The sequence below is a fragment of the Triticum aestivum genome, chromosome 7A, assembly GCF_018294505.1.
Source record: "Triticum aestivum cultivar Chinese Spring chromosome 7A, IWGSC CS RefSeq v2.1, whole genome shotgun sequence".
In the NCBI taxonomy this organism is placed as follows: Eukaryota; Viridiplantae; Streptophyta; class Magnoliopsida; order Poales; family Poaceae; genus Triticum; species Triticum aestivum.
In genome coordinates, this window is record NC_057812.1 from 141,341,646 (window position 1) to 141,413,734 (window position 72,089).

Sequence of the window (72,089 nt, forward strand, 5' to 3'; positions counted from 1 at the left end):
CTCACCTACGCATCAAAACCACAACGATAGTTTGTCAAATAGACTCCGTTTTAACCTTCGCAAGGACCGGGCGTAGCCATACTTGGTTCAACTAAAGTTGGAGAGGCAGTCGCCCGCAAGCCATCTCTGTGCAAAGCACGTCGAGGGAACCGGTCTCGCGTAAGCGTACGCGTAAGGTTGGTCCGGGTCGTCTCGTCCAACAATACCGCCGAACCAAAGTATGACATGCTGGTAGGCAGTATGACTTGTATCGTCCACAACTTACTTGTGTTCTACTCGTGCATATAACATCAACATCAATAACCTAGGCTCGGATGCCACTGTTGGGTTTCGTGGAAATTTCAAAAATTTCCTACGCGCACACAGGATCATGTGATGCATAGCAACGAGAGGAGAGTGTTGTCTACGTACCCAACGCAGACCGACTGCGGAAGCGATGACACGACGTAGAGGAAGTAGTCGTACGTCTTCTCGATCCAACCGATCAAGCACCGAAACTACGGCACCTCCGAGTTCGAGCACACGTTCAGCTCGATGACGATCCCCGGACTCCGATCCAGCAAAGTGTCGGGGATGAGTTCCGTCAGCACGACGGCGTGGTGACGATCTTGATGAACTACAGCAGCAGGGCTTCGCCTAAACTCCGCTACAGTATTATCGAGGAATATGGTGGCAGGGGGCACCGCACACGGCTAAGGAATCGATCACGTGGATCAACTTGTGTCAACTTGTGTGTTTAGAGGTGCCCCTGCCTCCGTATATAAAGGAGTAGAGGGGGGGAGGCTGGCCGGCCATAGAGGGAGGCGCAGGAGAGTCCTACTCCCTCTGGGAGTAGGATTCCTCCCCCCAATCCTAGTCCAACTAGGATTCCTCGGAGGGGAAGGGAGAGAGGGGGGCCGGCCACCTTCTCCTAGTCCTAATAGGACTAGGGGAGGGGGAAGAGGCGCAGCCACCTTGGGCTGCCCCTTTCTCCTTTCCACTAAGGCCCATGAAGGCCCATATGGCTCCCGGGGGGTTCCGGTAACCCTCCCGGTAACCCGGTAAAATCCCGATTTCACCCGGAACACTTCCGATGTCCAAACATAGGCTTCCAATATATCAATCTTTACGTCTCGACCATTTTGAGACTCCTCGTCATGTCCGTGATCACATCCGGGACTCCGAACAACCTTCGGTACATCAAAATGCATAAACTCATAATATAACTGTCATCGTAACCTTAAGCGTGCGGACCCTACGGGTTCGAGAACAATGTAGACATGACCGAGACACATCTCCGGTCAATAACCAATAGCGGGACCTGGATGCCCATATTGGCTCCTACATATTCTACGAAGATCTTTATCGGTCAGACCGCATAACAACATACGTTGTTCCCTTTGTCATCGGTATGTTACTTGCCCGAGATTCGATCGTCGGTATCCAATACCTAGTTCAATCTCGTTATCGGCAAGTCTCTTTACTCGTTCCGTAATACATCATCTCACAACTAACATATTAGTTGTAATGCTTGCAAGGCTTATGTGATGTGTATTACCGAGAGGGCCCAGAGATACCTCTCCAACAATCGGAGTGACAAATCCTAATCTCGAAATACGCCAACCCAACATCGACCATTGGAGACACCTGTAGTACTCCTTTATAATCACCCAGTTACGTTGTGACGTTTGGTAGTACCCAAAGTGTTCCTCCGGTAAACGGGAGTTGCATAATCTCATAGTCATAGGAACATGTATAAGTCATGAAGAAAGCAATAGCAACACACTAAACGATCGGGTGCTAAGCTAATGGAATGGGTCATGTCAATCAGATCATTCTACTAATGATGTGACCTCGTTAATCAAATAACAACTCATTGTTCATGGTTAGGAAACATAACCATCTTTGATTAACGAGCTAGTCAAGTAGAGGCATACTAGTGACACTCTGTTTGTCTATGTATTCACACATGTATTATGTTTCCGGTAAATACAATTCTAGCATGAATAATAAACATTTATCATGATTATAAGGAAATAAATAATAACTTTATTATTGCCTCTAGGGCATATTTCCTTCAAAGAAGCCATCTAGCTACTAGCTATGGACCCGAAGGTCTGAAGTAAACTACTCACACATCATTGGAGGGGCCATGGAGTTGATGTAGAGGCCCTCCGTGATCAATGCCCCCTCTGGCGGAGCTCTGGAAAAGGCCCCAAGATGGAATCTCTTGGGTACAGAAGGTTGCGGCGGTGGAAATAGGGTTTCATGGTGCTCCTGGATATTCTCGGGGTATATGGATATATATAGGAGGAATAAGTAGGTCGGTGGAGTAACGAGGGGCCCACGAGGGTGGAGGCGCGTCTAGGGGGTAGGCGCACCCCCTGCCTCGTGGCCTCCTCGATTGTTTCTTGACGTCCACTCCAAATCCCCTGGATCACGTTTGTTCCAAAAATAATGCTCCCGAAGGTTTCATTCCGTTTGGACTCCGTTTGATATTCCTTTTCGGCGAAACACTAAAATAGGCAAAAAAACAGCAATTTGGGTTGGGCCTCCGGTTAATAGGTTAGTCCCAAAAATAATATAAAAGTGTAAAAATAAGTCCATTAACATCCAAAACAGATAATATAATAGCATGGAACAATCAAAAATTATAGATACGTTGGAGACGTATCAGCTATGCATGAATGTTGATCAGCATGATGTTAAGTGGCTGGTAGTTCCATTTTCGACCTTGAATAAAACTTCCAACATGATGTTATCCCTGTTTGAAAAGGACGTGTTAATATAAATGCTCTGCCTCTGAAAGTTGCAGTTTCTTATCTGAAACTGAACTTGCAGTTTCTTCTCTGAGAATCACATTGTCTGCACTTTTATGCTCCTATGAAACTACATTTTTAAGTGCTAAAAATAGATCTCTAGAATTCATAAAATACTTCATATGTTCAATGCTGCAAATCTGAAATTCAAAATACATTCATATCTGAAAGTACTCTAAAAATACACAACACAATTCACAACCTGCAAATACTGACAACCCTAAGCTCCTTCTGAAAATTCATAACCTGCCTGACTATTGGGCTGGGGGGCAGTCGCCTCCTATTCCTCGGCGGTAGACAGTCGCCCCGTGAGACGATGTGAACGGCGAGGGAGAGGATGGTAGGGAAGCGTCATCGGGCCAACTGCTTTTCTCCTCTTGCAGTTGGGTTCGGTTGACAAAGACTCCACCGGCTCGCTCTGGCACGACACCCTCACAAACGGCACCCTGTAGATGCTTGATCCTTCAATCTCTGGTGGATGCTCCATCTGGGATCGATACTCCCACCCCCGCTCCCTCATGATCGGATTTGGTGAATCTATTTGCTCCATGGCCCAGTGGAGCAGCTCTATGTACTCCCGCGTGACTCCCTTCGGGAGTATCGCCGCCTTTTCGCTCTGTTGCAGATATTTGGCCATGGATGTCGCCGTCGCTGCTAGTTGGTCCTTGTTGTCAAACCAAGACTGTATCTCCAACATCCTAGCTAGCTTCACAGGGTCGTCGTCTGTGATCCTCATGTATCGGTTGTACTCCTCCATCGATCTACTTCTCCACAACACCTTCACTCGTCGACGGTGGTTTTTGAATGGAAGAGGAGAGGAGCAGCGCTGGTTTTGGATTAGAACAGGAGAGGAGCGACGCTGGTTTTGGATTGGAATAGGAGAGGAGGGGTGGTGGTTTTGAAATTGAAGAGGAGAGGAGCGACGCTGGATTTAGATTGGAACAGGAGAGGAGCGGCGTGGTTTAAGAGGAGAGGATTGGCGCTGGTCTTGGAAGTATATTTTTTGTTTTGTGTATTTTAGATCAAAGTTTGACCACGTACTGTATTTTACAAGCAAAATGTGAATGCATGTGTATCGTTTGGTTCGTATCTGAATGTACTTTCAAAATATATTATTTTTGCAACATATAACATATATTTTATTTGTGAAAATCATGGTCAATTATGACCCATAATAAAAGGGAGACTAGTTAATGTGGGGTCGCTTTCTTAATTGAAGGGTAAATTGATTTTGATTTTGATTTTGATCCAGTCACAGCGCGTCGGCCCTCTCGTCCAATCCTAAATCATTGTTGCACGCTCCTCTCCCTCTTCTCCATTGCAAAACCACCTCCTCTCCTCTCCATCGTCTCCATTCCAAAACCACCGTCTCGCCTCTCCCTCCTCTCCATTGCAAAACCACCCCCTCTCCTCTCCATCATCTCCATTCGAAAACCATCGTCTTGCCTCTCCCTCTTCTCTATTGCAAGACCACCGTCTCTCCTCCCATCTTCCAAAGCTAGCACCGGACCACTCAGAAGGACATCTATGGAGAGGATGCAGCAGCGAAGGCAGATCGCTAGCGGCGACCAGGCAAAGTTAGCCAGGTTGAATGAGATGCTTACTTGGTTTGACAATGAGTGGGAGATTTCGAGGACGGTGAGGGCCATGTGGCAATATATTCTCCAGAAGATTTTGACCTCGACAAAGACTTTGAATTACTACCCGAGTTCTTTTTTGAAAACTGATTCTTTTTCAGAAACTGATTCTTTTTCGGAAACTGGTTCTTTTTCGGGCAGCATTGCAAATGCTTAGTTATCTGCACAAGATCTTCGTTGATGCTATTAGGGTCATCAGAATCTTCATCAACATTATTTTCAGCGTCTGAAGAAGAATCGGCAGCAGCTTTGAGAGCATGATTCTTTCGGTAGCGAGTGCCATACAGATCTCTTTTCTCTTCTTGTTGTTCTTCATGGATGTTTAGCCTCTCCATAACATCAGCATCATCGAGACTTTTGAAGTCATGATTTTCCTTGATAATCAGCCCAAGGGTATTCAAAGAACTATTCAGGGACCGAAGCAACTTCTTCACAATCTCATGATCGGTAATGTCTTCAGCACCAAGACCTTGCAACTCATTTGCGATATCATTTAGACGATCAAAGGTTTCTTGAAAGTTTTCATTCTCGAGCCTCTTGAAGCGGTTGTACATGGCCCAAAGAATATCGATTTGTGTTTCTTTTTGAGTTGAAACACCTTCATTGATCTTCTCTAATCTGTCCCAGATTTCTTTCTCTATTTCAAGTCTTATGTACTGAAGGAATTGTGACCTGGAGAGATGATTGCAAATTATATCCTCTGCTTGTGCATCCTACCGAGTATTTCTTTCAACATCAAATGAAGAGTAGATGAACATACAAACAAACAACCTTAAATACCGTGAAAGCAAATATGCAATACAATATTGTCACAGTACTGAAAAGAATGCTTGGAAGATAAAGAATCGCAGATAGATATCTATCGGCAACAAAGAGCACCAAAAATAAATAAATTACCAAAAGAAATGCAGTAGGATAGAAATGACCGGTGGTGCTTGATGACGACAGATGATTTGGTAGACCAATTCACTCTTCTACTAAAGAGCTACGTCTTGTTGGAGGGACTTGTGATTGAACACAGAAGATAAATTCTCTTTGTCCTATTCTCCTCAACGTGAAGTTCCTCGAACTTTAGTTGATTTCACTCATGGTAGATTCTTTTTGGAAATCTCCAAACCTTCAACGGACTTTGTCTGCGGTGACCACAATTACTCTTGGTCACTCTTCACAAACCACAAGGACTCTTAGTTGTTGAAGACTTTGACTTGGAAACGACAATTACTCTTCGTCACTCGAGCTGACACCTATCCGTCTAGAGAGTATTCAACTCTCAAGACTAATAGGTACAAGAACTCTTAACTCAGATCTACTGTGATGCTCAACCACTCTCTAAGTTTTGGCTCTTGATTTTCTCGGAGAGGGGTGCTCAATCAATCTTCTCAGAATCTCAAGCGGAGTAGCCAACAAACGACGTTGGAGTGGGATGTCTATTTATAGTCATAGCCTTTCCGGATGGGCAATGACCATTTTGGAACACGCGGTCCAGCTAATGGCCAACCGACATGTTTCCAACAGTCAGATTTTGAGTACAACGGTAACATTACTTGAGGAACAAGTAATGCTAACTCCTCAGTTCGAATCAAATATCTTGCATCTCCGAAGAACGTCTCTGGCTGACAAGTATTTATTCGAAACACAAAGAGATTTATCTCAAACTCTCATAGGTTTTGGTTAAGCATCATAATAGTCAAAAGTCTTGAATACTTATACCCCTCTTAATAGTACGATGGTCCTACGACTCAAACAAGAGAAAGAAGAACAACAAAACAAATGTTATGTCTTCGCTTTGTATTCAATCTTCTCGACTACAGTCAGTCTTCTTCGGACACACCGAATGAAAATTGCTTCGTTTCAGCAATAAATTTTTTCAGGGCCATCTCTGGCATGCAATATTCTTGATAACAAACACTTTGAGACATGACATTTTTTCTACAGTGCAGGTAACCTTCGAGGAAGTTTATAGCAAACTTCTCGGAAGTCACAATCTTCTTGATAGTAAGCCTCTTGAAGCATATCAATTTCTCTATTGTGCAGATAACTTCCTTAGAAGTTTATAGCAAACTTCTCGAAGCAGCATACTTTTCGGTAGCAAGCCTTTTTATAGCAAACCTTTCAGTAGCAAACCTTTCAATAGCAAACTTCTCGGGAGATTATAGCAATCTTCTCGGTAGCAAATCTTTTGGAAGTTTATAGCAATCTTCTCGGTAGATCTTTCGGAAGATTATAGCAATCTTCTCGGTAGCAAATCTTTTGGAAGTTTATAGCAATCTTCTCGGTAGATCTTTCGGAAGATTATAGCAATCTTCTCGGTAGCAAATCTTTCGGAAGATTATGGTAATCCTCTCGATACTCGAGGGACAATTTCTCTCTGTGTGAACTAGCAAACACATCAGTCACAAACTGTTTCTGACAACAATCTCCAAAACACAAGGGGCAAGTAGTTGCACCAATAGGTTGATTATATGGGTCCCTTAATTTTTTTTTGCTTTTTATAGGGGCTGTTGTAGCTATTTTTTGGCCCAACTTTCCGTAAAGGAAAATTATTCATGGCGAAAAGAAATTGTTGGTGATACTAAGTCGGGTTCCCGTCGCCCGCTCATATGTGTGACACTGGTGCAAATTGCTTGTGTGGCATACCACGTCATCGAAATTAGCTCATCTCGGCCAAATTTTATGCCAATTTGCACCCGCTAAACAAGTTCATGAACTAAACTAAGTGCTATTTTTTGTCTTTGTCTAAAAGAACACAATGGCCAGTTTTTTCTACCTCAAAAGAAGTGCTATGTGTTTTTATCGATTAGTGTCCCAAAGTGCACATTTCGTAGAAAAATAAAAGATGTTTTAAAATGCATATCTATAATAAATTGATGTGTGTACGTGAATTATTTTCTCAAGGCTACGGGCAAGGTCGCCGACCACAAAACCCAGCTGCCACCCATCGCCTACCCCTCTCGCCGCGCCGACGCTAGCTACGAGGTCCTTATCAGGGCAGCTTGCCGTGAAGGTGCTAGAGTGTTGTTACGACTGCGAAGGAGATGGTGCTCGAGCGGCGGTCTTCACCAGGCGGTGCGCGATGGCAATGTTGGTGAAGGCGACGGCTGTTGGATGGACCCAACATGACGCTCTTCATCGCTAGCTCGGCCTGACTAGATTATCGGAGAAGAGGGCATGGATGCATGGCTTTGCACGGCGACGAGCATGACATCAGACCCGAATCTATTATACAACAAGATGGGTGTTATTTTCCAGGTTTTCTTTATGGATATTCAGTTTTGGTTTAGGACGGTGTTGCCCGGGGTAGGAATAATGTTTTTCCCATCCTATCACCACTATGTGGGTCTGCTTTCTGCTGGCGAAGGGTGTGTCAAACCGTGTCTTTGATGGATCTTTCAGGATCCAATCAGTTTATGCTTCTGATGGATTCATTTAAATTCGAACGGTTTTCGTGGGCTTCAACTACATGTCCTTAACGACATTTCTCTCTCTCTCTCTCTCTTTAAGGGTGTGTTTATAAGCGCTTGTGATATGGTCTCAGCCCTTTTCGAAACAAAACAAAAAAAGCTGTTGTATGTGCAGCGTTATTAATCTATTTAAAAATGCTGTCGACACACACAATAGTCGCCACTCAGCAGCAGGTAGGCGAAGACAGCTATTTTCCCACTACAGCTCGAGGATAAATATAGTTTTCCGCGGGGGACGTATCTGCGAAAACACCGAGGAATCCCACTCCCCTCTTCTCTCTCTCCCTCTCTTCCTCCCTCCCTACCCTCGAGACGCCCGTCTCGTCGCTTTGCTCCCCACGAAAGAATTCTAAATTCTTGCTTAACAAAACGAGAAAGCGGATCCTATCCTTCGTGGGATCCGCATCGGTTCTTGCCCTCGCCGCGCCGAATCCGGCAGCTTTTCTTTCCTCCCCTGAATCCCTCCGCCCTGCCGTCCGCCGTCCACTGAGCCGCCGGTTGTTGGGATCTTGCGTCGGGGGGCGATCCGGCCGGGGGAGATGGCCGGCGGGAAGGAGCCGATCGAGGTGAAGTTCCGCCTCTTCGACGGCACGGACATCGGGCCCAACAAGTACGACCCCGCCACCACCGTCACCGCGCTCAAGGAGTTCGTCCTCGCTCGGTGGCCGCAGGGTGAGGCCGATCGACCTCCCTCCCCCTCCTTTTCCTCCGCGTACATATATATACACGCCTCCGCTTTTGATGCCATGTGTTTCGGGGCGGTTGCTTGCGCGGTCGTCTCGCCCCTCGTGTCCTCTCCATCGGTTTCTTGATCCGGTATGAGAATCCCTGTGCAGATGGTTCGGTCCGGATCTGGGAGCCATCCCCGCCTTTCCCTTTCGCGATAAAACACAGTGATTTGATCAGGTTGCTCCGCGGGTTGCGTGATTCTTCTGTTCTTTGGCCAGTTAGGTAACACGCGTCCAGGTTTCCAACTAACTGAGGCTTTTAGAAGTCTCCTTGCCCGTAGTAGCCAACACTACGTTGACAGGCAGAGAATAGATATGTCAGTACATCTACAAGTTCTTGCATTTTCTTAAACGGGCAGACAGAGGACATATTTTTGCGGTGATGACATTTGTTGCTACTCGTTAGTGCTCCCAAAGAATTTTGGATCTCTGTATCTTACGATGCATGCTGAAACATGTGATGACGGATGACAGGACCATTTGAGGAGGCTGTTTGTATGCCTTCTTATCCTGTTGGTGTCCTTGGATACTATCCTGATATTTAGTGGTCCAGTCTCAGTTCTGAATTACTGGGTGTGAAGTCCAGTCAGTGCTTTTATAGGGGCAAATCTGGCTGGGTTACGCTCGTAACTGTAAATTTGGAGAGTGTTTTTAAGCACGAGTCTGGACTGTAATGTAGGCACATGGGAAGTACCAAAATACTAACAGCTGAAGCGGCAGATTAGTTATGATGCACACTTTTTTAATTGTTTGTTTGGTAATCAAACAAGAAACACTAATTTGGATCGGAGGCAGTAGCTGTTTCTGCAGAAATTGTCCTTTGGTTAAGTTTCCTCAAAACCCGACGGCAAGGAAAGGAGGAATTAGTGGCAGCAGGAAGCTCCAGTTCTTATTTGCCTGCACAGATTAATAATAGGAACTGAGCTAGCTCGCATGGGTGAAGTGGATGTACAATCCCACTACTCAGGTTTAAGTCCTCATGAACGTGATTTTTGTTCCTGTTTTGTCTCTGTTCTTCCTCCGACATGTTCATTTAGTGTCTAAGAAAACATGGATTAATTGATCACTGTGACATGTTCACAGTAGAGAAGGAAATAGATGTTTCCCTTTTGCAACATATGCAAGTGTGTCCTTTGAGGATAAGGCCGCAAAATGGTCCATAACATGTCGATGACCATGCTTCAGAAGGAGAGTTTACCTTGTGATGAGATATTTTGAGTTTGCACTTCCAGGGCTTTGCCCTTTTCTTTTCAGGGGAATGGTATACAGCTTTTGCAAGTGCTTCAAATTCTCTGAATACTGCTGTTGATCATTTCAGTCTTGTAGAAGCTTTATGGAATATATCATTATCTGTGTTAAGAGTGCCTTTTTGACAATGTTTTTGACAGACAAAGACATTATTCCAAAAACTCTCAATGACGTGAAGCTCATCAATGCTGGAAGGATACTTGAGAATAACAAAACTCTTGCCGAGTCTCGAGTCCCAGTAGGAGAAGTTCCAGGAGGTGTGATCACGATGCATGTTGTTGTACGCCCTCCCCAAAGTGACAAAAGTGGTATTGCTTTGATTTCCCTCTTATTTATTCAAAGTCCCATCTCTTTATATGTTTGATGACCTCACTTGGTTTAAGATCCGAAGGGTTGAACTTCTATTATGTGTGACCTGAATGAGAATTCTGACTATTGTCTGTCCGAAGAAGTTGGCATCCACCTTTTTGCCATTCTAACAGTCCTACTCCTAAAAAATTAAGACTTAAGAGTGCACACATTGTACTGTATATCTCTAGGTGTACATTTTTTCTATGCTGGTCGTAACATTGTTTTCGCCTCGTTTAGTTGATCCATTACTCGATGCTCAGTTCTGTCAGCAACTTTGCCATTGAATTAAACTAGCAGTTTATGCTTCCGACTCTTTTTTCTCGTTGTCAGAATGCGATTAGATGACTTGTTGTTGCATGCTATTCGCATTGCGGCCGCTATCTGATCTCTTGTAAATGGAACCATTTTATTGTGATAATCCAGAGTATGTTGATGTTAATTTAAAGGGTAACTATGTGGACAAGCATATTGCACTCCAGCATTTACACATTTGTTTAATTTGCTTTAGCATCGTAGTTCCGTCTGATTTGTTTCTGATCTTAATGTGCCACCATCCTTTTTCTTTCCAGATAAACACCTCTCGAATTCTCCCAAGCAGAACAGATGTGGGTGCACGATATTGTGACGCTTTCGATTCAGCCCGCGTTGTGTATTTCTGTATATTGGTGCCATCCATGCTCACAACGATTGCAAGTTCACCCTAACACTTGATTCTTGCAAGCCATTCTTGAATGAAATGCCTAGAGACGGTAACTTAACACCCATATATATTTCATCTCTGCTCGACAGTAAAGTTTGGTTACAGCGGGGGGGCCTTCCATACATCATATGTAAGCTGTAACGGGTATGCAGGAAGTCAAGAGCTGGGATGCTTGCTGTTGTTTTAAGATGTAGACATTGTGTAGTGACGTCGGAAATGAGGTTCCACTTTTTTTTTTTTGCTTCTACATATATATACTCGTCGTATAGTATTTGTCGAGATTTTTTCCCCCAAGTTGCCGCTACATATTATATCTATATATATGTAATAGGGAAGTGATTTCTGTCCAGAAGTGTAAAGGGAATATGTTTGGACTGACGGAAGGCAGTTTGTATGTGTGTTTTGGTTCTTCTGCTCGTAGCTTTGCAGTTGCAGCTGTGGTGTGCTCGGAGCAGTTGCCTTGTCAGCTTGTGCTGGACCGCGCCGGTGGCAGCCACTGGTCGGGCTGTCGACCATGGCGTCGGTTTGGCTGTCACGTCGGCCAGCTACCATCTGACTGAGCAAAGAATTGTGACAGGGTGGCTGACGACGTCAGGGATGATAACATGGCCAGTTTTCTTGTTAATTCGGCTATCCATTTTTAATGGTCATGAATTAGGAAAAGGTTGAAAGTGGGTAGCAGGTAGTACCTTTTTTAGTCTTCAACCACTACGCAACACTGGAGGCCCGTCTGGGTCGAAGGAATTTCCTAACCACTCAATATTCAGTCCATGGAAGTTCGGCGAACTCATTTGGTTAAGACAAAATGCAACCTCCAAAGATCAATAAACAAGGAACTGGAACTGACATCTCATCGCTCCTCCAAAGAACCTATACAAAATCCAGAAATGTTCATATATGACAGCTACATTGCTCAACAGTGAATGCATTGCAAGATTGAACAATGCATAAAACTGTTAATATATGACAACTTGGGTAAGCATTAAAAAATTGAACAGTAAATCTATCTTTCTCAAACGAAAAGAAGGAAAAATAATAAACGCCGCACATGCCAATGCAAGGCATCAGCGAACAAAACATCTGCAGGCAACAACTGAATGCCAGCAATACCGAAGGCAACATAACATCTGCAGGCAACAATAATTGAGCAGTCCCAGGAACAGAGATATGATAATCAACATGCGCCCATTTAGTCAAATGAACGGAACATGGTTGATTGGCAGCCATCCAGTTCGCCACAAATCCACAATACATGAAAATTCTTTAGTGCACCTGACTTCGCAAAAAAGAAACTGGGTACACCGGTAGTTCTTCCACAAATCTTTGGGCAACATGTATACTAGCTATAAGGAAAAAAACGTTTGTATAATCCTGGCTGCAGCTAGATGTTCAAGCTCCAGTCATAAGGCTGATACGAGACCTTCAGTTGAGTGTTTGCGAGCAGCTCCAAGAATTGCTCCGACGCTGCAGGCTCCAGATAATTTGCTGCATGCTTCAGTACTTCTGTCTCATTCTTACCAAAGTCGGTGTTATACCTGCAAACAATTCAGAACAAGAGTTTTTGAGCTGTATCTCATTTTACCAAAATCTGTGTACTTATACCTTAAAATCATTTGGACCATGAGTTTCCAAGTTAATATTTGGTAACTGATGCTCAACTTCTTGCCACTGTTATAATTTCATCACAGTGCATATCAGGTAAAATTAACCAAGTTAATATTTGGGACTTGCACTCTAGCAATATAACTGTGTAACAAATGTATGATCATCCGCCAATCTGTCAAGTAGTAACATGGTAATGCATTTGTTGTTATCTCACGCAGAATAAATGGCCGATGTCACATCATCAACGAACTCATTGAAACCGCATTCCCTTAATTTGCTGGGCACTGTGCAGTTCCAGTTGTATTTCTAGTGACCACAGACTAAATGCGGGTCATAACCACCTCACATACCGTTACGGCCTTCAAATTATTGGATAAAGCGATATCACTAAGCATATTTTAATTATTCTTCATTAGTTATAACCCTAATAGGGCAAAGCACACAAATCCATATCTATAAAAATTATCAGCATCCTGCTATATTCCAGTTGAAATTACACGCAAAGTAATCATAAAAGGCCACATGAGTGTTAATGCACCACACAGAGCGCTACAAGCTTGGTTGACCCTTTTTGAAGCACTACTCATCATATATTCATTCATATCCAACTTAACCAAGGGCGAATTCAAGTAACAAAAACCAAGCAAACATTAGAGGACTATGTCACTATGACACACAAGAATAGCACCATATCAGACTGGTATTCTACTTTGTCTCCAACTACAAGACTGAAAAAGCTAGATCACCTAGCAATAAACTTATCTAGCTTATGTTTCGAGCAGCTCTAGGGCTGTAACTTATACCTAGAGTAAACTGTTTTTTGAAGTCAGTAGTACTATTGAACATGTCAATGTGCTAGATGTTCGGGTAAATAGCTCTATTAGATGCATTGTCATTGTTATACTACAAATTCTGGTACCGAACAGTCACACACTACTAAGCAAGAACGGTAAATACTCAAGAGCACATTGGTAAAGCAAGAATATCAATCATTCTATTGTCTTACCATCGTAAGATCTTGCTTGCAGATGCAACCTTTGCTTCAGGATCAACAATCAGTCCTCCATTCCTTACGAAATCTCGTGCAGCTTCCATTAACTCTTTATCAATATTTCCCGGCGAGTAACACCGAAGTGCAGGCCCAGATTTGGTACCACATACCAAAGCAAAGTGAACAAGAGGTTCAGGGTATGATAGGGCCACCTGCAATTACAAACAAGGGAAAAAAAAGGCAGTGAGAATTTATATCACTGAAAAATTAGCATCACTTAAGAACAAGGTTTACGAGTCGACGAGTCGTTCCAAGGTTGAGACTCATAGACTAATTGTGACTAGTCTAGACTATTGCTGGACTAGTCGACATGGTACTGTAACACATACCTTGCAGTAATCAATTACTAAAACCTAGTATCAGTCTGTAGTATATACACTACATAGCAGTAGCACAGTACAGTATAAATACAAACTGAATGCATGAGAAGTGGATAAATACAAATTTTCCCTCCCACGGGTTGCGGGCTGGGCAGCTGGCTCACTTATTCCCTCCCAATCCCTAAAAAAAAATTAAAAAATTGAGTCGAACGACTCAAAGTGCATGACTAGTCCAGACTAGTCCCTCAACGAACTAGTCTACCCGAATTTTCTAGTCGACATCCAGAATGCGACTCATAGACTAGTCTATCGACTAGTTTCGATTAGTCGCTCGACTCGTAATGCTTGCTTAAGAACCAAGGAATTTAGTAGTTCAAAATGACGGTGTTTTAAATAGGACGTCACACTAATATTGTAGTGCTGCTATAGCATGCTAACGGTCGTGTGCATTATGTGGCTGATTTGGCAAGTAGGTACAGTTATGGGATCCCAGTGCGCTAAAACAAGTGGTACAATGCAGATCAGCTGGCGCCCAGTTTCTATATATAGTCGTTTTGCCTTCCCTTGGCAGCCCTTTATTGCATAGACGACCTTTTCAAAAAGGTTTTCACATATCTTCAATCTGACTTTCTAGAACCATAGAAAACAGGTAAACATATAATGGAAACACAGTAGGTCTTGCCTTCTATATTCCTTCGGATTTCCGGGAACTGATTACGCCCTAGGCCCAACATACTAGGTAAGTTTCAATCATTTCTTCCGGAAAAAAAAGGAACATCCATAGAACTAGTTCTGCCTTCTATATGACCGGTATATGCCATCTGATGTAAAAGGACTTCGACCATACACTAGTACGCACTATGCTAGATAATACTCACTCACATGTACCCTTGCACACATGCAAACCGATATTATGCTGCACCGGATATTAAATTATATCAACATGCATTTATGAGAAAAGAGACCCATGTTATTTGTTTGAAATAGTAGGTCAAGATAAGTTGAGTTTATTTCTTGCACGCAATAGGCAAGTTTGAAATAATCTCCACCACACTAATGTTTGGCAATTTTTACAGGCACCAACACAGATCAAGCATGTTTCCTTTAAGCTGCCCTTTCTATGAAGAACCACGGATAGATTGTATACCCTAGAGTCTAAACAAGAAAAACACATTCACGAGTTTAATTGTTGGAACACATCTTACTGAATATGTGCTTTGCTGCATGCATATACTCCCTCCGTTCCCTACTATAAGACATTTTAGCTTTTTCTTGATTCGTATGTATCCAAACACATTTTAGAATGTATGTTCACTCATTTTAGTATGTATGTAGTCAATATTTTGAAATAGCTAAAAGGTCTTATATTAGGGAACGGGGGGAGTACTTAAAGAAGCATAACTGATATAATAAAAGTATATAACACGAAAGCTTCAAGACAAGGAACATGAGTCCAGGTATCATCAAGAGTTCATGACAGGACAGATTTTTAGTAAACAGAAACATATAGGTTCCCCTTTTTCGGAGTGGATCTGCTTTGTTCACCTTGGATCTTTGGTCTTTCTGTCCGAAAGGTTTCACAAGATTGTATGGTGGCCTTTGGTTGGCACGCAGAATGCCATTTTCAATAGCTGACAGTGAATAGGCACATCCACCAATGACATACTTAAAGTCTCCAAAGAACTTTTTCCTGTCCAATGGTCCAGCAGGATGACCACATGTCACTAACGCATGGATAGCCATCATATTGTACAGATTTATGAAGAAAGCAAGCTTTTCTTCACGTGACAGGTCACTAGTTTCCACCCTCTGAAGCTCCTCAGTTGTTCTAATATACCTGTGCAAGGAATATGAGCTTCAGATAAGTGTACCGATCACCTATGGCATTAGGGCAATCAAGAGATGAGAACCAGGTTATCAATTATCAGTCTACTTACAGCACGTGCTACTATAAATTTATAACACACAACATAAAATATATAGAGATATACTCAGGTAGAAAATTGGAGTTTACTGATCAAATTATGAACTCGAACATATGTATCGACTAAAAGATTATCAGAAGTAGTCAGAACAAGCAATTCATTTTAGTATCTGCACATAAATTATACATGGATTATGCAGTTCCATGTCTTTTGCATATACTTAAGTATGTACATGTGCTAACCTTTTAAATTCCTCACAACCCTGGATGCTTCTGTAGTCAACATGCCTATCATCTTCAGATACATAAGCCTCGAAAATGGCACAAGACAACTTTCTCAACCTTGATGCGATTTCCGCCATGGGTTTTGGTGCAACATCAATGATGCCCCTAGGGATGTTGTAACACTGTGTCATAATAACGGGATCATGATCTAGGAAACGGTAAGGCTGATTTCCATCTTCAAAGACATTTTCACTGCAATACAAGCAGTGTATTAATAATAATAACCTCCAAATATTCCAACCAACGGAGACATAAATAATAGAAATAAGAATAATATCGTAAGATCATTTCAAGAGCTTACTCTAGAACATGACGAAAGAAGTGTTTGCTTGCAAGCTTTCTTCCAAATTCCACTGCCTGCATGGATAATATGTATCCACAAAATGTTAAGGAAGGTAACAATACAGTAGGGAACATACAAAACAGATGTGCGCTTTCCTAAATGTGAAATCCTTTCCAAAGATCTGCTATAAATAATGCAAACTTGCCATATATACCTAAATTAAAATAGCCTCAAAAGTCAGACAAAACCAAGAGTCGTGTTGTTTAAAATCCACATGGAAGTACTATATATAGCATGGCTCAAAAAATTGTCAATAGTAAACATTTTACCTCATCTCTCTCCAAATACTGATCTTCTGATATAAAATCCACAGCCTCACTGCCAGGAAAGCAGTTACTAAATCTTCTCATTTTGTAAAACCTATCCTTCGGTGTAATCGACTCTCTCATTTTTCTGACGATGGTTGCCAACTCATCCATCTTCCCACATCCAGATTCGTCATCTTCTCCGGGTAAAGGAGGCAAAGGAGCAGCAGAGGAGGGCTCATCATTGAAAAGAGCACCAGTTTTCTCATTGAGTATGCCAGACTCCTCCATTTTCTTCAATTCAGTTAAGCCTCCAATCAGCAGGTCATTGACATACACTTTTGGTACTATGGATGACCCAGTATTCTTTTCCAACTCCAACTTCCTACTAGGGAATATATCAATGTTAATCTCAACATACTTGAGCCTTTGCTGATGCATGAACAACCGAACCATTTTGCAATCTTCACATCCCAGTTTTGTGTATACGATAATCCTTCCTTTTGCTATTGGTTGCTCTGTCAAACCAGGCACATTTGCATCCCCAGCTTCCCCAGTTGTAGAAGTAACAATATCTCCTCCAACTTTAATCAAGTTCAGTGGATTCCATGTGCTTCTTTCCTCGGATTTCTTCTGTACCTCTTTTGGCTTAATTTCAGAATCTGAGACGGTCTTCTCACCATTGCCACTTGCTGAAACATCATTCTTGTCAACTTCAACAGGAAGATCATTCTCATCCTTTCTGCCAGATAGGCGGCGTATAAATGTTGACACTACAATGGCTCCCTTTTCCTTAACAAAATTCCCGATTGCAGCAGCTCTTTCATTGATCACAGACCCTTGCTGAGCTTTTGAATCAAGCTCCACAGATTGATCAGAAGAACGCCTCATTGGTTCCATTTCAGGAATCTCAGTTCCATCAAAAACTGGCTCTTCAGATTTTTCTTCTTCAAGAATCTCTTTCACAGTCTGGTCTGAATCTACAGGTTTCATGGCATCAGGGCTTCTGCTTTTATCCATCTGCTCATTGAGATCCTTTTCTGGGTTATCTCTCCCATGGAACTGCCCTTTTACCTCATCGCTTGAATTCTCACTCGTTGAATTTACTGTTTCTTTTACGCTCAATATTTCTGTTTTCCTTGACAAATCCCCTTCATCTTCACCCTTTTCTCCAGTATTAGGGGACTCTTCACTGACAGAAGTTTTTACCACATCCTTTTCTCCAGGATTAGGGGACTCTTCACTGACAGAAGTTTTTATCACATCCTTTTCTCCAGGATTAGGGGACTCTTCACTGACAGAAGTTTTTATCACATCCTTTTCTCCAGGATTAGGGGACTCTTCACTGACAGAAGTTTTTATCACATCCTTGTCCCCATCCTCCATGTCGCGAGGAAAGCTTACCAATCTGCAAAAATAGCCTTAAGTAAGAAGCTTGTGCATGCAAGGTACTGTAAACTTGCAAACTAAAAATGGCATGGAATGGATGGAAATAAAATTCTGCTGGATATTCTTCAATTAACAAGCCAAATAAAGGAGAATATCAAAGACATGTGGCACAGTGATCTCTACCATATGACGAAAATTTCATGCAGTGAGGGAATGCTCGCATTTGTCATATGTCGACCAACACGACACATATGTCAGAATGGAATGAACTGTTATGCAAGTTAAATTTGCATAGAGGGCATTTCTTTATTCATTTAGCTACAAAAAGAATCGCATGGCATGGTTAGTACCAATCAGCAACTCATATGGGTATGGAGGTGAAAGCTTTTAGACTTTTATAATGGCATAAACAAACTAGATGGGGTAAATATGCATTGATACAGATTTGTCACTCGCTATCTCAAGAAACGGATACTGAATCGAAGGGTGCACAGTGAAAAGCCTCTGTTGTGCATGATGAACTGCTAGATATGCACGCGATCGGCAATCAGAAGCAGCATCCACAAATGCTCTGCCCGCAGGACGACGAACCATGAAGCCTGGGCAAATAGTACCTGACTGATTGACGCCCCAAATGCAAACACGTTGCATCCAATAAACCACGGGGCCAACCAAGCACCAGTACATCAACATTATCAATCTGGCATGGCAAAGCTGTTATTAGCCAGTACTAATCCGCGCAATCACCAAACCTCTAGCCATATGCACGGTGCTAGGCATGTGCGCACTCAAACGCATTTACAGGTTGAGTGAGATCTCATGCGAGACAAACCCCCGGGTTAATCGCACGCGGAAACGCACGGTCGCGGTGTTTGCATTTCCGACAATAAACCCGCACCTCACCTCACCGCCCACAAACCGGATGAACACACTGAACCAAAACAACCAATCGGCGCATAACCAACCGGCCCCAGCTCGCGGATGAAGCGCCACGAGATCCCACTCCCAGCCCCCGACATCGCGATGCGATAAACCCTAGAGAAACCTCCCGCCGAACCGCGGCGGGCGCGAGCAGGGAACCGGCCGGGGGCATAACCCCTCGCTGGATTCATCGCCGATTCGAACCGCACGGCGAACAAAATCTCAGGACACGACAGCGGAAAAAACGGGGGAAGCGGATGCGAACCTGAGCCCTGGAGATCTCGGGCCGACGAAGACGGCGACGGGTATTAATTGCTGCCGAGACTAAGCGAGGACGGAGGAGATTGAGCGGCCGGGCGAGGCGAGGCGAGGAGGGAGGGAGGGAGCGGGCGGCGTGAGCGGGGGTTTAGCGGTGGCGTGGAGAGCGAGAGGAGGTGGATTTTGACTGGGGCGAGAGGAGGGGGAGACGGGAATGGAAACGGAAATGGGCAGCGGCGGTGGAGAGGAGACCCGGGGGAGGGGGGCTGTGCGGGTGTGTGTAGGAAGCGGGAACACCGGAAACTGACGAGCCGAGCCGAGGCGGAGGGGGGAAGGAAAGAAAAGCGGAAAAGGCTGCCCGGGCGGACGCTTCTGACCACGTGGGTCGGTCGACGCAGCAGTCTGTGGACCGGGCGGGGGCTTTGACCGTGGGCGTGGCGTGGCGGCCCACGGACGCCCCCCGGATACTCTCTCTCTGTGTTGCGGTCGTGCTAGAACGGGGTCTGGTTTTGTTTTGGGGGGGAAGACTTTTTGAGGAATTTTTATCTTTTTTTAGGATGAAAATTAGGGGATGGTGGCTTGATTTTAAGCGTGAGCGTCAACTCTATCCAATTTTTTTTATTTTTAAAGGATGACAATTAGGGGATGGTGGCTTGATTTTAAGCATAAGCGTCAACTCTATCCAAAAAGCTCTAGATACGAATGAATTTAACGCCAAAACGTGTCTAGACACGTTCGTATCTACACGAATCTAACACAGATTTTTTGGGACGGCGGGAATATGTAAAAGAAAACACATTTATATTATGGTGTTTAGCATCGTCGGAGGGCTTGTGAAGGTGTGTCTTCGGCGAATTTCGTGGATTTAGTCGGTGGTTGTCTTTGATGGGTCTGTTTGGATCCAGTCTTTGTTCATATGTCTTCAGGTTGGATCTTTTCGATCTGAGCTTTTTCTCATCGGCGACGGTTGCTGTTCTGGTGCGTTGGTCTTATGAGGGCTTAGCACGACGACTTTCCGACTATCTGCTACAACAAGTTGTGTCCGGCTCTGACGAGGGAGGGACGATGACGGCGGCGCGCCTTCGGCTCGCTTCAGTGTTTGTAGTCGTCGCTAGGTGGTCTATGACTATGAATGTAATTTCCATTTTTTTATGATGTTCATTGTACTGTTATGATTGAAGATGAATAGGACGGCAGTTTCTCGAAAAAGGTAATAGGAGCATTTTTTTTTCACTGGTAGAAGTTTTTTTTTCATTTTGCTTTAATAGCTAGCATCATCGAGCATTCAGACTACAAAGAGTGATGCTACGCGGACGATAACCTTTTGCCCAATCTGTTCATGGACGACCATATCAATCACACCATCCATGGACACACAATTTTTATGGAGATTTGTGATGCACTTCTTCTATGTCTGCATTGAAACAAAATAAAAAGTGTTGCGCATGTTTTTAACTAAATATGACTATTCATGGCTTCGTGGATGGTCCTTTGGGACACGTGCAGAAATTTTTTTTGACTGTCATCAATAAGGTCAGGCCGGTTTCAGTATGAGAATGATGACAACAATGTGTCGACGATTTGTTCTGACAATGACAATGGTCTTTCGTTGATTCATTAACCTTAATATTATTTTATGTTTGTGATGCTTTGTAGTTCCCATGAGATTTTATAATAAATATGAGTCATTTTCAAAGTACAAATATAAATAGAGTCATGAGTAGCATTCTGCTTAGCCAAACCTGGTCTTTGGCTATTACCCAGCACCTACGTCGCACTCATTTCTTGGACCAGAAAAAACGCTTAGCCAAACCTGATCTTTGGCTATTGCCGTACAATCGCACTCATTTGTTGGACAAAAAATAAATAAAAATGTATCAGACATTTGTTCGGGATTGAGACACGTGCAGAAAGATTTTTTGACTGTCATCAATAAGGTCAGGCCGGTTTCAGTATGAGAATGATGACAACAATGTGTCGACGATTTGTTCTGACAATGACAATGGTCTTTCGTTGATTCATTAACCTTAATATTATTTTATGTTTGTGATGCTTTGTAGTTCCCATGAGATTTTATAATAAATATGAGTCATTTTCAAAGTACAAATATAAATAGAGTCATGAGTAGCATTCTGCTTAGCCAAACCTGGTCTTTGGCTATTACCCAGCACCTACGTCGCACTCATTTCTTGGACCAGGAAAAAACGCTTAGCCAAACCTGATCTTTGGCTATTGCCGTACAATCGCACTCATTTGTTGGACAAAAAATAAATAAAAATGTATCAGACATTTGTTCGGGATTGAGACACGTGCAGAAAGATTTTTTGACTGTCATCAATAAGGTCAGGCCGGTTTCAGTATGAGAATGATGACAACAATGTGTCGACGATTTGTTCTGACAATGACAATGGTCTTTCGTTGATTCATTAACCTTAATATTATTTTATGTTTGTGATGCTTTGTAGTTCCCATGAGATTTTATAATAAATATGAGTCATTTTCAAAGTACAAATATAAATAGAGTCATGAGTAGCATTCTGCTTAGCCAAACCTGGTCTTTGGCTATTACCCAGCACCTACGTCGCACTCATTTCTTGGACCAGGAAAAAACGCTTAGCCAAACCTGATCTTTGGCTATTGCCGTACAATCGCACTCATTTGTTGGACAAAAAATAAATAAAAATGTATCAGACATTTGTTCGGGATTGAGACACGTGCAGAAAGATTTTTTGACTGTCATCAATAAGGTCAGGCCGGTTTCAGTATGAGAATGATGACAACAATGTGTCGACGATTTGTTCTGACAATGACAATGGTCTTTCGTTGATTCATTAACCTTAATATTATTTTATGTTTGTGATGCTTTGTAGTTCCCATGAGATTTTATAATAAATATGAGTCATTTTCAAAGTACAAATATAAATAGAGTCATGAGTAGCATTCTGCTTAGCCAAACCTGGTCTTTGGCTATTACCCAGCACCTACGTCGCACTCATTTCTTGGACCAGGAAAAAACGCTTAGCCAAACCTGATCTTTGGCTATTGCCGTACAATCGCACTCATTTGTTGGACAAAAAATAAATAAAAATGTATCAGACATTTGTTCGGGATTGAGACACGTGCAGAAAGATTTTTTGACTGTCATCAATAAGGTCAGGCCGGTTTCAGTATGAGAATGATGACAACAATGTGTCGACGATTTGTTCTGACAATGACAATGGTCTTTCGTTGATTCATTAACCTTAATATTATTTTATGTTTGTGATGCTTTGTAGTTCCCATGAGATTTTATAATAAATATGAGTCATTTTCAAAGTACAAATATAAATAGAGTCATGAGTAGCATTCTGCTTAGCCAAACCTGGTCTTTGGCTATTACCCAGCACCTACGTCGCACTCATTTCTTGGACCAGGAAAAAACGCTTAGCCAAACCTGATCTTTGGCTATTGCCGTACAATCGCACTCATTTGTTGGACAAAAAATAAATAAAAATGTATCAGACATTTGTTCGGGATTGAGACACGTGCAGAAATATTTTTTGACTGTCATCAATAAGGTCAGGCCGGTTTCAGTATGAGAATGATGACAACAATGTGTCGACGATTTGTTCTGACAATGACAATGGTCTTTCGTTGATTCATTAACCTTAATATTATTTTATGTTTGTGATGCTTTGTAGTTCCCATGAGATTTTATAATAAATATGAGTCATTTTCAAAGTACAAATATAAATAGAGTCATGAGTAGCATTCTGCTTAGCCAAACCTGGTCTTTGGCTATTACCCAGCACCTACGTCGCACTCATTTCTTGGACCAGGAAAAAACGCTTAGCCAAACCTGATCTTTGGCTATTGCCGTACAATCGCACTCATTTGTTGGACAAAAAATAAATAAAAATGTATCAGACATTTGTTCGGGATTGAGACACGTGCAGAAATATTTTTTGACTGTCATCAATAAGGTCAGGCCGGTTTCAGTATGAGAATGATGACAACAATGTGTCGACGATTTGTTCTGACAATGACAATGGTCTTTCGTTGATTCATTAACCTTAATATTATTTTATGTTTGTGATGCTTTGTAGTTCCCATGAGATTTTATAATAAATATGAGTCATTTTCAAAGTACAAATATAAATAGAGTCATGAGTAGCATTCTGCTTAGCCAAACCTGGTCTTTGGCTATTACCCAGCACCTACGTCGCACTCATTTCTTGGACCAGGAAAAAACGCTTAGCCAAACCTGATCTTTGGCTATTGCCGTACAATCGCACTCATTTGTTGGACAAAAAATAAATAAAAATGTATCAGACATTTGTTCGGGATTGAGACACGTGCAGAAAGATTTTTTGACTGTCATCAATAAGGTCAGGCCGGTTTCAGTATGAGAATGATGACAACAATGTGTCGACGATTTGTTCTGACAATGACAATGGTCTTTCGTTGATTCATTAACCTTAATATTATTTTATGTTTGTGATGCTTTGTAGTTCCCATGAGATTTTATAATAAATATGAGTCATTTTCAAAGTACAAATATAAATAGAGTCATGAGTAGCATTCTGCTTAGCCAAACCTGGTCTTTGGCTATTACCCAGCACCTACGTCGCACTCATTTCTTGGACCAGGAAAAAACGCTTAGCCAAACCTGATCTTTGGCTATTGCCGTACAATCGCACTCATTTGTTGGACAAAAAATAAATAAAAATGTATCAGACATTTGTTCGGGATTGAGACACGTGCAGAAAGATTTTTTGACTGTCATCAATAAGGTCAGGCCGGTTTCAGTATGAGAATGATGACAACAATGTGTCGACGATTTGTTCTGACAATGACAATGGTCTTTCGTTGATTCATTAACCTTAATATTATTTTATGTTTGTGATGCTTTGTAGTTCCCATGAGATTTTATAATAAATATGAGTCATTTTCAAAGTACAAATATAAATAGAGTCATGAGTAGCATTCTGCTTAGCCAAACCTGGTCTTTGGCTATTACCCAGCACCTACGTCGCACTCATTTCTTGGACCAGGAAAAAACGCTTAGCCAAACCTGATCTTTGGCTATTGCCGTACAATCGCACTCATTTGTTGGACAAAAAATAAATAAAAATGTATCAGACATTTGTTCGGGATTGAGACACGTGCAGAAATATTTTTTGACTGTCATCAATAAGGTCAGGCCGGTTTCAGTATGAGAATGATGACAACAATGTGTCGACGATTTGTTCTGACAATGACAATGGTCTTTCGTTGATTCATTAACCTTAATATTATTTTATGTTTGTGATGCTTTGTAGTTCCCATGAGATTTTATAATAAATATGAGTCATTTTCAAAGTACAAATATAAATAGAGTCATGAGTAGCATTCTGCTTAGCCAAACCTGGTCTTTGGCTATTACCCAGCACCTACGTCGCACTCATTTCTTGGACCAGGAAAAAACGCTTAGCCAAACCTGATCTTTGGCTATTGCCGTACAATCGCACTCATTTGTTGGACAAAAAATAAATAAAAATGTATCAGACATTTGTTCGGGATTGAGACACGTGCAGAAAGATTTTTTGACTGTCATCAATAAGGTCAGGCCGGTTTCAGTATGAGAATGATGACAACAATGTGTCGACGATTTGTTCTGACAATGACAATGGTCTTTCGTTGATTCATTAACCTTAATATTATTTTATGTTTGTGATGCTTTGTAGTTCCCATGAGATTTTATAATAAATATGAGTCATTTTCAAAGTACAAATATAAATAGAGTCATGAGTAGCATTCTGCTTAGCCAAACCTGGTCTTTGGCTATTACCCAGCACCTACGTCGCACTCATTTCTTGGACCAGGAAAAAACGCTTAGCCAAACCTGATCTTTGGCTATTGCCGTACAATCGCACTCATTTGTTGGACAAAAAATAAATAAAAATGTATCAGACATTTGTTCGGGATTGAGACACGTGCAGAAAGATTTTTTGACTGTCATCAATAAGGTCAGGCCGGTTTCAGTATGAGAATGATGACAACAATGTGTCGACGATTTGTTCTGACAATGACAATGGTCTTTCGTTGATTCATTAACCTTAATATTATTTTATGTTTGTGATGCTTTGTAGTTCCCATGAGATTTTATAATAAATATGAGTCATTTTCAAAGTACAAATATAAATAGAGTCATGAGTAGCATTCTGCTTAGCCAAACCTGGTCTTTGGCTATTACCCAGCACCTACGTCGCACTCATTTCTTGGACCAGAAAAAACGCTTAGCCAAACCTGATCTTTGGCTATTGCCATACAATCGCACTCATTTGTTGGACAAAAAATAAATAAAAATGTATCAGATATTTGTTCGGGATTGAACCCTACGTGAATCGAACACGCAACCTTCTGATCTGGAGTCAGACGCGCTACCATTGCGCCAAGGATCCGATGTAATGTGTTGCTATAATTAACATTTTTAACACATAGCCTAGGATTTAAATTATAATACAAGAAAAGAAAAAAAGAATCGGATATTTGTTCGGGATTTTGAACCCTACGTGAATCGAACACGCAACCTTCTGATCTGGAGTCAGACGCGCTACCATTGCGCCAAGGATCCGATGTGATATCCTCCTACAGCAAATTCTGAAATACATATGTCGTTCTTTTTTTTTGGAAAGACAACGCTGAAATTTTTCTTTTGGGTGACGATGCCGCATGGAAACCACGGCGTGGATTATTATGGCAAAATTTTCATTTTAAGGCTAGCATTGGAGCATACAGGGGCACTTGCCGTTTGGGCCTCTGGTGCACCCCAGGTATGCACAAGTCTTCAGAACATCAGGCAAATGAGCTGCTGAAACCACACAGAACCAACAAAACGGCAGGCAGAGCAACCACAGGGCTTCAGCTCAAACCAAAGAGAAACCAAAGGAGCTAGACGTGTAATCAGCAATCAGAGGAACCATGCTTGGGCTTTGGCTGACGCGTGTGGATATATCCTGTCATGGTTGCTACAGCTTGGCTGGAAGAAACATACCCATATATCGACTGAAATCGACGAACCTGTGTGCAATATACTCCGGCTTGAGAATGACTAGGAGCTTCAGGCGAGCAAAAATCCACAGGAACTAAGTCCTCTAGACAGAACAATCTTCTCAGTACAGGATATATACCATACAAGACAACGATGCAGCTCTCTCTTCTTGATGTGCAGCAGGTACACCATGATGTTCTCAGGTTTGCACATGAGCAGAGACATGCTCAACAATATTTTCGGAACCGAACGGGGATTCACAAAGTTTCCAATGGAGGAAGTTCAGAACTACACCTTTGGTGGTAATGCTGACGGTGTGGACGGCAGAGGACCCCAACCCAGAAGCTCCGGTGACGCCCTATACCTTGCTCAAAGTTCTAATTCCTCACGAATCCTGATCAGATCAACCAAGTTTTGTGCGGCAAAATCAAAGAAAAAGTCAAAGGCACCACATTCATTTCCCTCCCTCTCAACCTCCCAAATTTCACAAAAAAGTTTTATACCCAATAAACAGTCGCAATGCTATCTAGTGAGCAACATACAGATTCACGGCGTTTGCCGAGAGCCATCGATTTTCAGCGCCAAACAGCGAATACAACATTTAATTTCATGATGTTATACCACAATTTCGTCTAATTCACTTGCTTCATAGATATCAACAACAAAACTGTAAGAGATGGGAACAAAATCAAAATCTTAACCATTTCATATGTTTCAGCAAACGGAACTTGTCGCGGCGGTCAATAAGATTAGTGGCAGTTCAGTTTCAGTCAGAATGCTAAAATGAAGAAGATACAAAGACAACAGCAGTGCTATGTGAATAGCTACGGCCATGAGGAAATATATTGACCTTCAATATCCCTAAAATGTGTCAAGGTTGGAGGTGAGGAGGTATTTTCCCTGCACGAGCCGCGGCATACACATCTGCAAGCTCAGGAACACTCTCCTTGTAAGAGTCGATAAACCTTGAATTGAAGTACCTCTCGCTCGCAGCAATCACTGAGCAATAGTCAGAACTCAGAAGTCCCTTGCCCTGCAGTATCTTCATGACAATATACCGAGGCACATGCCTCGTCTTCAGGCTGTAAGTGATCAGCGCGGGCCTGCGCACGATGTACTCTGGCTCAAGACCAACCTTGTTGATCAGGAACTCTACCGTGCTGCGCAGGTTGTCCTCAGATGATCTTAGGAGGCTTGGGTGCTTGACGACCGCAATCTTCAGCATGTCATCAGAGCAGCCGAGGGTCTTCTTCAGTAACTCCATTCTTGCAGCAAGCTTCTCTTGGGTCACGCAGGAGACGGTGGTGAGCGCATACATGAATTGGCCTGAGCCGCGTGGTACCCCGAGCTCATCTGCGCGTGCGACCAGTACCTGGAGCTTTTCTGGGCTGCAGACGATCACCCACGTCCCACTGAGGCCAGTCTTGGCGAGATGGGGGATTTTTAACCCGCAGCGCAGAAGTAGCTCGACGTTGGGCTTGACCACTGTGTCAATGTCACGCCTTAGGAGGGCACCACCTCCCAGAGCTCCCCTCGACACGGCATTGACCAACTCGTCGAAGGAGCCGAACAATGGGATCCAGAACTGAAGCCTGCTGGCGACGTCGCAGGAGCGCAACGCGGGGGCGCCGATCAAGACGAGGCGCGCGATCTTGGAAGGGGATAGCCCGAGATCGCGGAGCTTGGCGACGCGGGGGGCGAGGGTCCCGTCCACCTTGGAGCAGAGGAACTTCGGGTCGGCGGCGACGACGGCGGCGATGTCGGAGCTGGAGAGGCCGAGGCCCGAGAGGAAGGCGCGGACGGCGTCGGGGTTGGAGGGGGACCTGAGATGGGAGATGGACCTGGACGCCTTGAGGGATTGCGCCCGGGTGAGGCCGCAGGTGTTGACGAGGTAATCCTGGACGGAGAAAGGGGACTCGGTGGAGGTGGTCGCGGTGGCGGTGGCGGTGGCGCAGAGGTGGCGGTGGAGGGAGGTGAGGGGGAAGGTGGGGAGAGGGGAGGCGCCGCCGTCACGGAGGAGAGAGAGGAACCGCTTTTGGAGGCGGAGCATGGCGGCGGCGGCGTAATGCTCGCTCGGCGGGGTTTGTGGTAGGGTTTGGCGATGGCCTAGGGAGCCAGTGGAGTTCGGTGTGGGTCTGAGCAGTTAATTTGATGCCATAGTCTGGGGCAGTTTCGTCATTGAGCACTTCAAAGGTACTAGTAGGGAAATTTTACTGATCTGGTCTATTCAAGACGCGTCTCGTAACTTCCGGAAAGATCGATCTCGCACACAGGCAAAAGAAGGCGACCGCGTTCCCTTTGAGTGTCGTCGGCGTCGTCGCAAGTTCCCTCTCCCTCTGTCGGCCCCTTCGACGGCGGGAGGGTGGGGAACCTTAAAGTTGTGCATCGGGTGGGTTCTCATTAGGCTTAGGGGGTGAGGGAAACAATGTCTGAATAAATTTTCTCGGACTATGTTCACGGTTAGGTGGGGCGCTTGCCTTCATCTTGGAGCCAACAGGGGCGGGGATCTCCGGATATCGTTGAGGTCGTAGGCTATGGTGTTTGAATGTCGACCGACACTTGGCGGTTCGGTCCTCGGATGGGCGGTAGTTGTGTGGAGACGGAGATTTTTCTTCCTTCTCGTGAGTGTGTTTTTTCTACCTTTGTTTTCTCTCTTTCTTTGTGATGTTGCTGGAAAAATGTCCTGCTTTGCCTAGGCAGTTGACCTGGCCGCGGCGTCGGAACTGGATCCTAGCTCTCTTCTACCCGGAAGGGGCACATAATAGCGATACTCAAAGCCACAGATGGTGAAGGCCAGTGCAAGCGTGCTGGATGCACATGTGTGTCCCTGTCTTTTCGGCGTCAGGGCAAAGAAAAAGGGGAGTAGCATGGTGGTGATTATGCCATGGTTGAATATGATGACCTGGTTGGGTCTGGTTGCATATTCTTGTGTGGCATGGTCTTCTCGCAAGGTTCAGGGATAATGACACGGAGCTCCGGAGATCTTCGTATTTTATTGGTTGTTAGGGTGCTCTTCATTTTTCATGTTCTTTGTGTGTGTAGGGTGTGCTTGTACGGGTCAAGGACTTTGTATTATTTTGTGATTTGAATATAAGGTATTATCTCAAAAAAAGTCGGTGTTGGTAATAAATTTTAAAAAAGTACTATGCTACATGTGCTAAAATTGAACAAGCACGCACCAGCACAAGTGGATAAATACCACACAATGAAACATCATCATGGAAACAATGCCGTGCATATAAACATAGGTCCCTTTTGAACCTCTTAGCATCAGTAACTGCAGTGACGGTGAATGGATTGAAGGAAATATGCCCTAGAGGCAATAATAAAGTTATTATTTATTTCCTCATATCATGATAAATGTTTATTATTCATGCTAGAATTGTATTAACCGGAAACATGATACATGTGTGAATACATAGACAAACATATAGTCACTAGTATGCCTCTACTTGACTAGCTCATTAATCAAAGATGATTATGTTTCCTAACCATTGACATGTGTTGTCATTTGATTAATGGGATCACATCATTAGGAGAATGAGGTGATTGACATGACCCATCCCGTTAGCTTAGCACTTGATCGTTTAGTATTCTGCTATTGCTTCCTTCATGACTTATACATGTTCTTGTAACTATGAGAATTGTGTAACTCCCGTTTACCGGAGGAACACTTTGGGTACTACCAAACGTCACAACATAACTGGGTGATTATAAAGGAGTACTACAGGTGTCTCCGAAGGTACATGTTGAGTTAGCATAATTCGAGATTAGGTTTTGTCACTCCGATTGTTGGAGAGGTATCTCTGGGCCCTCTCGACAATGCTCATCACCTAAGCCTTGCAAGCATGTAACTAATGAGTTAGTTATAAGACGAAGTATTACAGAACGAGTAAAGAGACTTGTCGATAACGAGATTGAACTAGGTATTGGATACCGACGATCGAATCTCGGACAAGTAACATACCGATGACAAAGGGAACAACGTATGTTGTTATGCGGTTTGACCGATAAAGATCTTCGTAGAATATGTAGGAACCAATATGGGCATCCAGGTCCCGCTATTGGTTATTGACTAGAGATGTGTCTCAGTCATGTCTACATCGTTCTCGAACCGTAGGGTCCGCACGCTTAAGGTTTCGATGACAGTTATATTATGAGTTTATGTATTTTGATGTACCGAAGGTTGTTCGGAGTCCCGGATATGATTACGGACATGACGAGGAGTCTCGAAATGGTCGAGACATAAAGATTGATATATTAGACGGATATATTTGGACACCGGAAAGGTTCCGGAGAAGTTTGGAGCCCCGGAAGGTTACCGGAACCCCCCGGGAGGTATATGGGCCTTATTGGGCCCATGTAGGAGGAAGAGAGAAGGAGCAAGGGAAGGGGGCGCGCCCCCCCCAAGCCCAATCCGAATTGGGGAGGGGGGCCGGGCCCCCCTTTCCTTTCTCCTTCCCCCTCTTCCTATTACTACTACTAGTACTACTTCCTAATACTAGTACTCTTTCCTTCCCCCTCCAAATAAGATAAGGAAAAGAGAGGGAAACCTACTTGGAGTAGGTTTCCCCCTCCTCATGGCGCGCCCCCCTAGGGCCGGCCACCTCCTCCCTCCCTCCTTTATATACGGGGGTAGGGGGGCACCCTAGAACACACAAGTTGATCATTGATCGTTCCTTAGCCGTGTGCGGTGCCCCCCTCCACGATATTACACCTCGGTCATATTGTAGCGGTGCTTAGGCGAAGCCCTGCAACAGGAGAACATCAAGATCGTCACCACGCCGTCGTGCTGACGGAACTCCCCCTCGGCGCCTCTGCTGGATCGGAGATCGAGGGTGCGTCATCGAGCTATACGCGTGTCAAGAACTCGGAGGTGCCGGAGTAATGGTACTTGGATCGGTTGAACCGGAGGACGTACGACTACTTCCTCTATGTTGCGTCAACGCTTCCGCTTCGGTCTACGAGGGTACGTAGACAACACTCTCCCCTCGTTGCTATATCATCACCATGATCTTGCGTGTGCGTAGGAAATTTTTTGAAATTACTACGTTCCCCAACAGTGGCATCCGAGCCTAGGTTTTATGTGTTGATGTTATATGCACGAGTAGAACACAAGTAAGTTGTGGACGATATAAGTCATACTGCCTACCAGCATGTCATACTTTGGTTCAACGGTATTGTGAGATGAAGCGGCCCGGACCGACATTACGCGTACGCTTACGTGAGACTGGTTTCACCGTTACGAGCACTCGTGCTTAAAGGTGGCTGGCGGGTGTCTGTCTCTCTCACTTTAGTTGAACCGAGTGTGGCTACGCCCGGTCCTTGTGAAGGTTAAAATGGAGTCTATTTGACAAACTATCGTTGTGGTTTTGATGCGTAGGTGAGATTGGTTCTTGCTTAAGCCCGTAGCAGCCACGTAAAATTTGCAACAACAAAGTAGAGGACATCTAACTTGTTTTTGCAGGGCATGTTGTGATGTGATATGGTCAAGACATGATGCTATATTTTATTGTATGAGATGATCATGTTTTGTAACCGAAGTTATCGGCAACTGGCAGGAGCCATATGGTTGTCGCTTTATTGTATGAAATGCAAACGCCCTATAATTGCTTTACTTTATCACTAAGCGGTAGCGATAGTCGTAGAAGCAATAGATGGCGTAACGACAACGATGCTACGATGGAGATCAAGGTGTCACGCCGGTGACGATGGTGATCACGACGGTGCTTCGAAGATGGAGATCACAAGCACAAGATGATGATGGCCATATCATATCACTTATATTGATTGCATGTGATGTTTATCCTTTATGCATCTTATCTTGCTTTGGTTGACAGTAGCATTTTAAGATGATCTCTCACTAATTATCAAGAAGTGTTCTCCCTGAGTATGCACCGTTGCGAAAGTTCTTCGTGCTGAGACACCACGTGATGATCGGGTGTGATAGGCTCTACGTTCAAATACAACGGGTGCAAAACAGTTGCACACGCGGACTACTCAGGTTATACTTGACGAGCCTAGCATATACAGATATGGCCTCGGAACACGGGGACCGAAAGGTCGAGCGTGAATCATATAGTAGATATGATCAACATAGAGATGTTCACCATTAAAACTACTCCATCTCACGTGATGATCGGACATGGTTTAGTTGATTTGGATCACGTAATCACTTAGATGACTAGAGAGATGTCTGTCTAAGTGGGAGTTCTTTAGTAATATGATTAATTGAACTTAAATTTATCATGAACTTAGTACCTGATAGTATTTTGCTTGTCTATGTTTGTTTGTAGATAGATGGCTCGTGCTATTGTTCCGTTGAATTTTAATGCGTTCCTTGAGAAAGCAAAGTTGAAAGATGATGGTAGCAATTACACGGACTAGGTCCGTAACCTGAGGATTATCCTCATTGCTGCATAGAAGAGTTACGTCCTGGAAGCACCGCTGGGTGCCAGGCCTGCTGCTGATGCAACTGACGACGTTAAGAACGTCTGGCAGAGCAAAGCTGATGACTACTCTATAGTTCAGTGTGCCATGCTTTACGGCTTAGAACCGGGTCTTCAACGACGTTTTGAACGTCATGGGGCATATGAGATGTTCCAGGAGTTGAAGTTAATATTTCAAGCAAATGCCCGGATTGAGAGATATGAAGTCTCCAATAAGTTCTACAGCTGCAAGATGGAGGAGAACAGTTCTGTCAGTGAGCATATACTCAAAATGTCTGGGTATAATAATCACTTGATTCAACCGGGAGTTAATCTTCCGGATGATAGCGTCATTGACAGAATTCTCCAATCACTGCCACCAAGCTACAAGAGCTTTGTGATGAACTATAATATGCAAGGGATGAACAAGACTATTCCCGAGCTCTTCGCGATGCTGAAAGGCGCGGAGGTAGAAATCAAAAAGGAGCATCAAGTGTTGATGGTCAACAAGACCACTGGTTTCAAGAAAAGGGGCAAAGGGAAGAAGAAGGGGAACTTCAAAAGGAACGGCAAACAAGTTGCTGCTCAAGTGAAGAAACCCAAGTCTGGACCTAAGCCTGAAACTGAGTGCTTCTACTGCAAGCAGACTGGACACTGGAAGCGGAACTGCCCCAAGTATTTGGCGGATAAGAAGGATGGCAAAGTGAACAAAGGTATATGTGATATACATGTTATTAATGTGTACCTTACTAATGCTCGCAGTAGCACCTGGGTATTTGATACTGGTTCTGTTGCTAACATTTGCAACTCGAAACAGGGACTACGGATTAAGCGAAGATTAGCTAAGGACGAGGTGACGATGCGCGTGGGAAATGGTTCCAAAGTCGATGTGATCGCGGTCGGCACGCTACCTCTACATCTACCATCGGGATTAGTTTTAGACCTGAATAATTGTTATTTGGTGCCTGCGTTGAGCATGAACATTATATCTGGATCTTGTTTGATGCGAGACGGTTATTCATTTAAATCAGAGAATAATGGTTGTTCTATTTATATGAGTAATATCTTTTATGGTCATGCACCCTTGAAGAGTGGTCTATTTTTATTAAATCTCGATAGTAGTGATACAGATATTCATAATGTTGAATCCAAAAGATGCAGAGTTGATAATGATAGTGCAACATATTTGTGGCACTGCCGTTTAGGTCATATCGGTGTAAAACGCATGAAGAAACTCCATACTGATGGACTTCTGGAATCACTTGATTATGAATCACTTGGTACTTGCGAACCGTGCCTCATGGGCAAGATGACCAAAACACCGTTCTCCGGATCTATGGAGAGAGCAACAGATTTGTTGGAAATCATACATACAGATGTATGTGGTCCGATGAATGTTGAGGCTCGTGGCGGATATCGTTATTTCCTCACCTTCACAGATGATTTGAGCAGATATGGGTATATCTACTTGATGAAGCACAAGTCTGAAACATTTGAAAAGTTCAAAGAATTTCAGAGTGAAGTAGAAAATCATCGTAACAAGAAAAATAAAGTTTCTACGATCTGATCGTGGAGGAGAATATTTGAGTTACGAGTTTGGTTTACATTTGAAACAATGTGGAATAGTTTCGCAACTCACGCCACCTGGAACACCACAGCGAAATGGTGTGTCCGAACGTCGTAATCGTACTTTACTTGATATGGTGCGATCTATGATGTCTCTTATCGATTTACCGCTATCGTTTTGGGGTTATGCTTTAGAGACGGCCGCATTCACGTTAAATAGGGCACCATCAAAATCCGTTGAGACGACGCCTTATGAACTGTGGTTTGGCAAGAAACCAAAGTTGTCGTTTCTCAAAGTTTGGGGCTGCGATGCTTATGTGAAGAAACTTCAACCAGATAAGCTCGAACCCAAATCGGAGAAATGTGTCTTCATAGGATACCCAAAGGAGACAATTGGGTACACCTTCTATCACAGATCTGAAGGCAAGATTTTCGTTGCTAAAATCGGATCCTTTCTAGAGAAGGAGTTTCTCTCAAAGAAGTGAGTGGGAGGAAAGTAGAACTTGATGAGATAACTGTATCTACTCCCTTATTGGAAAGTAGTTCATCACAAGAACCGGTTCCTGTGACAACTACACCAATTAGTGAGGAAGCTAATGATATTGATCATGAAACTTCACATCAAGTTTCTACTGAACCTCGTAGGTCTACCAGAGTAAGATCCGCACCAGAGTGGTACGGAAATCCTATTCTGGAAGTCATGTTACTAGACCATGATGAACCTACGAACTATGAGGAAGCGATGATGAGCCCAGATTCCGCAAAATGGCTAGAGGCCATGAAATCTGAGATAGGATCCATGTATGAAAACAAAGTATGGACTTTGGTTGACTTGCCCGATGATCGGCAAGCCATTGAGAATAAATGGATCTTTAAGAAGAAGACTGACGCTGATGGTAATGTTACTGTCTACAAAGCTCGACTTGTTGCAAAAGGTTTTCGACAAGTTCAAGGGGTTGACTACGATGAGACTTTCTCACCCGTAGCGATGCTTAAGTTTGTCCGAATCATGTTGGCTATTGCTGCATTTCATGATTATGAAATTTGGCAAATGGATGTCAAGACTGCATTCTTGAATGGATTTCTAGAAGAAGAGTTGTATATGATGCAACCTGAAGGTTTTGTTGATCCAAAAGGTGCTGACAAAGTGTGCAAGCTCCAACGTTCCATTTATGGACTGGTGCAAGCATCTCGGAGTTGGAATAAACGTTTTGATAGTGTGATCAAAGCATATGGCTTTATACAGACTTTTGGAGAAGCCTGTATTTACAAGAAAGTGAGTGGGAGCTCTGTAGCATTTCTAGTTTTATATGTTGATGACATATTATTAATTGGAAATGATATAGAATTTCTGGATAGCATAAAGGGATACTTGAATAAAAGTTTTTCTATGAAAGACCTCGGTGAAGCTGCTTACATATTGGGCATCAAGATCTATAGAGATAGATCAAGACGCTTAATAGGACTTTCACAAAGTACATACCTTGACAAAATTTTGAAAAAGTTCAAAATGGATCAGGCAAAGAAAGGATTCTTGCCTGTGCTACAAGGTGTGAAGTTGAGTCAAACTCAATGCCCGACCACAGCCGAAGATAGAGAGAAAATGAAAGATGTTCCCTATGCTTCAGCCATAGGCTCTATCATGTATGTAATGCTGTGTACCAGACCTGACGTATGCTTAGCAATAAGCTTGGCAGGTAGGTACCAAAGTAATCCAGGAGTGGATCACTGGACAGCGGTCAAGAACATCCTGAAATACCTGAAAAGGACTAAGGATATGTTTCTCGTATATGGAGGTGACAAAGAGCTAGTCGTAAATGGTTACGTCGATGCAAGCTTTGACACTGATTCGGACGATTCTAAATCGCAGACCGGATACGTGTTTTTATTAAACGGTGGAGCTGTAAGTTGGTGCAGTTCTAAACAAAGCATCATGGCAGGATCTACATGTGAAGCGGAGTACATAGCTGCTTCTGAAGCAGCAAATGAAGGAGTCTGGATGAAGGAGTTCATTTCCGATCTAGGTGCCATACCTAGTGCATCAGGACCAATGAAGATCTTCTGTGACAATACTGGTGCAATTGCCTTGGCAAAGGAATCCAGATTTCACAAGAGGACCAAGCACATCAAGAGACGCTTCAATTCCATTCGGGACCAAGTCCAAGTGGGAGACATAGAGATTTGCAAGATACATACGGATCTGAATGTTGCAGAACCGTTGACTAAGCCTCTCTCACGAGCAAAACATGATCAGCACCAAGACTCCATGGGTGTTAGAATCATTACTATGTAATCTAGATTATTGACTCTAGTGCAAGTGGGAGACTGAAGGAAATATGCCCTAGAGGCAATAATAAAGTTATTATTTATTTCCTCATATCATGATAAATGTTTATTATTCATGCTAGAATTGTATTAACCGGAAACATGATACATGTGTGAATACATAGACAAACATATAGTCACTAGTATGCCTCTACTTGACTAGCTCATTAATCAAAGATGATTATGTTTCCTAACCATTGACATGTGTTGTCATTTGATTAATGGGATCACATCATTAGGAGAATGAGGTGATTGACATGACCCATCCCGTTAGCTTAGCACTTGATCGTTTAGTATTCTGCTATTGCTTCCTTCATGACTTATACATGTTCTTGTAACTATGAGAATTGTGTAACTCCCGTTTACCAGAGGAACACTTTGGGTACTACCAAACGTCACAACGTAACTGGGTGATTATAAAGGAGTACTACAGGTGTCTCCGAAGGTACATGTTGAGTTAGCATAATTCGAGATTAGGTTTTGTCACTCCGATTGTCGGAGAGGTATCTCTGGGTCCTCTCGGCAATGCTCATCACCTAAGCCTTGCAAGCATGTAACTAATGAGTTAGTTATAAGATGAAGTATTACAGAACGAGTAAAGAGACATGTCGATAACGAGATTGAACTAGGTATTGGATACCGACGATCGAATCTCGGACAAGTAACATACCGATGACAAAGGGAACAACGTATGTTGTTATGCGGTTTGACCGATAAAGATCTTCGTAGAATATGTAGGAACCAATATGGGCATCCAGGTCCCGCTATTGGTTATTGACCAGAGATGTGTCTCAGTCATGTCTACATCGTTCTCGAACCGTAGGGTCCGCACGCTTAAGGTTTCGATGACAGTTATATTATGAGTTTATGTATTTTGATGTACCGAAGGTTGTTCGGAGTCCCGGATATGATTACGGACATGACGAGGAGTCTCGAAATGGTCGAGACATAAAGATTGATATATTAGACGGATATATTTGGACACCGGAAAGGTTCCGGAGAAGTTTGGAGCCCCGGAAGGTTACCGGAACCCCCCGGGAGGTATATGGGCCTTATTGGGCCCATGTAGGAGGAAGAGAGAAGGAGCAAGGGAAGGGGGCGCGCCCCCCAAGCCCAATCCGAATTGGGGAGGGGGGCCGGCCCCCCTTTCCTTTCTCCTTCCCCCTCTTCCTATTACTACTACTAGTACTACTTCCTAATACTAGTACTCTTTCCTTCCCCCTCCAAATAAGATAAGGAAAAGAGAGGGAAACCTACTTGGAGTAGGTTTCCCCCTCCTCATGGCGTGCCCCCCTAGGGCCGGCCACCTCCTCCCTCCCTCCTTTATATACGGGGGTAGGGGGGCACCCTAGAACACACAAGTTGATCATTGATCGTTCCTTAGCCGTGTGCGGTGCCCCCCTCCACGATATTACACCTCGGTCATATTGTAGCGGTGCTTAGGCGAAGCCCTGCAACAGGAGAACATCAAGATCGTCACCACGCCGTCGTGCTGACGGAACTCCCCCTCGGCGCCTCTGCTGGATCGGAGATCGAGGGTGCGTCATCGAGCTGTACGCGTGTCAAGAACTCGGAGGTGCCGGAGTAATGGTACTTGGATCGGTTGAACCGGAGGACGTACGACTACTTCCTCTACGTTGCGTCAACGCTTCCGCTTCGGTCTACGAGGGTACGTAGACAACACTCTCCCCTCGTTGCTATATCATCACCATGATCTTGCGTGTGCGTAGGAATTTTTTTGAAATTACTACGTTCCCCAACATGGATGCCAACTATATAATAAAAAAGTGGAGATCATTGTGTATATGAATTAGTTCTATAGGCTTGAAAGTCATTGGGAATTGTTTTATGACAAAGTGGTATAGGTACATGAGTAATTTGGTCCCCTCATCCTCCACGGCTTTTGGAGTACCTCGGCGTCAATATTCAAATTTGTTGTTATGATATGACCGACCTTACTCCAAAACAATGCTCGATTAGGCATACTTAGGATTTTCATACTTGAATATGACCAAGCTTACTCCAAATCAATGCTCGATTAGGCATACTTAGGATTTTCATATAATCCAGCCCTGCGGATTTTCATATTTAGCTAAGTTGTTCGTGATGTGAATTGCTATTACTCGTGTACATGTGGGTGCAATACATGTTAACATACTAAAGTTGAGTAATTGATTTATGAGTCTCTTTTTTTGTTGCTATATTCTAGATTATAAAAGAGCAGCTTTAACTACCGCTATTCATGATACTAGATGGTACAACATGCTCCACTACGCTCGGATATAAGTGCATCTAAAATACATGCGCTCAACTTCAAAAGAAATATAAACAAATTGGTTGGACAAAAAGATAAAACACAACGAAGATGTGAATCCCAACCCACAAAAGACCAAATTTACTCGCACCATAGCTGCAAGTTTCACTTTAAGCAGTACCATCTCTTTCCGTCCTTCATCCCGTATCCCATGTATAGTAAAAGAACACAACCTTGTTAACGACCAAACTGAAACATCCTTCCTATTATTTGTGGTAATTCTAGACATAAAACTCTTAGTTGTGAACTATGCATGAAATTTAGATATATTTTTTCTTCAAAGTAGCTGAGCACCACGATTTCACCACAAGCAATATTGCCAACCATAGAGAAGAGAGCAATCATGTGTATTATTTATAACATAAAATATAATACTACAATAAATTATTATCCTAAATCTTATGCTCATGCATTATCAAACTGATGCTTTGAACTCTGGAATGACAATGGTGTCCATGCCATCTACTAATCCATTCACCACCAGTCACATGTTTTTTGTGATGTCGCATTATCTTTGAGGTGGAGTTGAATCATTTGATTCAATGGACATAACTAAAAATGTGCGAGTTCAACTCGTAGTAAAAAAACAAAAACTATAGAAAGTGTTTAAGAACCAATTCCAACTAGTAGATACTATTATCCATGTCTACAAGATGCTAATCAAATATATGTCACATGAACGCATTATCCATCATGGCATCTACTTACTTATGATGCACCCGTCCTATAACTCAATGGATGATTATGCTAATGTACACACATAAGGGACATTTGCAAACAAAGATACATAGAACATCCATATTGAATGTCTTTATTAACGTATATACCATACTCCTCACCTCATTTTCCTTTACCCCGACTATCACCTAGAGTTTCCACTAGGGTTAATGATGATGGCTAGGGAGCCACTTTGGTGTTGTTAAGGTCGAGCTTGACCAATTAATCAACTCCAAAGTTTGAGGCTGGTTTCATCAATTTAGACCAAGAAAAAAAATGCACAATAGTCGCCAATGTTATTACAGGATCAGAACAAATCACTGATATCATCAATTTCGCTTAACACCCTAAATTCAAAAGGAGTTTTTTTCCTCTGAAAATTAGTACTTGAATACTAGCTTCCATGAACTTTATGTTGTAAGTAATTGAAAAATGCTATGATCGTACACATCCTTGTGAAAACAAATAGGTACATTTGAATATCTTACGGTTCACTGTTTAAGTTGAACAAAAATTCCAGGGATAGCTTGATGTGCATTGATAACTTTTTCCTAATAACGTTTCTCTAAAATGAGAAGAAAGTTTTTTGAATATAGGTTGCTAATGTAGTCAACTGAAATCAACCATCTACTTTGGTAGCCCATTTGACATCTTCCTCAATCTTCTCCGTCAACGCAATTTGCACATTTGCTATTTTTGTGAACTCAATCTGAACATGTCATCATCTTATAGGGAAACTAAAAATATATAGTTTGTTGAACTACATTGACGCCCTCCAACCTGCCATGGTGAAGCCCAACAACATACAAAAGGTAAGGCACCCAGAGGGCATGAGGGCATTGAACCACTGGATTTTATCAGCGATCAAGGAGGAGTTGGTTCGGAGAATGTGTGTGGATGGCGGCTGCCGGATGTGCATTGGATCAAACTTATCCTTGATGTACCTTTTTTCTCCGCTACAAGTCAAGCTATTGTGGATTTTATAGCTCATGATCATTTAGGGGTAGTGGTCTTCTCAACATGGAGCCAACTGGAGTGGTGCCACGATGTGGAGGAGATAAATCTCTACCCTATCTTGTAGGTGTTCATGCATGTGTCGACTTCATCCAAGTTCGTGGCGGTGGTGGTGGGCGACTATTTAGGCATCGTGGCAGCCCTATGTCCACCAACAGAGGATCGTTCAAGATGTCGTGGGATTTGCCAAGGGATAAAGGCGTGTCTAAGGTAGATCGTGAACTTTAAAAGTCATCGGCAAGTCCCATGTGGGAGCAATGTTGTCAGATATGACCTTGCTGCTCATCCCAAGCAGTGTGTTCAAGTGAGGTGTGGCACTCACAAGTTACCCCGGCAATTTTTTTCGTCCATTTATTTTTCTTTTTTCTTTGCATATGAGTTGTAAGAACTTTATGATTCGTTAACCCTAAAAAGGAAAAAATAGCAAATAATTCATACTAACTCTACTTAGAAAACATGCTTTCTATAAAGTGTGGCCTCAAACTATATCCATGGTTATTTTTTTTATTTTTTTATTTCTCAGTCATCTGAGAAATAACTATTTCTAAGTCACCATAAAGAACCACCCGATCTAACAATTGAGATATGCGTAGAAAATGCTCATGAGAGAGAGAGAGTTGAGAGAGAGAGAGAGAGTTGAGCACAACATTTATATTTTTGCATAAGGGTGAGGCGAAGCTCATGTGAAAAAATGCCACAATAGCAACATTGTTTAGAGCATTAAATGAAAAAAGAAATAAAATGAAAAAAGAAATAAAATGTGAACATCGCGCATAGGCCCAAGACCGAGCTAGCACGAATGCATCACACAATCATACATTTTTTAACAACAAGGTTTAGCTATTCTTATAGTCGAATCGAGATGATACAACCATAAAAGAGTATAACTTGATCCATGTTGAAGATACAAACGGCCAAATCACATAAATTATATAACTCAGATGGAAACACTGACACAATGAGTTCCCACAAGATGCACAAGTGGTCATCGTGTCATGGAACATAACCGGTGCCATTTTCACCAGCAGAGTTCACCCCTTGTTAGAAATCTATTTTTAGTGTAACATATTTCCGTTATACGCTTGTCATCTCACCTCTTGAAGGCCACTTTTGTTGAACAGGAACCAATGTGGCAAAGGAGCAAAGATATGTAAATTCGAGACTCATTGTCGTTCAGATTATCAAGCAAGTAGTTGCCTTATCAAACAATTAATTTGCATTTCTTCAATAAAATATTAAATTCTAATTATTTTTAACCCCTCCGAGGCTACACCCGAAACACGTAAAGATATCCAACACACAAATTACCACTACTTACAAGACTGGATAAAAAAATTGACGCACCCGCAACCTTGATTTTCCATAAGTTTGTTTCTAAGTCGTGCATGGCAATATAACTCAAGATCTTATTTAGGAGGTTAAGACAGATTTTGAGACGGAGATAACATAAGTTTGTTTTTAGTTAGCAATTATTATTATGTTGGCGATTAGATTCTTAAGAGGATGTCAGTCTTTTGTGTAAAAGAGACATCATGTAGTGATCCATAATTAATCCGTGAATTAGTTCAAAGACACAAATTAAAGCTTCGGAGTCTACAATCACGCCAGAACTAGGCCCTCATGGCAGCTAAATGAGGATGAGTGCCAATCCCCCGTGGCAAGATCTTTACGAATTTTAGCACATGGCATTCGACGTGCAATTGTATCAAATGCATGTGAGCCACAAGTACGACACATGAGAACACATGATTCTTCCATAAAGGAGAAGATAGCAAATCAGAATCGACTATAGTAGTTGTATTTGCTGAAGAAGCAGGTATCCAGTCAAGTTAGTAAATGCAGTGCACTGGATCATTTTCACGACAACAATGTTCAACATATAAGCAATGCCCTTTCGAAGCCTAATCTAGCAATGGTGAATGCAGACCGTCCATATACCCAGAGAGTAGATATTGTGTTGTATATAGGCTTGAGAGGCACCGGAAATCATTTTATAGCCAAGCAGCGAGTCTATGCGACAGAATACGTCAATTCAACATTATTAACTGGATCCAGATGAGCACCACGTGCAAACTTGCCATGTCAACCAGCACGACCATGTACCAAGGGACGCCATGTCACTCTAGAATGGTAGCAGTGCCATGCAATCCAACCCCCAGCTTGAGCACCAAAAGTTTGCATAGATGTTACTATCAACGCTACTGCTGCCCCAGAGTTGCTCGTGGTGTACATTTGTGATCACCTAGGTGCTGGATGCTCTCAATCAGATTTGGCATACATGAGTTGAGCAGGAGTTTCATGAGTATCTTTGTTAGTCTATCTATGTTCTTCATCGCTAATGGCAAGGGAATCTTCAACATCTAGTCCATGTTAAATTAATCTCAAGTCGAACGGGCACAAAAATAAATCCCAGGAGAGCACTCTACGGAGTTCATATACATATGCTCAATATAACCTTGGGTGTATTCTTGTGCTTCCATGTCTGAGATTCCACTAAAATCTGCTATCATCAGGGATCCTAAACTTCATACAAGACTGAGACATGGAACAAAATCATTGAACTAGAGAGATTTCACCCACGGTATGCTACATGTGCAAAACAAACAACCTGAGTAATACATAGAGCTGACACCAGAGCTAACTCCAATAGGAACAGAAGAGGTTGCTGAAAAACAAAGCATGTAAACTTTCAATTTCAAACTAGACATGGATTAGCCAGCCGCTGATCACACAACGAAGACTATTTTTACACACCACAAGCCTCACAAATTTATATACGCACACACAAATATATGATCTACAAAATGCAGATGTCGTAGTTAACTTCAGTATTTTTCCTTAATATTTACTGAGATGGTACAAACCATAATTTTCATGTTTTGGCAAATTAGGACTGAAGTATCCCCGGCCTCATATCTCTACAATAAAGAACAAGATAGCATATCATAACTCACTCGAAGAGAGTACCATATGACCTAAAACTGAAAAGAAGGGTCCGTTCATATAAGTAAATAAACGCAACGCAACGAGGCACCTTCACAGCAACAACACGCAACAAACAAACATACATACGTTTCAAGCCCCTTAGCTCCAGTTACTCCAACAATGATACACAGAGCTCGTTGTATATTCAAAGAGTGGAGATCGACGTTTTATGTAAATGATTTGTGTATGCTTGAGAGGCACCGGGAAACGTTTTACTGCAACTTCCTCCTCAATCGGAATCATTTTATGCAGCTGGGTAGCCCGCCCACATGTATGAGTAATTTAGTCCATTCGCAGTCATGGTTCAATCAAAGTTGCATCAAAATGATGGCTTGGACTCCATATTGCTAGCGATCCTGTCACAACTTTGATCTTTGGGAGCGTAATCTGCAAGGGAGGATAGATTTAGGATCAACACGCGGGAGTGCTTGAGAGCAGTGGAAGGGCAGATGCAGGCCCTAGGTGCAGATGTTGTGAGTGAGGGCAGGGAAAGAAGGAGCATCTTCTAATTCTTTGCTTGATCCAGTCTCATGGTCGCTATCTCATTGTATAGAGAATCTTTTACAAAACTGACTCTGACTCCATTTCTAACAAGAACTGGGCTATGGTCTATTCAACACGGACTAACATGTAGCTTTCGTCTCAATAGCAATTATACCTAAACAAGGTTGCAGTAGCAATTCCCCCATCAGTAGGAATTCTACTTGATGAAACCTTCCATCTTCAGCGGCTCCATCTTGTCTTGGTGTTACTCCCTCCGGTCCTTTTTACTCTGCATATTAGGTTTGTCCGAAGTCAATCTCATCCAACTTTGACCAAGTTTATATAAAAAATTATAGACATTCACATAACAACACCAATATCATTAGATTCATCTTGGAATATATTTTCATATTATATTTATTAGATATTGTAGATGATAATAATTTCTAATATAAATTTGGTCAAACTTAGCAAAGTTTGACTTTCGGCAAATCCAATGTGCAGAGTAAAAAGGACCGGAGGGAGTACCTCAGAACTAGGCTGCAGAGGCACCTAGCAGCGCCAGAATGATTAGATGTCTGCCCCCACAAAACAGATCCACACTAGAAGAGTGTGTGTTAATGTCATTCCACATATTTTCTAAAATGGGGTGAATTAGTTGATTCCATCGACAAAACCAAAGAAGTTTTTTAGTTTAATTTCTAGTCCTAAAATCATAGAAAATGTTTGATGCCCAATTCCAACTGGTAGCTGTTCTTATCTGGGCCTACAACATGCTAATCGAACAGATGTCACGTGAATGAATGATCCATCATGGCATCTACCGAGTAATGCTGTACCCAGCCTACCACCCGATGGCCGATCTTAATAGTGCACAGTGTACACACATAAGGGACATTTCGCAAACAAAGATAAAAAGAAATCCATATTGAATATCCATATTAATTTCTATACCACACACCCATGGTCTTGGTCTTTTGAACATGGCATGCATATATACAAATATACTGTCACCATTGAAGCAAACCATACTACTGATTGCCTCATTTTCCCTTGCCAAATCCTGTTACCAGCCAACTGCTAAATGGACCTGTGTGACATTCATTTCTTCTGGATATACAACTTTATTCAGGGCAAGCATTTTACTTAACAACAAATGAGTACACATACCATCTTGCTCAAGCTCAAGCTGCTCCAGCATATTTACAAACAACCTAAAATCAATGAGTAATGCATCAAAGTTTCCAAAAACAGAAACATATTTCTTCTACCCTACATTTTACTATTTCGGAAATACTTACTATTTTGTATGCCTATTTTAGCCAAGGAATATAAGCAAAAATCAGGAGATGGATGACTTTAGTAGCATGGAGGGGAGTTATCTCATTTTTGTGATGGCACTGAACATATTATTGTTTTAAAACGTATACTAATACAAATAAACATTTTTGTAATATATACCATGTCCTGTAAGCTTTGTACAACAGAATTTTTATCGGGGCTCTGAAGTCGGTGCCCATGTGAGCCCCAGCCCACGAAGAGCACCTAGAGCCACCAAATTAGTTCATAAACAGGCAGGAAATTTTGGTTGCTCCTTAGAACACCAATATTATTCTAAAAGTGCTTGATAAGAAAACCCTTCTCTGTAGTGACTCTTGCCACTATCTACAAGCCCATTAGTCAAGCCTTAATGGTGTAATGGACAGATAAAACAACAGTTGGAATGGGAGTGATCCATTAGCTAAAAACAAATGACAACGCCTCAAAGAAGCAGCAGTGACTAGCCAGTGATGTAAACTTCAGTCGAAACAAAAACAGTATGAGCAGATGAGAGAAAAGAGGCAGCTAATCTGTCAATACTCCGGTGACCATTTTGTAAAAGAAGATTCCAACTAAAGCATAACCTTGAGCCGTGTGGCAGGGATAAGTACTGGCTAGCAGGCATGAGCAATAAGGCAATAAGACAATCTAGTTCCTTCGTACCACATATCCAAAATTTGAACATGGACTGTAATCGATTCCTCAAAAAAAAAACACGAATTGTTTTTGTAGCAATCGGATAACTAGTTGTTAAATTGCTGAGACTAAGAACTAAGAGTGTTTGCACAATGGACAGTAACTAATGGGTAGGATCTGCAGTGTTACCATCTGAACATGTACTACACTGAAGGATACAACAAGTCTTCAATATCTTAAAATGCCAAAGTTGGACTCAGGAGGCAACCTCCCCAGCACAAGCTGCGTATACATATCAGCGAGCTCAGAGACACTGTCCTTCTGAAAATCAATGAACTTTGATTTCTTAGTCTCCACAGAACGAGCAATTAATGAGTAAAAACTAAAGTTGCACAACAATCTATCTGTTGGCAGGACCTTTCATGATACCGGGAACCAGACACTTCTTCATGCAGTACATGAACTGTACAGACTTTTTATCAATTCACAGTGCACTCTGACTCCGAACCGATCTCACCGATCAAAAACTCAGTCTTGTGGCCAAAAAACTCCTCGGATAATCTCAAAATGAACGGATTCTCGCACACCACAGTTTCAGTGTTATAGCCGAGCACTTCCTTTTGGTGCTTTCCCATGACATGCAGAGGCATACTCATCAACTAGGCCTGGAACACTATCCTTATAAGGATCCACAAAATTCTGCACAAACTTCTTCTCAGCCAGCGATGCCATGCTATAATAGTCCAATTCCACGTCCAGTAATCCCTTCTGCCTGAGAAGCTTAAGCAGGGAGTACCGGGGCAACAACCGCCTCTCAACGCTATACATGATCAGCGCTGGCCTTCGAGCAATGTACGAAGCCTGCAGACCGACCTCCTTCATCAAGAACTCCACAGATCGCTGGATCTTTTTATCAGATAAAGCCAGGACAAGTGCCGCCTTCTTGGCGATATTCACCAAATCATCCTGTGAAAACCCCAGCGAATGTAAAAATTGTATTTTCCTGGCAAGAACGTCCTTGTGCATGAAGGCGAGTGCAGCGAGTGCACGACGGAACATCCATGAGCTTCGCTGCACACCTAACTCCTCGACCCGCGCCACGGCGTCCACCAGAAACTTGGGTTTCACGGTGAACAGCCGACAGGAGTACAAGCTTAAACCTGCAATATCACGAGCACTTATCCCACATTCTTGGAGGGTGGTCAGGTTCGGCTTGATCACCTTCTCGAGGCTGGCGCTGAGGAGCTCGCGGTTTGACTTTGCGAGAAAGAGCAGCTTGGGGTAGGAGTCGAAGATCCCGAACCAGAACAGGAGGTTGCCGCGGAGAGCGCCCGTGCGGCGGATCGAGAGGATGGCCACGATCTGCGAAGGCGAGAAGCCGAGTTCGGTAAGCTCGGCGAAGCGGGGGGCGAGGACCACCCCCACGCTGGCGTACAGGAGGGACGGATCGGCGACCACGGCGGCGGCAATGTCGGAGCGGGGGACGCCGCGGCCCAAGAGAAAAGCCACCGTGGCCTCGGGCTTGGAGAGGGAGGTGAGGTTGGAGAGCCTTCTGGAGGCCTTGAGTGCTTGTGCTCGGGTGAGGCCGCAGTCGGCGACGAGGAAGTCCTTGGCGGAGAAAGGTTTGGGGGAGATGGATGCGGTGGTGGAGAGGAGGCAGTGGAGGGGAACGAGGTGGGAGGCGGGGAGATGGGATGGTGGGTAGCGGAGGAGGAGAGAAAGGACGCGCGTTCGGAGGTGGTGGATCATGGCGTGGCGGCGGCGCCGGCAGCGGTCAGCGGAAACGTACGCGGCGGCAGGGCAGCGGAACGTGGGTACAATTTTTTTTAGGGAAGGGTACAATTGTACACATGCGGTGGATCAAAGGCCGGCCCATATCTGTACTGGGGTAGATATCCACTTATCCAGTGCTCTGTCATGCTCCAAATTTTCAAAAATCACATGAAGTGTTTCAAAATTCCCCTAAAAAATCCTTCAAAAAATTCCCCTTAAAACATGTAATAAGTGTTCAAAAACTCCGAAAACATTTGTGGATGTTGACATCACATTTCGAATTTTGATTTGAATTTTTTGGGGATTGTACATACAACTAGTGTATTTCAAATTTTGATTTGAAACTTTTAGGAATTGTACATGTACACTCATGTGATGTGAACATCCACAATTGTTTTATGGAATCTTTTGAAATCTATAAATGTGCATTTTGAAAACTGGTAGCATGGGAGCACCAAAGAGATGGGAGCACCTGATATTCTCCCATCTATACTGGATCTATCTATACAGGCCTGATCTCTGGGCTGCATGTCCTAAGATCAGTTGACTTTTCTCAATATTCATGAGGGTAGAAGTAGAAAGTTTAAATATCATTATTTTGCTAAGCATGCTTTAACATTAGATGTTGGCTGCCACATTTGGTTGGGGGTGCCACATGATCTTGTAATGATGCCTATCAACATTGCTCAACAATGAAGTGGGCCGAAGTTTCCACAGAAATTGAATTTTCTCAAAAGGGAAAAATGGTCGGTTGACTTAGCACTATAGCTACCCGCAAAAAAAGACTTAGCACTATAGCAGTGAAATACTTTACCTCCCCATGATTCTCGAAAGAAATTGAATTTTGCCGTGGAGTTTAACAATGGTTGCCAACTAAAGAACCAACTTATATTTCTTAGAGACTTTTATTTGAATCGGTGTTCAAAGCTAAAACAATTTTGTAGTGCTTGTGAAATAGTGTTTTCCACAATATAAGCCTTGAAATGTGGACATATACCGAAAACATTTTCATTTTGCTCATGCAAGTTGCACATATAATTGAAATGGGTGTAAAAAACTATTTATACACTCCTACATGAACCAAACTTGGATGATAAAACTGTACACCCAACCCTACGCCTAAGATAAGATAGATGACTTTAGACAAAGTCCATTATCCCAGGAACTTTTGGAGAATCAATACGAAGTATTTTCTCATAGTCAAAATCGTTGTTGAAAATGCCACGAAGAGACGGATGTGGTGTCTCTTTAGAGTTGTAAGCAGGGTGCAACATGGTGGCAAATTGTTTAAAAGTCATAACAACAATGAAAGATGTTGGACATTCGGCTGGTGTGGCGGCAACAATCTTAGATGAGTACTATCATCTATCATGTCATTTTCCTCATATTTTGAGCATTGTCCTAGGGAGGTCAACTGTGCAGCTTATGAATTTTCAAAAATGGTTACAAGTTCTATTTGTAGCGGGGGATTGCATGAAGCTCCTAGGGTTATACTCCCCCTCTTTAACAATGATGTAACGATTATCACCAATGAATAAAAGAGGATTGAGATGTAAAAAGGGCGATTAATGATTGGAAGGCGGTTTAAATCAAAGACACACAACAAAATTTCTCAACATACAAAACTGAAAACATATTTAATTTTCTTACGTGAGTACTTCATTTGTCACATCATGTATCTTCCTCAAATATGTTACCTACATTTCCAAGTACGAGCAAGACATATATGCAAATGATTGGAATAAAAAAACTTTTGGTTGAGTTCTACATTTAACTCCAATGTCACATGCATTTGCTCTTGAGTATGCATGAGCTACCAATAGACCCTGCTTGGCCACTCCCATTTCTTAGGTCTATTTGATTCAAATGATTCTTATAGGAATATTGAAGGTCAAAACCACTACAAATATTTTCAACATGGATGGTTTGGTTTGTCGCACCAAATTCTATAAAAAACTAAGGATTTGTTACACTATGTAAATGCTTGGTCTGAGGTTAAATTTTACTTACCATTGTTTGGGCTAAGCCAAAAATTGGCTACTAATTGTTGGGTTACCAAATTGCCCAGTCTCTCAATATAATTTGCCCGCTTTGAGAAGTTTTGACATTTCCAACTATCAATATGCCAAAAAAATGGCTACCCAATTTGGGTAGAAAATCAGGCATACCCTATACTCAAAGGAGTTTGTCCATTCTCTCAAAACTTTTAGGAAATGTCTTTGTTTTTCATGTTATTCAAACAAACAAAATCTTGTAGGGTTTTTGGTTTATATGAGTATGGCATTGTGATCGTGAGTTTTTTTCCTATTCATGCACTTTTTTGGAATTATGTGAATCGGAGAGGCCCTAAAATGAAATACTAGGCAATTCAAGTTGGCCGGGAAAGTATATTCCCATATCAATGATGTAAACTTAAGGTGCATACAATCACACGTAAATGTGGTAAAATGTTACCTCAAAATCATATGATTGCATATTTTAGGAAATAGAATTCCAAAGCTACAATGACATATACTCTCTCCATTTGGAAAAAAGTGGTGTGGTTTTAGTTCAAATTTGAACTAAAACAACACCACTTATTTTCGAACGGAGGGAATATTTGGTTATTGTGGGAGTATATGACTAACATTGGCTACAACCATAGTATTAGTGCCGCTATCATTACATATACCACAAATTTCAAGAACTATACAAAACATACCCAATAAAGCCATAAAGGGGTACAATAGAATTAACACATGAACAAAAAATAGATCAACTAAAGACAAAAAGATCATTTCCATAGTTCAAACCAGTGATGCATAGTTGTTGTAAATCATAGACTCCTTTGATGTTCATACTCACATAGGTGTTTGGGCTCCCAAATTGTTTTTTCTCATTTGATACCATTATTTCCAGTCAATCGGTAAGTCCTAAATGTCCATTTTGTAGTACAAACACAACAGTTACCTCTACTTTCTAGATTGGGGATTAAAAATATGCACCGTCTAATTTGACCACATAATCAACGACCATCCTTTTTGAAGGGTAAGGAAGCATAAAAAAATCCTACGAACACCCAAGATCTAATCTAGGAGATGCAAGGCAACGAGAGGGGAGTGTGTCTACATACCCTTGTAGACCCAAAACGGAAGCGGATATAATGTGGTTGATGTAGTCGTACTCTTCGCGATCCAATCATGATCCAATCCGATCTAGTGTCGAACAGACAACACCTCCGAGATTAGCACATGTTCAGATCGATGGCGTTCTCTCCTTGATCCAACAAGCAAGGGAGAGGAGGCAGATGAGACCAGAACCAGCACGACGGTATGGTGGTGGTGGCAGCGGAATTCCGGCAGGGCTTCGTCAAGCACGTACCGGAGAAATGTGGGAGGAGTTGGGAGAGGCAATGGGCAAGGGTGAAGGGTTGGCTGCCCGAATGCGCCTCCCCCCTCTATATATAAGCTAGGGGCAGGGGAGGGTGTCCAAAACCCTCCTAGGGCTGGCCACATGTGAGAAATCCCTTTAAACTTGGAGATAACATCTTATCTCTAGATTCAACCCTTTAAATTTAGAGATAAGACCTTATGTCTAGATTTAAATGACATATGCCTTCGGGAATGGTGCAGCCAGCCCATGTGGGCTATAGCCCCACCCCTCGGTCCATGTGGGCCCTTCCTGGGTCATCGGGCCCCATGGTGGAACCCTGGGAACCTTCTAGAACCTTCCCGGTACTCTACCGAAAATTCCCGAACTTTTTCAGACCCTGAATATGACTTCCCATATATAAATCTTTACCTCCGGACCATTCCAGAGCTCCTCATGATGTCCTGGATCACATACGAGACTCTGAACTACTTTCATACTTTCCACTATTAATATCTCAACATTACCCTAGCGCTACTGAACATTAAGTGTGCGACCCTACGGGTTCGGGAATCATATAAACATGACCGAGACACCTCTTGGGTCAATAACCAATAGCGGGACCAGGATGCCCATATTGATTCCTACGTATTCCTACGTATTCCACAAAGATCTTTATCGGTTGAACCACGATGTCGAGGATTCAAATAACCTCGTATGCAATTCCCTTTGTCCGGTGATATATTACTTGCCCGAGATTTGATCATCGGTATCTCCATACCTAGTTCAATATCGTTACCGGCAAGTCTCTTTACTCGTTCCGTAATACAAGATCCCGTGACTAAACTCATTAGTCACATGAAGCTTCTTGTGATGTTGTATTACCGAGAGAGCCTAGAGATATCTCTCTGTCACACGAAGCTACAAATCTCAATCTCGATCCATGCAACCCAACTGACACCTTTGGAGATACCTGTAGAGTAATTTATGATCACCCAGTTACGAAATGATGTTTGATAGCACACAAAGTATTCCCCAGGTATTCAGGAGTGGCATGATCTCATGTCTGAGGAACTGATGCTTGACATGAAGAAAGTTGTAGCAAATAACTAAGCGATACAATCTGTTGCTAAGCTTATAGTTGGGTCTGTCCATCACATCATTCTCCTAATGATGTGATCCCATTATAAAATGACAACTCTTGTCTATGGTTTGTAAACATTAACCATCTTTGATCAACGAGCTAGTCCAGTAGAGGCCTACTAGGGACACGGTGTTGTTTATGTATTCACACATGTATATAAGTTTCCGGCCAATACAATTCTAGCATGAATAATAAACATTTATCATGAACAAGGAAATATGATAGTAACCAATTTATTATTGCCTCTAGGTCATATTTCCAACCCTTTTGTAATCCACTCATTTTTATTAGGTTGTTATTGGAATTAGAATCATTGTCATGGCATGGGCCCAACCCCAAGCTCAAGCTATGGACAGATTAGTGGTCATGTCAATGGAAGCATGCAATACCACAACACAACAATGTCATATAATCAAATAAAGATATTAGATCTTATTTAAGGTGTTAAATACAGAGATAGAAATAGTTAGAAAACTAGAGATAGCTAGGGACAGGTCTAGTTTCTTACAATTCAAGAATATTTCTTGTATGTTAGGATTAGTTTCTTAGGGATCAATTCAAAAGTATTTTCAATAAAATAGACACCATGCATTGATTTATAATTAAGCAACGAGTTGGTCAGAAGACACAAACTAAAGCATGGGAGCCTCTTTGAATCACACCTATGATTAGGCACTCTTTGAATCACGCATATGATCAACTTACGGCTAGATGTGATTAAGCATCATATCCCTGGTCTTTGGATCCTATCAACTTTAGATATGACAATCCTCATGTAGGTGAAGTCGTATCAAAGGCATGTGAGCCTATGACACAAATTTTCTTTCACAATAATAGGCAAAGATGGCAAATCAAATCTGGCTACAAGAGAGTACGACATGTGTTGAAATTTAATAAGAGTGCATCCACTCAAGCCAATACATGCAATGCAATGTACTATCTTCACTTCATGCAACAATGCGCAACACAAAAACATGTGTCCATCCAAGCCTCTCAGTTCCACATACTCTAGTGATGTGGAACAGAGATCAAAGAGTAGATACATAACTTGCTAGGCTTGAAAGACATCAAGAATCATTTTATTACTTGAGCACTTCTAGGGATGTCATCACCTAGTCCCATCAGGCTAGGCGTCATATCCATACTCACTACCCGGATTTTCTAGCCTTACATCAAATTGATTTCATAGGACCCCACAATGCTAGTCATGTCCATGGAATCCACACCCATTTTGATCACCAAAGTTTTCCTTGATGTTGCTATCCCTACGACCGATGAGCTGAGTTCCTCGTGGTGTGATCATGGTATTGTCACTACAATAGGCATCACTGTTGTACCATAATTTAGATGGCCTCGTCTTGACATAATAGAGCTGAGAAGGAGATTCATTAGTAACTTTGTTAGATCATTTATTATTGATAATCAAATGTAAGAGAATGCCTATCATTAACAACAACTTAAAATTCTAGATTTGTTAAGCTGGTAGGCATAAATCTCGAGAGAACACTCTATGAAGTGGCATATGCACAAATATACTCCTAGATCCTTTTGGTGGTTTCAGTATACCCTTAGATCCACTATTGTGCTTTCATCTTCGATATAAGATATTTTCATAATATATAGTCGACCAGGATCCTCAAGCTTCATGCAAAGTGGAGACCTATAACAAATGCATTAAACTACATAGAATTTTTTTGACAGGTTGAGATATGGAGACTTTGCCCAGTCCGACATTGAAAAACCAACACCTGAGTAATCCATGGAAACCTAAAACCAGGAATAACTCTATAAAAACATAAAACTTGTTGGAAAACAAGGTGAATGTTCATTTTTCAAATTGGATTCAGACTATTCATCCACCACATAATTTGTTTATTTTGCAAACGTCACACATGGCTTGGAAGGAAACAAGCTTATAATGATAACTATTTTTATGCCTGCCCCAAGTTTTTGACAGTTAGTAATTAGACGCAAGCTGCGGACATAAAGTCATTGGTGCTGCCAAGAGATCACATAGGGCCATCTGGCAACCCTGCCCCATCTTAGCTGAAGTCAGCTCGCGTCGGTTCATGACATGTCATAGAGCATATAGGCATGAATTGGCAGGGAGGCTTTGTTAGGGCCCGATCACCCGCCATCCGCTACCGTGTGTGGTACTCGCACCATGGACTGGGATGGGAGGGTTCGCATGTTTTGCCCGATTGAAGTGGCTCATATAACATATTCTGAGATGGTATGCGTAAATGCAAGTTTATTTCAGTTTTTTTCTCTTCTCGAAAATTAGGCCCTGTGAGCTGTTACATGAGGGTGAGTAACATATCCCTAGTCTCTGGATCTTCAATAGTTATAGCACATGACAACCGACATGCGACCTTATCAAATGTGTGTGAGCCTATGACATATGGAAAAAAGTATGGTTTTACAATAATGGCAGATAGCAACTGACAAGAATAGAGTATTGTATGTGCTAAAAATGAAGAAGTGTACATTCACACTAGCCGATAAAATGCAATGTAGTGAAGCATCTCGCGACAACAATGCCCAATATATAAACATATGTCATGTCCAAGCCTCTTTATATTCGAGTTGGATAGTCTAGTGATGATGAATGGAGATCATTCTTATATGAAGAGAGTAGAGATCAGGTTGTATTTAAGTGAGTTGTTAGGCTTGAAAGTCAACATGAATTATTTTACGGTTGGGAAATTCATGCGTGCGATTGATTAATTTGGTATTGTTAGTCTAAGCACAACTTTTGGGGCACCATGTCAAAGGGATCCACCTCCATCTCGAGAGCAAAAGGTTTGCCTTCATGTTGGAATCCCCGCCACTGCATGTTGCTTGTAGTGTGATTAGTTGTACTTGCAACAACAGTGACACCTCTACCCTAGTTGAGAATATCTCAATTTGGGTTAACATTGTACATCTAGGAACTGATCACAAGAAAGTTTGTTAGCTCATATGTCCTTGAAAGTGCAACTATCCCTAGGTGGTTTTGGTAATTCATAACAACATATAGCTCATTGAGCTAATGCTATTCCAAGATGATTATTTCAGGAAAGCTCAATGATTGGCATGGCATGGATGTGGAAGTGGAACCCTCAAAATGCTAAGGACAAAGGATTGGCTCAAGCTCAAAAGCTCAAGACTCTTCATTTTATATTTTAGTGATCCAAGATCACATTGAGTCTTTAGAAAAAGCCAATACTATCAAGGAGGGATGAGGTGTTGCTTAATGAGCCTCTTGCTTCATGTGCTTAGTGATATGCTCCAAAACCCTCAACTACTTTCCCATATCCACATATGACCTAAACCCTAAGCCAAACTCGGTCCTACCGATTCTTCCTATCCGGCGCCACCGAGTTTCACTTGTCATAAGCCACTGCCAAACCCTAGCAATTCGGTTCTACCGATAGGGATCTCGGTCTCACCGAGATGGGATTGCAAACTCTCTGTTTCCCTTTCGTAACTTTTCGGTCTCACCGAAAGAGCGAATCAGTCCCACCGAGATTGCAATGTAAATTCAGTGTTTCCCCTTTGTAACTTTTCGGTCTCACCGAAAGAGCAAATCGGTCCCACCGAGTTTGCCTGACCAACTCTCTAGTTAGCTAATTACCAAATTCGGTCTCACCGAGTTTGTGTAATCGGTCTCACCGAGATTACGTTATGCCCAAACCCTAACCATATCGGTCCTACCGAGTTGCATGTCAGTCCCACCGAAAATCTCTAACGGTCACTAGGTTTACATTTTCGGTCCGACCGAGTTTGTTGATTCGGTCCCACCGAGATTGGAAAACTGTGTGTAACGGTTGGATTTTGTGTGGAGGCTATATATACCCCTGCACCTCCTCTTCATTCGAAGAGAGAGCCATCAGAACACATACACCATTCCAACTCATATGTTCTGAGAGAGAACCACCTACTCATGTGTTGAGACCAAGATATTCCATTCCTACCATATGAATCTTGATCTCTAGCCTCTCCAAGTTGCTTTCCACTCAAATCTTCTTTCTACAAAATCCAAATCCTATGAGAGAGAGTTGAGTGTTGGGGAGACTATCATTTGAAGCACAAGAGCAAGGAGTTCAGTACCTACACACATTTGTTACTTCTTGGAGAGTGGTGTCTCCTAGATTGGCCAGGTGTCACTTGGGAGCCTCCGACAAGATTGTGGAGTTCAACCAAGGAGTTTGTAAGGGCAAGGAGATCGCCTACTTCGTGAAGATCTACCGCTAATGACGCAAGTCCTGTGTGGGCGATGGCCATGGTGGGATAGACAAGGTTGCTTCTTCGTGGACCCTTTGTGGGTGGTTGCTTCTTCGTGGACCCTTCGTGGGTGGAGCCCTGTGTGGACTCACGCAACCGTTACCCTTTGTCGGTGGAGCCCTCCGTGGACTCTCGCAACCGTTACCCTTTGTGGGTTGAAGTCTCCATCAACGTGGATGTAGGATAGCACCACCTATCCGAACCACGGGAAAAACATCCGTGTCTCCAATTGCGTTTGAATTCTCCAAACCCTTCCCTTTACATTCTTGCAAGTTGCATGCTTTACTTTCCGCTGCCAATATACTCTTTGCATGCTTGCTTGAATTGTGTGATGATTGCTTGACTTGTCCTAAAATAGCTAAAATCTGCCAAGAACTAAAATTGGGAAAAGGTTAAGTTTTTATTTGGTCAAGTAGTCTAATCACCCCCTCTAGACATACTTTCGATCCTACAAGTGGTATCAGAGCTTTGGTCTCCATTTGCTTTGATCTCCATAGCTTTTGGTGGTCATAGCCTTGGTTTCACAACCTAGGAGAGTATGGCGTCTAGCGAGGGAAATTATCACCGTAGAGGTCCCTACTTTGATGGTATTAATTTTGCTAGTTGGAAGCATAAAATGAAAATGCATATTCTTGGACATAACCCCGCCGTTTGGGCTATTGTGTGTGTTGGTTTGCAAGGTGACTTTTTTGATGGGAGAGAACCAAACCGTGAAGCTACCGCGGATGAGTTGAAGATGTTGCAATACAATGCTCAAGCTTGTGATATTCTCTTCAACGGATTGTGCCCCGAAGAATTCAACAAAATCAGTCGTCTTGAGAATGCGAAGGAAATTTGGGACACTTTGATTGATATGCACGAAGGTACCGACTCCGTCAAGGAATCCAAGTTGGATGTGCTTTAAAGCCAACTTGACAAGTTCAAGATGAAGGATGGTGAAGGTGTCGCTGAAATGTACTCTAGGCTTGCTCTCATCACAAATGAGATTGCCGGCTTAGGAAGTGAAGAGATGACCGATAGATTCATCATCAAGAAGATTCTAAGAGCCTTGGATGGAAAATATGATACCGTGTGCACATTGATCCAAATGATGCCCAATTACAAAGATCTCAAGCCAACGGAGGTGATTGGAAGAATTGTTGCTCATGAGATGTCACTTAAGGATAAAGAGGAACTTCACAGCAAATCAAGTGGTGCCTATAAAGCCTCATGTGAAGCCCCTACATTATCAAGTGAGAAACAAGACTTCAATGAAGAATTGAGATTAATGGTGAAGAACTTCAACAAGTTCTACAAGAGTAGAAGCAAAGATAGAAGCTTCAAGTCAAGGTCCTACAATGACAAAAGATCTTCTAGTCGAGAGAGCTGCTACAGTTGTGGAAGACCCGGACACTATTCCAATGAGTGTACGGCTCCCTACAAGAGAAGAGAAGATTCTCCAAAAAAAGGAAGCAAAGAATCACCACCAAGAGAGAGAAGGAGTAGAGATGATCGTTATGAACGAAGATACTCACGGAGAAGCAAGGATTCGGAAAGGAAGGAAAAATCATCAAGGAGCTACACAAGACGAAGACATCAAGCTCATGTTGGTGAATGGGTATCCGGCTCCGACTCCGACAGCCACTCCGAGAGAAGTTATCACTCCGACTCCGAAGATACTCAAGATGAAGGTGTTGCCGGTCTAGCACTTGTGTCAACCAACTCCTACGACATATTTGACTCACCAAATGAAGGAATTGGAAGATGCTTCATGGCCAAAGGTCCTAAGGTAACACACCCCGAGTATGTTGATTTCAATAGTGATGAAGATGACTTGTTAGGTGATGATTTACTTGTTGACAACTCTAGTGATGAATACTATGATGAAATGTCAATTAATCATGCTAATCAAGATAAAACGAATGACAATGATAAGGAAAAGATTGAGGCTCTAACTAAAGAACTAAACATCTTAAGTTAGCTCATGAAACTATCTTCGAAGATCATCGAGAACTTTTAAGAGCTCATGAGAAATTACGCTTTGAAAAGCTCAACCTTGAGCAAGAGCATGAGTTCTTAAAAGTAATCAATGATGATCTCCGCAAGAAAAGTTCTTCTTACATTGCCAAGCATTTACTCTTATCCAATTACATGCCTCAAGTCAAGTCTAGTAACAAGAACAAGAAAGATTCTTCCTCTAGCAGTAACAATGATCATGCTAAATCCAATATTGTTGCTTCTAGTAGTTCTCTTGATTCCACTAATGACTCTCTTAGCCAAGTTACACTTGAGCAAGAAAATAGCTTATTGAAGGGAATTATAGAGAAAGGAGTGTACAAAAGCCTTGCCGGGAGCAAGCAATTCGAGGAAATTGTGCGCAAGCAAGGAATGCACCGGAAGAATCAAGGCGTTGGTTTTGAACGAAAGTTCAATGCCAATGGAGTTGAGTGGGAAGAAGATCAATACCCCAAGACAAAGTTTGTTCCTCAACAAGAGAAGTATGATACTTCTTTCAAGGGGACACAAGCTCAAGATGATCTTCCACCACAAGACTACAAGCAAAAAGGCAAGGACAAGCTTCAAGAGGAAATTGACGCATTTGAAGAAGCTCCTAAGACCTTAGTCAAGTGGATTCCCAAGACTACTTCAAGTTCCACTTCATCAAGTACGACTACAACTCCAAGGATTCCCATCAAGATGGTGTGGATCCAAAAGAATAAGAACTAGAGAGTTCTTGAGGGTGACTCCGCCAACATACTTCACTCTTATCATTTTGGCAAGAACAAGTGCAATCAACTTCCACATCTTGCACTAGTTCAAGGAGTCACAAACCCTCTTGTTGGTAAGACAAGGGACAAGGTAACCTAAAAGTTTTCATGGACATCATCTTGTGTGTGCATCACTCTATGTCTATGGATATCCTTGTTTGTTCCTTGTGGGACTAACCCATGTAGGTATTGAAAGTGCAATTCACTCAAATGGATAGCTCCAAGTGATCTACATCAACATTGAGTATCCACATCTTCAACATCTACATGAAGTCATCATCGACGAAACCCAAGGTTAGTTCATCCCTCCAAGGGGGATATCACATCTAGGGGGAGCTTTACTCTAAGACTTGAGCTAAAGCAACTCTAAAGATGTGAACACAACAATGCTTTATGTAAAAGTGGTAACCCCACTTGAGCTTAAACGATGAGTATGACCTATGATCAAGTGTTCTCACTTGACTCCTAAGTCAATATACTCATATATAGATGACCTTGTCATCGCAAATTGCTTGATAGATGCTAGAATTGGTTGTGCATGCCTTGCCACATATTTCATTTGCCATCTTATTGTGTGAGCATGCTGGTTGCATATTTTACTCATTCGAGGACATCCACTTGTTGTTTTGATCGTTTGGGTTTATTTCCTTTGCCAAGTGGATGGACAAGAATGCCTAAGAACCTCCTCTAGCTATCTATGCTTTTCTCGTCTCAAACTCTATTCATGCTGCATCACAAAATTTGATCAAGTCAGATTCGAACCACTCTGTGTGAGGAGCGCTCGGAGTCCCCGATTCGTCATAGACTTAAACTTCCAAAACCTCTTTATGATTCTCGGTCTGACCGATACCCAACTTTCGGTCCTACCGAGATCATTAAGTTGATCTAGGTTTTCGATCTCAGTGCAACCGATTTGAACATTTCGGTCACACGAGTTTCAGTAACTGCATGCAGTTATGAATCTCGGTGCCACCGAGTTGTTCCACTCGGTCACACCGACAGGGTCGGGCTATATATATTCACGGGCAAAATTTGGAAATTTCTCCGAACCCCTTCGCCCGCGCGATAGCCTGCTCTGCCAACGTGGTCTCCGGATCGTCTTCTCGCCGCCAGCCGCCTCCAGTCGCTGGTCTCCGTTGCCGTCAACGGGAATTTTGCCCCTCCATTGCCGCCGTAGCGAGTCTCCGCCGAGCTAGGGTATGGACTTGATCTTTGTGCTATTCTCCAATCCAATTCTCAGCACATTGTGATCATCATGATTCTTGCCACGATTGAAACACTCCTATCCAGTCAATACGCCCGTAGATTAGCTTTGATTCGAAAATTTTAGGGTTAGGTTTCCGCCGAAACCATCTCGGACCCACCGAGTTGAAAAACTCGGTCCCACCGATTTGGCTTATGCCATTGCACAAGTGAGACTCAGTCTGACCGAGAATTACTTATCGGTGTGACCGATTTTGGAACTCTGTGAAACCCTAGCAGTCTCGGTGCCACCGAACTGTGACTCGGTCCAACCGAGTTCACTAGTTTAGGTTCCAAAACTGCTTCGGTATCACCGAGTTTAAAAATCGGTAGATCCGAGATGATTTCAGTGGGAAACTAAAACTAAGTTTTTGGATCATTCTTGTGCAAAAATCTCTGCATTTTGTGATGCTCATCTATTCTAACTCATCTATAAACTATTCACAGAGTCAACAGTCAGAGCTTGCAGCATGTCTGATCAGAGTGACAGCCAGAACTTGTCAGAGCAGCAAGTGCAGATGAGTGAGGGCACTAGTCCCTCCAGCTCTTCAGATGATGGCATCAGACGTACCCCAAGCAATCTGCCAAAAGCTTCCACCAGACAGAGGAAGAAGAGAACTTCAGACTCTGAAGATGAAGATTATGTGGCAGAGGAAGAGGCCACATCAAAGAGAGTTGAGCCAGCTTAAGGCACAAAGCCAGGTCTAAAGATCAAAAGGCCAGCAGGCAGGCAGCCTATGTCAAAGGCTAGAGCCTCAACTGAGAAGCCCACTCCCAAAGAGCCAGTTGCTGCAGAAGGCAAGAAGAGGAAGGAAAGGGTCAAGAAGACCGTAGCCAGAGTGCTAGGAAAGGCTTCCATCATGGAAGAGGAAGAGGAAGAAGAGGTAGCTGCACCAGCACCTAAGGCACCCAAGCTGATGGGTGATGCCATAAGATCAGGGGCTACTGCATCTAAGCCCAAAGCTGCCTCCAAGCCAAAACCAAAGAGGAATACAAGGAGCATTCCTGCAGCTGAGAAGAACAAGGCCCCAGTGCCTGAGACTGTTGCTGAAGAAGAGGATGAAGAGCAAGTTCTTAGAAAGCTCAAGCCCAAGATCCCAGACCACAACAATGCTCATCCTGTGGCTGAGGACATGAAGCTCAAGAGAGATTCAGGGCTGAGGAAGTGGAAAGAAGCAGACCCGTATGCTTCAAGGAGAAGGACTGCTGTGGATTACAGATTTCACACCAAGGAGCAGCAAGATTTCTATGAGACAGTACTGCTTGACAAGAAGCCCATTGTTTGTGACATGAGATGGGTCGACTGGACTTACATGAAGGAAAATGAGGAACACTACCCTGGAGTGTATGACATCTTTAGTGCGTGTGGAGTTGCAGACTTTGTTGGGCAGAGGCTCACAAAGTGGAACGAGGAGCTTATCATGCAATTCTACTTCACAGCACACTTCTACCCAAATGGAAGGATCACATGGATGTCTGAAGGTACGAGGTACCAATCAACTGTTGAGGAATGGGAAAAGTTGATCAATGCCCCAGAGGAGCAAGCAAATGACTTGGACATTTATGCCAAGAAGAAGATGGACCACAACTCAATGTCCAACATGTACAAGGAAATTCCAAATGAAGCTCTTGACACTTTCAAATTTGGCTCAGTGCACTATCTTCTGTTAGGGCTGCCAACAATCAATTGGATATTGAGGCACACTCTCTTGCCCAAGTCTGGAGATCACAAGATGATCAGAGGCCATGCAATCAACTTGCTTCACGTCTTTGATGTGCCACAGAAGTTCAAGGTCATGAGCCTCATAGTAGAGACTATCAAGAGGACTGCAGCAGATCAGAAGAGGAGCTGTGGATATGCACCTCAAATTCAGGAGATCATCAACTCTAAGATGGGCACGGACATATATTTATTGGACAAGGAACAACTGCCCATCCGTCCAGATTTTGAGGACAATCAAGTTGTCATGACTGAGAATGAGCCATCGTCTGCCCAAGCACAAGCAAAGAAGGAGAAGGCAAGGAAGGAGAAAGCTGCCAAGATGCCAACTCAAGAGGAGGCATCTGAGTATTTATTGAAAACTAAACAAGAGCAGCTTGGTTACCTGATTGCATCCACCCTGCGGATTGAGAAATGACTAGCCACCCTAACTCAAAACCAGGCAAGCCTAGAGAGAATCATGGAACAAAAGTTCTATGACTTGGATGTCAAGATGACAGAGATTCAGACTGCAGTGGAGCAGCTCCAGGATGACATGCAGGAGAGGAGAGGCAGGACTACCACTCATGCCTTTGCCAGAGTGCCATGAGGTCCGAGGTCGTCTGCTGTGCCAGTTGCTGACACAAGAGCCACCACCTCAGCACCAGCTACAGCTTCAGTTCCACCAGCTCCAGCATCTACTTCAGCTCCAACTCCAGCGTCTACTTCAGCATCTACAGAAGCCTTCGTCCTTGGAGTGATCCGGACTCCACCACCACCAGAAGATCAAGCTTGAGCGTCGATCTAGCACTATGCATTTTCTAGGAACTTTTTGGTAACTTGTTGCCAAAGGGGGAGAAGATGTATAGATCATAGGCTTCGAGAGAGAGAGAGAGAGTTGTTTTTCGAACTTGTTTGGTGGTTTATTTGGTGGTTTTTCGAACTTGTTTGCTTTTGAGTGCTTGAGATACTATGTCATTGCTTGTGAGACATTGATGATCATGTGTTTGATCATAAGCTACACTTAATGCTTGCTTAATGCTATTATCTTATCTATCTTATGTGATCATTCACTATTCTTGGTGATGAGTGCATGTATTTCATTCTTATCATTTTAAGCGCTCCACCAAGATGTATGTGACATGGAAGAGTAACCCATGACTCTAACTCCTTGTGCATTTGCAGTCCAAAGCAAATTTTAAATATGCACAAACTTAGGGGGAGCTCTTACTTATCACATACTTCTCAAAGCGACGATATATTTCATGCTTATTATCATTTGTCGAAGCTTTGATCTATATGTTGTCATCAATTACCAAAAAGGGGGAGATTGAAAGTGCAACTATCCCTAGGTGGTTTTGGTAATTCATAACAACATATAGCTCATTGAGCTAATGCTATTCCAAGATGATTATTTCAGGAAAGCTCAATGATTGACATGGCATGGATGTGGAAGTGGAACCCTCAAAATGCTAAGGACAAAGGATTGGCTCAAGCTCAAAAGCTCAAGACTCTTCATTTTATATTTTAGTGATCCAAGATCACATTGAGTCTTTAGGAAAAGCCAATACTATCAAGGAGGGATGAGGTGTTGCTTAATGAGCCTCTTGCTTCATGTGCTTAGTGATATGCTCCAAAACCCTCAACTACTTTCCCATATCCACATATGACCTAAACCCTAAGCCAAACTCGGTCCTACCGATTCTTCCTATCCGGCGCCACCGAGTTTCACTTGTCATAAGCCACTGCCAAACCCTAGCAATTCGGTTCTACCGATAGGGATCTCGGTCTCACCGAGATGGGATTGCAAACTCTCTGTTTCCCTTTCGTAACTTTTCGGTCTCACCGAAAGAGCGAATCGGTCCCACCGAGATTGCAATGTAAATTCAGTGTTTCCCCTTTGTAACTTTTCGGTCTCACCGAAAGAGCAAATCGGTCCCACCGAGTTTGCCTGACCAACTCTCTGGTTAGCTAATTACCAAATTCGGTCTCACCGAGTTTGTGTAATCGGTCTCACCGAGATTACGTTATGCCCAAACCCTAACCATATCGGTCCTACCGAGTTGCATGTCAGTCCCACCGAAAATCTCTAACGGTCACTAGGTTTACATTTTCGGTCCGACCGAGTTTGTTGATTCGGTCCCACCGAGATTGGAAAACTGTGTGTAACGGTTGGATTTTGTGTGGAGGCTATATATACCCCTCCACCTCCTCTTCATTCGAAGAGAGAGCCATCAGAACACATACACCATTCCAACTCATATGTTCTGAGAGAGAACCACCTACTCATGTGTTGAGACCAAGATATTCCATTCCTACCATATGAATCTTGATCTCTAGCCTCTCCAAGTTGCTTTCCACTCAAATCTTCTTTCCACAAAATCCAAATCCTATGAGAGAGAGTTGAGTGTTGGGGAGACTATCATTTGAAGCACAAGAGCAAGGAGTTCATTACCTACACACCATTTGTTACTTCTTGGAGAGTGGTGTCTCCTAGATTGGCTAGGTGTCACTTGGGAGCCTCCGACAAGATTGTGGAGTTGAACCAAGGAGTTTGTAAGGGCAAGGAGATCGCCTACTTCGTGAAGATCTACCGCTAGTGAGGCAAGTCCTGTGTGGGCGATGGCCATGGTGGGATAGACAAGGTTGCTTCTTCGTGGACCCTTTGTGGGTGGTTGCTTCTTCGTGGACCCTTCGTGGGTGGAGCCCTGTGTGGACTCGCGCAGCCGTTACCCTTTGTCGGTGGAGCCCTCCGTGGACTCTCGCAACCGTTACCCTTTGTGGGTTGAAGTCTCCATCAACGTGGATGTAGGATAGCACCACCTATCCGAACCACGGGAAAAACATCCGTGTCTCCAATTGCGTTTGAATTCTCCAAACCCTTCCCTTTACATTCTTGCAAGTTGCATGCTTTACTTTTCGCTGCCAATATACTCTTTGCATGCTTGCTTGAATTGTGTGATGATTGCTTGACTTGTCCTAAAATAGCTAAAATCTGCCAAAAACTAAAATTGGGAAAAGGTTAACTTTTTATTTGGTCAAGTAGTCTAATCACCCCCCTCTAGACATACTTTCGATCCTACAGTCCTGACCATCAACTGTAATAAGAGAGCCTCTATACTCAACTGCAACTTCAAGTTTCATCTAATTTATGTCAAATACGTACAAAAGTCAATCTCAAAAGAGCATCATATGGAGTCACATACGCTTGACATATCCTTGCATATATTCTTATGCTTCCACCTTTCGTGTTGGAGATTCCACTAAAAGTTGTTGCTAACCGGCCGATTCTGAACATTCAGATAGAAAACTAGAACCTAGAACAGAAAAATTATATATAGTACTGATACTTTTCCTAGAACCAACAACTTGATTAATGCATAGTAAACTTAAACCAGAATTAATTCCAATTGGAACACAAAAACTTGCTAAAAAATAATCGAAGCTAATGCTCAGTTCAAACTAGATATTGGACTAGGCATAAAACCACATGATTATTGCGGTCTCCTTTTTTTGCGGAGACGATTATTGCAGTCTACTGATTACTTGGAAGCAAACAAGCTTGTGTATGATGAGCTTATCATACAGTGATAAATACATTTAGGACACCGCAAGACTTACAAATTATATCCAAACAAGCCTGGGCAAGCCAAATAATTGGCTCCCATCCAAACAGATGTACAACAAGCATTCAACGCCATTTTTTATCTAGGCAGACGTTGTCTCAAATCCAAACAAACCCTAAGTGTTTGGTTATCAAATTGGCTTGCTAACCTCTAAAAAAGTTGCCAGCTTTTGGTAAGTTTTCACATTACCAAATGTCGGTATGCGAAAACATTAGATAGGCATTTTTTGCTAACAAACCAAGTATACACTTTATTTCATTGGAGTTTGTCCATTCGTGGAAAGGACATTTTAGTAAAAGCCTGGTTTTCATGTTATGCAAACAAACAAAATCTTGTAGGATTTTACGGTGTATGACATCGTGATCCCAAGTTTTTTCTATTCATGCATTTTCAAAATCTTGCAAATCAGAGAGGCCCGAAATTGACAATCATATTGGTTGGAAAATAAGTTTTCCATATCAATGATGTAAAGTTAAGGTGCATACAATCATACAAAAAAATGGTAAAATGTTACCTCAAAACCATATGATGACATGTTTTTTGGAAATGGAATCCGAAAGCTATATTTGCTTGCAGTGGGAGTATATCAGTAACATGGCATGCAACTACATTACTAGGACCCCCTCTAGTTACCTAGATGATAAATAACTCACATGTAACCCGAAAGTGCTCTTCTGATCCCGAGCTCACATGCACCTGGATGAATAGTAAAATCCAAAAAATAAGTTAAAAAATTCAAAAGGTTTTGACCTTTTTGGCAAAAAAATGATGGGTCACCTGTTGCAAAATTTGGTGATGGAATGACAATCGTGGAGGTATGAGGGAAAATTGGTGCTCCAAAATGCTTCAAAAATAGTCTTTTTGGAGCATCCTTTTTTTGCCTAGACCTTCACGAATGTCGTTCCATTACGGAATTTTGCACAAATTAAAGGTGAAGCATTCATCAATGTTTATAAAAAAGCAGATTTTTTAATTTACTTACTATCTTTTGGATTTAAGTGTTCACCTGAGTGTATGTAAGCTCGGGATCAGATACTCCGTGTCCCATATAACCTCCAATTTCAAGAACTATACAAAACATATATATATTTCACCTACCACAAAGAAAGAACAGATCAATTAAAGCTAAAAAGGTCAATTTCATAGTTCAATGATGCATAGTCATTGTTAATCATACTCCTTGATGTTCGTACTGTCACACAGATAGTTGTGGTTCCGAATTAAATTAAATTTTTGGGTTGATACAATTATTCCCAGTCAGCCGGCAACTCCTAGAGGTCCATTTTGTACTCCAAACACACCAATTACAACAACTACTTGCTAAGGTATGGATTGAAAATATGCACCGACCATTTCGGTCCACATAACCAGAATCCTTGTCGTAGGCATGGGCCCAATCCTGAGCTCAAGGTATGGACATGGTTAGTTGTCACTTCAAGTGTAGCATACGGTACTGCATTTTCATCCAATCAGACAAAGAGATGAGATCCTATTTAAGGAGCTATAAACATCCCTCGCAAAAAAAGGAGTTATAAACACAATGGTAGTAATAGTTAGGAAACTAAAGATAGCAAGGGGCAAGCTTAGTTTGTTACTACTAAAGATTGTTTCTTTTACTTTATATAGAAGTAGGTATTAGTTTCTCAGGCATGAAGTCAAGTAAGTATTTCATACAAAAGAGACATCACATATTGATTTATAATAAAGCATTGAGTTAGTCCGAAGACACAAACTAAAGCATGAGAGACTCTATGAATCACGCCTCTAATTAGGTTTTGGCCTGTAGCTATCGTTGGTGAGTGTCGTATCTCTGGTCTCTACACCTTTACCAACTTCAGCATATGACAATCCTCATGCAGTTGCAGTCATATCAAAAGCATGTCAGCCTGTGACACAGATAAATTTCCACAATAAAAGGCAAAGATAGCAAATCCAAACTGACTAGAACAAACTATTCCATGTGATGGAATTGAAGGAATTTGCTTCCACATAAGACGATAAATACAAATGGAGTGGACTAGCTCCATTTCATGTCAAGAATACCCGCACAAGCCGATAAATGCACTAGAGTGGACTAGCTCCATTTCACATCAACAATACCCATCATAAAAACACATGCCCATCACAAGCCTCTCATTTCCGATTACTCTAGTGATGTGGAACAAAGAACATGGAGAATGTCCATATATGCATTCAAAAAGTAGATAAACTAGTTACATAGGCTTGAAAGGCATCAGGAATCATTTTATTTTTGGAAATTACAGACGTACAACTAGTTTGGACCCATAAAGCTGGGCAACATATCCATTCTGGTCAGCCTCACATGTCTTGCATCGGATTGATACCATGGGACTTCAGAATGCTAGCGGTGTCCATATGGCATCCACCCTTATCTTGAGAACCAACGGTTCGCCTGGATGTTGCTATCACCATGGCTACAGATGTAAGCTGCGTGTGGTGTGATTATGGTGTTGTCATTCTGGCAAATTATGGTGTTGTCATTCTGGCAACAAATCCGACTGTATCACAATTGAGATAGGATACTAGATTTTTAGCACCCGGGTGCCTAGACACCCTGTTATCTGTATCATCCGCGCAGAATATGGCACCTGGAGATCTATGCCATGCACTGTAGCGTTGAAATAAATTAGCTGGTCTAATGCTTCGTTAAGCACGAGAGGGTTCGGCCTGTTCCTCCTGACTACCTACCCCAAAAAGGATGGATGGACATTTGTGACATGTCGGCCTGCCAGAATATACAGAGAGATATACGCGTCGGCTCCTCACTTTTCTTCTCTCTCCCTTCATAGCTTCTCCCTTCATGGAAAACAGTTCTTTTCTGTCCTCTCCCTTCCCTCTCTCACACAGCCTCTCTCTCCTTCCAATCCTCCTCTCACATGGGCTCATAAAAAAGGCTCTCTCTCCTCACCTTTCTCCTCTCTCTTCACTAAAAAAAACAGAAGAAAAGACAGATAAGAAACACATGCAATCATGCATGCGTTGGGTGAACGAGTTGACAAAGCATCTCGCCTTTAAACTACTCACAGCGGGGAGTAACTTCAACCGGTAATATACATGTGTTACTAGTATATGTTAGTACTTCCATAGTGAGAGTAACGTATGTGTGATATCATGCAACACTTCATTTAGTAGTTTGTAGACTTATCTTATCTTGATATGTGTGATATTACTCATACTATGAGTAACTAGCTATATTACTCAATTCATCTCTCTTCACATTAAATCATTGCCACATAAGTAAATTTGTTGATTTGGACCTTATGTTATTTTGAATTCTCACCCACTGTGAATAGTCTTACTACAGTAACCAGACCTGACAAGCTAGTCGGGAACGGTTGCCAGACCCACTCTATCTGCTGCAGCCTAGGACTGGCCCTGTTTGACTCTGTAAATTGCCTGCTTAATTAAGTGACAACGCAAATGGCCTGCTGCTGTCTACGTCACAACACTAATCTTGGAAAACGCTGATCGCACGGGATAAGGGGGTGAGGGGACTCCCGGGTGCTTTCACACCTTTTCGATCGAGACAGCCTCAGGCTGATATACCAGAGCTAAGCAGGAGGTTTCTTGGTACTCCCTCTGTTCACTTTTATAAGACGCTGTAGCCATTTCAGACAGCAGTCAAAACAGTTCAATGTGTGATGTCTGAAACGTCTTATAAAAATGAACGGAGGGAGTAGCTTTTTTAGCTCACATATTCTTGATCATCACATGTAAGAGAATATATATCCTCAACAAGAGTTTCACGTTCCGGAAAATATTAAGTTGAATAGGCAAATAAGTTTTTTTCGAAAAGGAGGAATACCCCCCGGCCTCTGCAGCTCATGATGCACACAGCCATAATTGGCAAAGAAGGTAATTATCATGGAGTGACATATGCTCCAATATTCGTATAGATGTATTCTTGTGCTCACATCTTCCATGTACAAGATTCCACTAAAAACTGTTGGTACCGACCGGGATCCTGAAACTTACTAATACAGAACTGAGAATATGACAACAACAGTGAACTATTGAGACTTTGAATAGTCCTTCATTGTAGAACCAACATCCTAAGTGATACTATAGAGAAAGATGAAACAAGAAATAACTCCAATTGAAACATAAAGTCTTGCTAAAAAACAATGGAAGTTAATCTTCAGTTTCAAACTAATATATTGAACTAGGCAGCCAACACATGATTATTATTGGAGTCTGCACACATGATTACTAGGAAGCAAACAAGCTTGTGCTTTTCGTGTAACTATAACTATATTTGTGGCTCCACAAGCCTTACAAATTCATATATGCATACACACACAAAATGTGACATATAAAATGCAGAAGTTGTAGTTAACCAGAACAAGTTACTGCACGTATTTTCTGAGACGGTACGAACAAGAATACATGTAAAAATATCTATTAATATAGGATGTGACAAGGTTTTGTTTGAAACTGACTCCACGCAGCTGATGAGGACAGTGAACTCTAAAGATTATGATCTAGCGAATTTAGGAGCTACTATCAGGAGCATAAAATTCCAAATGCATGTGGGGTTTTCGGTTAGTAGTGCTGTGTCTTGCCCTCGGGATTGTAATAGGGTGGCACATGTTTTAGCTGCATATGGAGCTAATCTGGGAGTTGATGTGTGTGAGACTTGGCTGGGCCAACTCCCAGACTTTGTACTGGACTATGTAAAGGGCGATTTGCCCTGTACTGTTATATAATGGAATGCATTTGGTGTTCCTTTCAAAAAAAAAAGACCCTGCAAGCGGCTAGATGAGGGTGACTGTAGTATCCCTGTTCTCTTGATCTTTACCAGGTTCAGCACATGACAGTCAGTGTGCAACCTTATCAAATGCCTGTGAGCACATGAAAATAATTAAATAAATATGGTTCTACAATAAAGATGGAGGTAGCAAATCAATATAACTAGAAGTACTGCATGCATGTGCTGAAAATGAAGAATCCATCCACATTAGCCGATAAATGCAATGCAGTGAAGCATCTCTGTGGCAGCAATGCCCAACATATAAACATACGTACATTCGAAGCCTCTTTATATCCCAGTTAGTCTACTGATGATGAATGGAGATCGTCCAGATATGTACATAGTAGAGATCACGTTGAATGCAAATGGGACATACTTGAGAGGCATTGGGCAACCCATGTGTCAGAGTAATTAATTTGGTTCCTTTAGCCTCGTTAAGCAGAGACTGACGGACACCATATCCATGGCATCCACCCCCATCCTGAGAGCAAAAGTTTTGCCCTCTTGTTGTTATGCCCGCTACTGCATGCTGAGCTATGTTGCTTGTGGTGTGATTATGTATGTGTTGTTGTTTAGGCAACAATGACGCATGTACCCTGGTTGAGACGATCTCTATTCGGGTCAACATATTGCCTGCAGGAGGTTAGCATGATTATGAATAGTTCGGTTGGCTCAGCTATCCTGACCATCAATTGTAAGAGAATCTCCATAATCAACAGCAGCTTCAACTTGGTAGCATAACTACATTAGAGACTCAACTTACATGGAAATGAGGAGGCTCAACGGCTTCAGTAATGAATGTGCTCGCACCTACACCATGCTAACATGTGGTTAAAACTTTAAACCTTAATCCAGAGTTAAGGAAATCCTGGAGTCCACTAGAGTAACTAAGCATCTATATGATTGTTTGTAGCTGCTAGCTCAACCTATAGATATTCATTGGTTTAAAGAAGACGTTTAGCAATAAGTACTTAAGATGGAATTTTGGAAATATATTTTGTAATACAAAAATACAATCAAATAATATGGCCACTCACTTGCTGTTAATTTATAGCCTGGCCTCCAGATAATCAAACTAAAGTTCAGAGTAGAGATAACCCGGTAAAAAAAGAGAGTTGATATTGTAACCTTCAGGTTTCCAGCTTCTAGAAAACCATTCCTGGCGAAGACATTCATCTGCCGCGAAATTTAGATTTTTCATGCGAATGAGCTGAAACTAGGCAAACCGCACCAGTACAATAACTAGAGGACTATCAAGCTTCAAATCATACAATGTAGTATAACCCCCCTTACACCCTTAGTTTTTCTTCTGAATATAAGGGGAGCGAATCTCAGTCTTCATTTTGCAATACTTATCAGTGCGGGGCATTGCGAATTTTCAGAGGCCTTTACAGAAAACTTAAAACTTC

General features: G+C 42.3%; 3 protein-coding genes and 2 non-coding genes across 5 annotated transcripts; 1 reads left to right on the forward strand and 4 right to left on the reverse strand.

Annotated features, from left to right (window-relative positions):
- Positions 1–8,137: 8,137 nt before the first annotated feature.
- Positions 8,138–11,110, forward strand: LOC123147848 (membrane-anchored ubiquitin-fold protein 3). The gene is made up of 3 exons (XM_044567162.1): positions 8,138–8,568; positions 10,013–10,180; positions 10,793–11,110. The coding sequence occupies exons 1-3, from the start codon at positions 8,436–8,438 to the stop codon at positions 10,846–10,848; spliced, it is 357 nt and encodes a 118-aa protein (XP_044423097.1). The 5' UTR covers positions 8,138–8,435; the 3' UTR covers positions 10,849–11,110.
- Positions 11,111–12,091: 981 nt separating this feature from the next.
- LOC123147847 (uncharacterized) lies at positions 12,092–19,571 on the reverse strand. The gene is made up of 7 exons (XM_044567161.1): positions 19,272–19,571; positions 16,721–18,104; positions 16,410–16,465; positions 16,067–16,300; positions 15,445–15,736; positions 13,535–13,731; positions 12,092–12,458 (listed from the first exon to the last, which is right to left on the reverse strand). The coding sequence occupies exons 2-7, from the start codon at positions 18,080–18,082 to the stop codon at positions 12,305–12,307; spliced, it is 2,295 nt and encodes a 764-aa protein (XP_044423096.1). The 5' UTR covers positions 18,083–18,104; positions 19,272–19,571; the 3' UTR covers positions 12,092–12,304.
- Positions 19,572–25,614: 6,043 nt separating this feature from the next.
- Positions 25,615–25,686, reverse strand: TRNAW-CCA (transfer RNA tryptophan (anticodon CCA)). The gene has a single exon. It is a non-coding gene; the product is annotated as a tRNA-Trp (tRNA).
- Positions 25,687–25,787: 101 nt separating this feature from the next.
- Positions 25,788–25,859, reverse strand: TRNAW-CCA (transfer RNA tryptophan (anticodon CCA)). The gene has a single exon. It is a non-coding gene; the product is annotated as a tRNA-Trp (tRNA).
- A 1,089-nt stretch (positions 25,860–26,948) lies between these two features.
- LOC123149581 (uncharacterized) lies at positions 26,949–28,418 on the reverse strand. The gene has a single exon (XM_044569267.1). It carries the CDS (start codon positions 28,324–28,326, stop codon positions 27,148–27,150), a length of 1,179 nt encoding a protein of 392 aa, XP_044425202.1. The 5' UTR covers positions 28,327–28,418; the 3' UTR covers positions 26,949–27,147.
- Positions 28,419–72,089: the final 43,671 nt, after the last annotated feature.

Bases quoted from the DNA above. Each gene is read 5' to 3' on its own strand.
- LOC123147848 (XM_044567162.1), top strand. From the start codon at position 8,436: ATGGCCGGCGGGAAGGAGCCGATCGAGGTGAAGTTCCGCCTCTTCGAC. The intron at 8,569-10,012 runs GTGAGGCCGATC...TGTTTTTGACAG, and splicing joins CCTCGCTCGGTGGCCGCAGG to ACAAAGACATTATTCCAAAA. The intron at 10,181-10,792 runs GTATTGCTTTGA...TTTTCTTTCCAG, and splicing joins TCCCCAAAGTGACAAAAGTG to ATAAACACCTCTCGAATTCT.
- LOC123147847 (XM_044567161.1), bottom strand. From the start codon at position 18,082: ATGGAGGATGGGGACAAGGATGTGATAAAAACTTCTGTCAGTGAAGAG. The intron at 16,466-16,720 runs GTAAAATGTTTA...TTATCCATGCAG, and splicing joins AGTATTTGGAGAGAGATGAG to GCAGTGGAATTTGGAAGAAA. The intron at 12,459-13,534 runs GTAAGACAATAG...AATTGTTTGCAG, and splicing joins GCAAGCAAGATCTTACGATG to GTATAACACCGACTTTGGTA.
- LOC123149581 (XM_044569267.1), bottom strand. From the start codon at position 28,326: ATGCTCCGCCTCCAAAAGCGGTTCCTCTCTCTCCTCCGTGACGGCGGC.